Below are 71195 nucleotides of genomic sequence, written 5' to 3' on the forward strand. Positions count from 1 at the left end.
TACAACGCCTGGGCATGCTCCTGATGAGGCTCAGTATTGTGTGTGGCCTCCACGTGCCTGTATGACCTCCTACAACGCCTGGGCATGCTCCTGATGAGGCTCAGTATTGTGTGTGGCCTCCACGTGCCTGTATGACCTCCTACAACGCCTGGGCATGCTTCTGATGAGGCTGAGTATTGTGTGTGGCCTCCACGTGCCTGTATGACCTCCCTACAACGCCTGGGCATGCTCCTGATGAGGCTGAGTATTGTGTGTGGCCTCCACGTGCCTGTATGACCTCCCTACAACGCCTGGGCATGCTCCTGATGAGGCTCAGTATTGTGTGTGGCCTCCACGTGCCTGTATGACCTCCCTACAACGCCTGGGCATGCTCCTGATGAGGCTGAGTATTGTGTGTGGCCTCCACGTGCCTGTATGACCTCCCTACAATGCCTGGGCATGCTCCTGATGAGGCTCAGTATGGTATGTGGCCTCCACGTGCCTGTATGACCTCCCTACAACGCCTGGGCATGCTCCTGATGAGGCTGAGTATTGTGTGTGGCCTCCACGTGCCTGTATGACCTCCCTACAACGCCTGGACATGCTCCTGATGAGGCTCAGTATTGAGTGTGGTCTCCACGTGCCTGTATGACCTCCCTACAACGCCTGGGCATACTCCTGATGAGGCAGAGTATTGTGTGTGGCCTCCACGTGCCTGTATGACCTCCCTACAACGCCTGGGCATGCTCCTGATGAGGCTGAGTATTGTGTGTGGCCTCCACGTGCCTGTATGACCTCCCTACAACGCCTGGGCATGCTCCTGATGAGGCTGAGTATTGTGTGTGGCCTCCACGTGCCTGTATGACCTCCCTACAACACCTGGGCATGCTCCTGATGAGGCTCAGTATTGTGTGTGGCCTCCACGTGCCTGTATGACCTCCCTACAACGCCTGGGCATGCTACTGATGAGGCTGAGTATTGTGTGTGGCCTCCACGTGCCTGTATGACCTCCCTACAACGCCTGGGCATGCTCCTGATGAGGCTGAGCATTGTGTGTGGCCTCCACGTGCCTGTATGACCTCCCTACAACGCCTGGGCATGCTCCTGATGAGGCTCAGTATTGTGTGTGGCTTCCACGTTCCTGTATGACCTCCCTACAACGCCTGGGCATGCTCCTGATGAGGGTGAGTATTGTGTGTGGCCTCCACGTGCCTGTATGACCTCCCTACAACGCCTTGGCATGCTCCTGATGAGGCTGAGTATTGTGTGTGGCCTCCACGTGCCTGTATGACCTCCCTACAACGCCTGGGCATGCTCCTGATGAGGCTGAGTATTGTGTGTGGTCTCCACGTGCCTGTATGACCTCCCTACAACGCCTGGGCATGCTCCTGATGAGGCTGAGTATTGTGTGTGGCCTCCACGTGCCTGTATGACCTCCCTACAACACCTGGGCATGCTCCTGATGAGGCTCAGTATTGTGTGTGGCCTCCACGTGCCTGTATGACCTCCCTACAACGCCTGGGCATGCTCCTGATGAGGGTGAGTATTGTGTGTGGCCTCCACGTGCCTGTATGACCTCCCTACAACGCCTTGGCATGCTCCTGATGAGGCTGAGTATTGTGTGTGGCCTCCACGTGCCTGTATGACCTCCCTACAACGCCTGGGCATGCTCCTGATGAGGCTGAGTATTGTGTGTGGTCTCCACGTGCCTGTATGACCTCCCTACAACGCCTGGGCATGCTCCTGATGAGGCTGAGTATTGTGTGTGGCCTCCACGTGCCTGTATGACCTCCCTACAACACCTGGGCATGCTCCTGATGAGGCTCAGTATTGTGTGTGGCCTCCACGTGCCTGTATGACCTCCCTACAACGCCTGGGCATGCTCCTGATGAGGCTGAGTATTGTATGTGGCCTCCACGTGCCTGTATGACCTCCCTACAACGCCTGGGCATGCTCCTGATGAGGGTGAGTATTGTGTGTGGCCTCCACGTGCCTGTATGACCTCCCTACAACGCCTGGGCATGCTCCTGATGAGGCTGAGCATTGTGTGTGGCCTCCACGTGCCTGTATGACCTCCCTACAACGCCTGGGCATGCTCCTGATGAGCCTCAGTATTGTGTGTGGCTTCCACGTTCCTGTATGACCTCCCTACAACGCCTGGGCATGCTCCTGATGAGGGTGAGTATTGTGTGTGGCCTCCACGTGCCTGTATGACCTCCCTACAACGCCTTGGCATGCTCCTGATGAGGCTGAGTATTGTGTGTGGCCTCCACGTGCCTGTATGACCTCCCTACAACGCCTGGGCATGCTCATGATGAGGCTGAGTATTGTGTGTGATCTCCACGTGCCTGTATGACCTCCCTACAACGCCTGGGCATGCTCCTGATGAGGCTGAGTATTGTGTGTGGCCTCCACGTGCCTGTATGACCTCCCTACAACACCTGGGCATGCTCCTGATGAGGCTCAGTATTGTGTGTGGCCTCCACGTGCCTGTATGACCTCCCTACAACGCCTGGGCATGCTCCTGATGAGGGTGAGTATTGTGTGTGGCCTCCACGTGCCTGTATGACCTCCCTACAACGCCTTGGCATGCTCCTGATGAGGCTGAGTATTGTGTGTGGCCTCCACGTGCCTGTATGACCTCCCTACAACGCCTGGGCATGCTCCTGATGAGGCTGAGTATTGTGTGTGGTCTCCACGTGCCTGTATGACCTCCCTACAACGCCTGGGCATGCTCCTGATGAGGCTGAGTATTGTGTGTGGCCTCCACGTGCCTGTATGACCTCCCTACAACACCTGGGCATGCTCCTGATGAGGCTCAGTATTGTGTGTGGCCTCCACGTGCCTGTATGACCTCCCTACAACGCCTGGGCATGCTCCTGATGAGGCTGAGTATTGTATGTGGCCTCCACGTGCCTGTATGACCTCCCTACAACGCCTGGGCATGCTCCTGATGAGGGTGAGTATTGTGTGTGGCCTCCACGTGCCTGTATGACCTCCCTACAACGCCTGGGCATGCTCCTGATGAGGCTGAGCATTGTGTGTGGCCTCCACGTGCCTGTATGACCTCCCTACAACGCCTGGGCATGCTCCTGATGAGCCTCAGTATTGTGTGTGGCTTCCACGTTCCTGTATGACCTCCCTACAACGCCTGGGCATGCTCCTGATGAGGGTGAGTATTGTGTGTGGCCTCCACGTGCCTGTATGACCTCCCTACAACGCCTTGGCATGCTCCTGATGAGGCTGAGTATTGTGTGTGGCCTCCACGTGCCTGTATGACCTCCCTACAACGCCTGGGCATGCTCATGATGAGGCTGAGTATTGTGTGTGATCTCCACGTGCCTGTATGACCTCCCTACAACGCCTGGGCATGCTCCTGATGAGGCTGAGTATTGTGTGTGGCCTCCACGTGCCTGTATGACCTCCCTACAACACCTGGGCATGCTCCTGATGAGGCTCAGTATTGTGTGTGGCCTCCACGTGCCTGTATGACCTCCCTACAACGCCTGGGCATGCTCCTGATGAGGGTGAGTATTGTGTGTGGCCTCCACGTGCCTGTATGACCTCCCTACAACGCCTTGGCATGCTCCTGATGAGGCTGAGTATTGTGTGTGGCCTCCACGTGCCTGTATGACCTCCCTACAACGCCTGGGCATGCTCCTGATGAGGCTGAGTATTGTGTGTGGTCTCCACGTGCCTGTATGACCTCCCTACAACGCCTGGGCATGCTCCTGATGAGGCTGAGTATTGTGTGTGGCCTCCACGTGCCTGTATGACCTCCCTACAACACCTGGGCATGCTCCTGATGAGGCTCAGTATTGTGTGTGGCCTCAACGTGCCTGTATGACCTCCCTACAACGCCTGGGCATGCTCCTGATGAGGCTGAGTATTGTGTGTGGCCTCCACGTGCCTGTATGACCTCCCTACAACACCTGGGCATGCTCCTGATGAGGCTCAGTATTGTGTGTGGCCTCCACGTGCCTGTATGACCTCCCTACAACGCCTGGGCATGCTCCTGATGAGGCTGAGTATTGTGTGTGGCCTCCACGTGCCTGTATGACCTCCCTACACCGCCTGGGCATGCTCCTGATGAGGCTGAGTATTGTGTGTGGCCTCCACGTGCCTGTATGACCTCCCTACAACGCCTGGGCATGCTCCGGATGAGGCTGAGTATTGTGTGTGGCCTCCACGTGCCTGTATGACCTCCCTACAATGCCTGGGCATGCTCCTGATGAGGCCGAGTATTGTGTGTGGCCTCCACGTGCCTGTATGACCTCCCTACAACGCCTGGGCATGCTCCTGATGAGGCTGAGTATTGTGTGTGGCCTCCACGTGCCTGTATGACCTCCCTACAACGCCTGGGCATGCTCCTGATGAGGCTGAGTATTGTGTGTGGCCTCCACGTGCCTGTATGACCTCCTACAATGCCCGGGCATGCTCCTGATGAGGCTGAGTTTTGTGTGTGGCCTCCACGTGCCTGTATGACCTCCCTACAACGCCTGGGCATGCTCCTGATGAGGCTCAGTATTGTGTGTGGCCTCCACGTGCCTGTATGACCTCCTACAACGCCTGGGCATGCTCCTGATGAGGCTCAGTATTGTGTGTGGCCTCCACGTGCCTGTATGACCTCCTACAACGCCTGGGCATGCTTCTGATGAGGCTGAGTATTGTGTGTGGCCTCCACGTGCCTGTATGACCTCCCTACAACGCCTGGGCATGCTCCTGATGAGGCTGAGTATTGTGTGTGGCCTCCACGTGCCTGTATGACCTCCCTACAACGCCTGGGCATGCTCCTGATGAGGCTCAGTATTGTGTGTGGCCTCCACGTGCCTGTATGACCTCCCTACAACGCCTGGGCATGCTCCTGATGAGGCTGAGTATTGTGTGTGGCCTCCACGTGCCTGTATGACCTCCCTACAATGCCTGGGCATGCTCCTGATGAGGCTCAGTATGGTATGTGGCCTCCACGTGCCTGTATGACCTCCCTACAACGCCTGGGCATGCTCCTGATGAGGCTGAGTATTGTGTGTGGCCTCCACGTGCCTGTATGACCTCCCTACAACGCCTGGACATGCTCCTGATGAGGCTCAGTATTGAGTGTGGTCTCCACGTGCCTGTATGACCTCCCTACAACGCCTGGGCATGCTCCTGATGAGGCTGAGTATTGTGTGTGGCCTCCACGTGCCTGTATGACCTCCCTACAACGCCTGGGCATGCTCCTGATGAGGCTGAGTATTGTGTGTGGCCTCCACGTGCCTGTATGACCTCCCTACAACGCCTGGGCATGCTCCTGATGAGGCTGAGTATTGTGCGTGGCCTCCACGTGCCTGTATGACCTCCCTACAACACCTGGGCATGCTCCTGATGAGGCTCAGTATTGTGTGTGGCCTCCACGTGCCTGTATGACCTCCCTACAACGCCTGGGCATGCTCCTGATGAGGCTGAGTATTGTGTGTGGCCTCCACGTGCCTGTATGACCTCCCTACAACGCCTGGGCATGCTCCTGATGAGGCTGAGTATTGTGTGTGGCCTCCACGTGCCTGTATGACCTCCTACAATGCCCGGGCATGCTCCTGATGAGGCTGAGTATTGTGTGTGGCCTCCACGTGCCTGTATGACCTCCCTACAACGCCTGGGCATGCTCCTGATGAGGCTCAGTATTGTGTGTGGCCTCCACGTGCCTGTATGACCTCCTACAACGCCTGGGCATGCTCCTGATGAGGCTCAGTATTGTGTGTGGCCTCCACGTGCCTGTATGACCTCCTACAACGCCTGGGCATGCTTCTGATGAGGCTGAGTATTGTGTGTGGCCTCCACGTGCCTGTATGACCTCCCTACAACGCCTGGGTATGCTCCTGATGAGGCTGAGTATTGTGTGTGGCCTCCACGTGCCTGTATGACCTCCCTACAACGCCTGGGCATGCTCCTGATGAGGCTCAGTATTGTGTGTGGCCTCCACGTGCCTGTATGACCTCCCTACAACGCCTGGGCATGCTCCTGATGAGGCTGAGTATTGTGTGTGGCCTCCACGTGCCTGTATGACCTCCCTACAATGCCTGGGCATGCTCCTGATGAGGCTCAGTATGGTATGTGGCCTCCACGTGCCTGTATGACCTCCCTACAACGCCTGGGCATGCTCCTGATGAGGCTGAGTATTGTGTGTGGCCTCCACGTGCCTGTATGACCTCCCTACAACGCCTGGACATGCTCCTGATGAGGCTCAGTATTGAGTGTGGTCTCCACGTGCCTGTATGACCTCCCTACAACGCCTGGGCATACTCCTGATGAGGCAGAGTATTGTGTGTGGCCTCCACGTGCCTGTATGACCTCCCTACAACGCCTGGGCATGCTCCTGATGAGGCTGAGTATTGTGTGTGGCCTCCACGTGCCTGTATGACCTCCCTACAACGCCTGGGCATGCTCCTGATGAGGCTGAGTATTGTGTGTGGCCTCCACGTGCCTGTATGACCTCCCTACAACACCTGGGCATGCTCCTGATGAGGCTCAGTATTGTGTGTGGCCTCCACGTGCCTGTATGACCTCCCTACAACGCCTGGGCATGCTACTGATGAGGCTGAGTATTGTGTGTGGCCTCCACGTGCCTGTATGACCTCCCTACAACGCCTGGGCATGCTCCTGATGAGGGTGAGTTTTGTGTGTGGCCTCCACGTGCCTGTATGACCTCCCTACAACGCCTGGGCATGCTCCTGATGAGGCTGAGCATTGTGTGTGGCCTCCACGTGCCTGTATGACCTCCCTACAACGCCTGGGCATGCTCCTGATGAGCCTCAGTATTGTGTGTGGCTTCCACGTTCCTGTATGACCTCCCTACAACGCCTGGGCATGCTCCTGATGAGGGTGAGTATTGTGTGTGGCCTCCACGTGCCTGTATGACCTCCCTACAACGCCTTGGCATGCTACTGATGAGGCTGAGTATTGTGTGTGGCCTCCACGTGCCTGTATGACCTCCCTACAACGCCTGGGCATGCTCCTGATGAGGCTGAGTATTGTGTGTGGTCTCCACGTGCCTGTATGACCTCCCTACAACGCCTGGGCATGCTCCTGATGAGGCTGAGTATTGTGTGTGGCCTCCATGTGCCTGTATGACCTCCCTACAACACCTGGGCATGCTCCTGATGAGGCTCAGTATTGTGTGTGGCCTCCACGTGCCTGTATGACCTCCCTACAACGTCTTGGCATGCTCCTGATGAGGCTGAGTATTGTGTGTGGCCTCCACGTGCCTGTTTGACCTCCCTACAACGCCTGGGCATGCTCCTGATGAGGCTGAGTATTGTGTGTGGTCTCCACATGCCTGTATGACCTCCCTACAACGACTGGGCATGCTCCTGATGAGGCTGAGTATTGTGTGTGGCCTCCACGTGCCTGTATGACCTCCCTACAACACCTGGGCATGCTCCTGATGAGGCTCAGTATTGTGTGTGGCCTCAACGTGCCTGTATGACCTCCCTACAACGCCTGGGCATGCTCCTGATGAGGCTGAGTATTGTGTGTGGCCTCCACGTGCCTGTATGACCTCCCTACAACGCCTGGGCATGCTCCTGATGAGGCTGAGTATTGTGTGTGGCCTCCACGTGCCTGTATGACCTCCCTACAACGCCTGGGCATGCTCCTGATGAGGCTGAGTATTGTGTGTGGCCTCCACGTGCCTGTATGACCTCCCTACAACGCCTGGGCATGCTCCTGATGAGTCTGAGTATTGTGTGTGACCTCCACGTGCCTGTATGACCTCCCTACAACGCCTGGGCATGCTCCTGATGAGGCTGAGCATTGTGTGTGGCCTCCACGTGCCTGTATGACCTCCCTACAACGCCTCGGCATGCTCCTGATGAGGCTCAGTATTGTGTGTGGCTTCCACGTTCCTGTATGACCTCCCTACAACGCCTGGGCATGCTCCTGATGAGGGTGAGTATTGTGTGTGGCCTCCACGTGCCTGTATGACCTCCCTACAACGCCTGGACATGCTCCTGATGAGGCTGAGTATTGTGTGTGTCCTCCACGTGCCTGTATGACCTCCCTACAACGCCTGGGCATGCTCCTGATGAGGCTGAGTATTGTGTGTGGTCTCAACGTGCCTGTATGACCTCCCTACAACGCCTGGGCATGCTCCTGATGAGGCTGAGTATTGTGTGTGGCCTCCACGTGCCTGTATGACCTCCCTACAACACCTGGGCATGCTCCTGATGAGGCTCAGTATTGTGTGTGGCCTCCACGTGCCTGTATGACCTCCCTACAACGCCTGGGCATGCTCCTGATGAGGCTGAGTATTGTGTGTGGCCTCCACGTGCCTGTATGACCTCCCTACACCGCCTGGGCATGCTCCTGATGAGGCTGAGTATTGTGTGTGGCCTCCACGTGCCTGTATGACCTCCCTACAATGCCTGGGCATGCTCCTGATGAGGCCGAGTATTGTGTGTGGCCTCCACGTGCCTGTATGACCTCCCTACAATGCCTGGGCATGCTCCTGATGAGGCTGAGTATTGTGTGTGGCCTCCACGTGCCTGTATGACCTCCCTACAACGCCTGGGCATGCTCCTGATGAGGCTGAGTATTGTGTGTGGCCTCCACGTGCCTGTATGACCTCCTACAATGCCCGGGCATGCTCCTGATGAGGCTGAGTATTGTGTGTGGCCTCCACGTGTCTGTATGACCTCCCTACAACGCCTGGGCATGCTCCTGATGAGGCTCAGTATTGTGTGTGGCCTCCACGTGCCTGTATGACCTCCTACAACGCCTGGGCATGCTCCTGATGAGGGTGAGTATTGTGTGTGGCCTCCACGTGCCTGTATGACCTCCCTACAATGCCTGGACATGCTCCTGATGAGGCTGAGTATTGTGTGTGTCCTCCACGTGCCTGTATGACCTCCCTACAACGCCTGGGCATGCTCCTGATGAGGCTGAGTATTGTGTGTGGTCTCAACGTGCCTGTATGACCTCCCTACAACGCCTGGTTATGCTCCTGATGAGGCTGAGTATTGTGTGTGGCCTCCACGTGCCTGTATGACCTCCCTACAACACCTGGGCATGCTCCTGATGAGGCTCAGTATTGTGTGTGTCCTCCACGTGCCTGTATGACCTCCCTACAACGCCTGGGCATGCTCCTGATGAGGCTGAGTATTGTGTGTGGCCTCCACGTGCCTGTATGACCTCCCTACACCGCCTGGGCATGCTCCTGATGAGGCTGAGTATTGTGTGTGGCCTCCACGTGCCTGTATGACCTCCCTACAACGCCTGGGCATGCTCCTGATGAGGCTGAGTATTGTGTGTGGCCTCCACGTGCCTGTATGACCTCCCTACAATGCCTGGGCATGCTCCTGATGAGGCCGAGTATTGTGTGTGGCCTCCACGTGCCTGTATGACCTCCCTACAACGCCTGGGCATGCTCCTGATGAGGCTGAGTATTGTGTGTGGCCTCCACGTGCCTGTATGACCTCCCTACAATGCCTGGGCATGCTCCTGATGAGGCTGAGTATTGTGTGTGGCCTCCACGTGCCTGTATGACCTCCCTACAACGCCTGGGCATGCTCCTGATGAGGCTCAGTATTGTGTGTGGCCTCCACGTGCCTGTATGACCTCCTACAACGCCTGGGCATGCTCCTGATGAGGCTCAGTATTGTGTGTGGCCTCCACGTGCCTGTATGACCTCCTACAACGCCTGGGCATGCTTCTGATGAGGCTGAGTATTGTGTGTGGCCTCCACGTGCCTGTATGACCTCCCTACAACGCCTGGGCATGCTCCTGATGAGGCTGAGTATTGTGTGTGGCCTCCACGTGCCTGTATGACCTCCCTACAACGCCTGGGCATGCTCCTGATGAGGCTCAGTATTGTGTGTGGCCTCCACGTGCCTGTATGACCTCCCTACAACGCCTGGGCATGCTCCTGATGAGGCTCAGTATTGTGTGTGGCCTCCACGTGCCTGTATGACCTCCCTACAATGCCTGGGCATGCTCCTGATGAGGCTCAGTATGGTATGTGGCCTCCACGTGCCTGTATGACCTCCCTACAACGCCTGGGCATGCTCCTGATGAGGCTGAGTATTGTGTGTGGCCTCCACGTGCCTGTATGACCTCCCTACAACGCCTGGACATGCTCCTGATGAGGCTCAGTATTGAGTGTGGTCTCCACGTGCCTGTATGACCTCCCTACAACGCCTGGGCATGCTCCTGATGAGGCTGAGTATTGTGTGTGGCCTCCACGTGCCTGTATGACCTCCCTACAACGCCTGGGCATGCTCCTGATGAGGCTGAGTATTGTGTGTGGCCTCCACGTGCCTGTATGACCTCCCTACAACGCCTGGGCATGCTCCTGATGAGGCTCAGTATTGTGTGTGGCCTCCACGTGCCTGTATGACCTCCCTACAACGCCTGGGCATGCTCCTGATGAGGCTGAGTATTGTGTGTGGCCTCCACGTGCCTGTATGACCTCCCTACAACGCCTGGGCATGCTCCTGATGAGGCTGAGTATTGTGTGTGGCCTCCACGTGCCTGTATGACCTCCCTACAACGCCTAGGCATGCTCCTGATGAGGCTGAGTATTGTGTGTGGCCTCCATGTGCCTGTATGACCTCCCTACAACGCCTGGGCATGCTCCTGATGAGGCTGAGTCTTGTGTGTGGCCTCCACGTGCCTGTATGACCTCCCTACAACGCCTGCGCATGCTCCTGATGAGGCTGAGTATTGTGTGTGGCCTCCACGTGCCTGTATGAACTCCCTACAACGCCTGGGCATGCTCCTGATGAGGCTGAGTATTGTGTGTGGCCTCCACGTGCCTGTATGACCTCCCTACAACAACTGGGCAACCTCTGAAGAGGCTGAGTATTATGTGTGGCCTCCACGTGCCTGTATGACCTCCCTACAACACCTGGGCACGCTCCTGATGAGGCTGAGTATTGTGTGTGGCCTCCACGTGCCTGTATGACCCCCTACAATGCCTGGGCATGCTCCTGATGAGGCTGAGTATTGTGTGTGGCCTCCACGTGCCTGTATGACCTCCCTACAACGCCTGGGCATGCTCCTGATGAGGCTGAGTATTGTGTGTGTCCTCCACGTGCCTGTATGACCTCCTACAACGCCTGGGCATGCTCCTGATGAGGCTCAGTATTGTGTGTAGCCTCCACGTGCCTGTATGACCTCCTACAACGCCTGGGCATGCTTCTGATGAGGCTGAGTATTGTGTGTGGCCTCCACGTGCCTGTATGACCTCCCTACAACGCCTGGGCATGCTCCTGATGAGGCTGAGTATTGTGTGTGGCCTCCACATGCCTGTATGACCTCCCTACAACGCCTGGGCATGCTCCTGATGAGGCTCAGTATTGTGTGTGGCCTCCACATGCCTGTATGACCTCCCTACAACGCCTGGGCATGCTCCTGATGAGGCTGAGTATTGTGTGTGGCCTCCACGTGCCTGTATGACCTCCCTAGAATGCCTGGGCATGCTCCTGATGAGCCTCAGTATGGTATGTGGCCTCCACGTGCCTGTATGACCTCCCTACAACGCCTGGGCATGCTCCTGATGAGGCTGAGTATTGTGTGTGGCCTCCACGTGCCTGTATGACCTCCCTACAACGCCTGGACATGCTCCTGATGAGGCTCAGTATTGAGTGTGGTCTCCACGTGCCTGTATGACCTCCCTACAACGCCTGGGCATGCTCCTGATGAGGCTGAGTATTGTGTGTGGCCTCCACGTGCCTGTATGACCTCCCTACAACGCCTGGGCATGCTCCTGATGAGGCTGAGTATTGTGTGTGCCTCCACGTGCCTGTATGACCTCCCTACAACGCCTGGGCATGCTCCTGATGAGGCTCAGTATTGTGTGTGGCCTCCACGTGACTGTATGACCTCCCTACAACGCCTGGGCATGCTCCTGATGAGGCTGAGTATTGTGTGTGGCCTCCACGTGCCTGTATGACCTCCCTACAATGCCTGGGCATGCTCCTGATGAGGCTCAGTATTGTGTGTGGCCTCCACGTGCCTGTGTGACCTCCCTACAATGCCTGGGCATGCTCCTGATGAGGCTGAGTATTGTGTGTGGCCTCCACGTGCCTGTATGACCTCCCTACAACGCCTAGGCATGCTCCTGATGAGGCTGAGTATTGTGTGTGGCCTCCAAGTGCCTGTATGACCTCCCTACAACGCCTGGGCATGCTCCTGATGAGGCTGAGTCTTGTGTGTGGCCTCCACGTGCCTGTATGACCTCCCTACAACGCCTGGGCATGCTCCTGATGAGGCTGAGTATTGTGTGTGGCCTCCACGTGCCTGTATGACCTCCCTACAACGCCTGGGCATGCTCCTGATGAGGCTGAGTATTGTGTGTGGCCTCCACGTGCCTGTATGACCTCCCTACAACAACTGGGCAACCTCTGAAGAGGCTGAGTATTATGTGTGGCCTCCACGTGCCTGTATGACCTCCCTACAACACCTGGGCACGCTCCTGATGAGGCTGAGTATTGTGTGTGGCCTCCACGTGCCTGTATGACCCCCTACAACGCCTGGGCATGCTCCTGATGAGGCTCAGTATTGTGTGTGGCCTCCACGTGCCTGTATGACCTCCCTACAACGCCTGGGCATGCTCCTGATGAGGCTGAGTATTGTGTGTGGCCTCCACGTGCCTGTATGACCTACCTACAACGCCTGGGCATGCTCCTGATGAGGCTGAGTATTGTGTGTGGCCTCCACGTGCCTGTATGACCTCCCTACAACGCCTGGGCATGCTCCTGATGAGGCTCAGTATTGAGTGTGGTCTCCACATGCCTGTATGACCTCCCTACAACGCCTGGGCATGCTCCTGATGAGGCTGAGTATTGTGTGTGGCCTCCACGTGCCTGTATGACCTCCCTACAACGCCTGAGCATGCTCCTGATGAGGCTGAGTATTGTGTGTGGCCTCCACGTGCCTGTATGACCTCCCTACAACGCCTGGGCATGCTCCTGATGAGGCTGAGTATTGTGTGTGGCCTCCACGTGCCTGTATGACCTCCCTACAACGCCTGGGCATGCTCCTGATGAGGCTCAATATTGTGTGTGGCCTCCACGTGCCAGTATGACCTCCCTACAACGCCTGGGCATGCTCCTGATGAGGCTGAGTATTGTGTGTGGCCTCCACGTGCCTGTATGACCTCCCTACAACGCCTGGGCATGCTCCTGATGAGGCTGAGTATTGTGTGTGGCCTCCATGTGCCTGTATGACCTCCCTACAACGCCTGGGCATGCTCCTGATGAGGCTGAGTCTTGTGTGTGGCCTCCACGTGCCTGTATGACCTCCCTACAACGCCTGGGCATGCTCCTGATGAGGCTGAGTATTGTGTGTGGCCTTCACGTGCCTGTATGACCTCCCTACAATGCCTGGGCATGCTCCTGATGAGGCTGAGTATTGTGTGTGGCCTCCACGTGCCTGTATGACCTCCCTACAACGCCTGGGCATGCTCCTGATGAGGCTGAGTATTGTGTGTGGCCTCCATGTGCCTGTATGACCTCCCTACAACGCCTGGGCATCCTCCTGATGAGGCTGAGTATTATGTGTGGCCTCCACGTGCCTGTATGACCTCCCTACAACGCCTGGGCATGCTCCTGATGAGGCTGAGTATTGTGTGTGGCCTCCACGTGCCTGTATGACCTCCCTACAACACCTGGGCATTTTCCTGATGAGGCTGAGTATTGTGTGTGGCCTCCACGTGCTTCTATGACCTCCCTACAACGCCTGGGCATGCTCCTGATGAGGCTGAGTATTGTGTGTGGCCTCCACGTTCCTGTATGACCTCCCTACAACGCCTGGGCATGCTCCTGATGAGGCTGAGTATTGTGTGTGGCCTCCACGTGCCTGTATGACATCCCTACAACGCCTGGGCATGCTCCTGATGAGGCTCAATATTGTGTGTGGCCTCCACGTGCCAGTATGACCTCCCTACAACGCCTGGGCATGCTCCTGATGAGGCTGAGTATTGTGTGTGGCCTCCACGTGCCTGTATGACCTCCCTACAACGCCTGGGCATGCTCCTGATGAGGCTGAGTATTGTGTGTGGCCTCCATGTGCCTGTATGACCTCCCTACAACGCCTGGGCATGCTCCTGATGAGGCTGAGTCTTGTGTGTGGCCTCCACGTGCCTGTATGACCTCCCTACAACGCCTGGGCATGCTCCTGATGAGGCTGAGTATTGTGTGTGGCCTTCACGTGCCTGTATGACCTCCCTACAATGCCTGGGCATGCTCCTGATGAGGCTGAGTATTGTGTGTGGCCTCCACGTGCCTGTATGACCTCCCTACAACGCCCGGGCATGCTCCTGATGAGGCTCAGTATTGTGTGTGGCCTCCACGTGCCTGTATGACCTCCCTACAATGCCTGGGCATGCTCCTGATGAGGCTGAGTATTGTGTGTGGCCTCCACGTGCCTGTATGACCTCCCTACAAAGCCTGGGCATGCTCCTGCTGAGGCTGAGTATTGTGTGTGGCCTCCACGTGCCTGTATGACCTCCCTACAACGCCTGGGCATGCTCCTGATGAGGCTGAGTATTGTGTGTGGCCTCCACGTGCCTGTATGACCTCCCCACAATGCCTGGGCATGCTCCTGATGAGGCTGAGTATTGTGTGTGGCCTCCACGTGTCTGTATAACCTCCCTACAACGCCTGGGCATGCTCCTGATGAGGCTGAGTATTGTGTGTGGCCTCCACGTGCCTGTATACCTCCCTACAACGCCTGGGCATGCTCCTGATGAGGCTGAGTATTGTGTGTGGCCTCCACGTGTCTGTATGACCTCCCTACAACACCTGGGCATGCTCCTGATGAGGCTGAGTATTGTGTGTGGCCTCCACGTGCTTGTATGACCTCCCTACAACGCCCGGGCATGCTCCTGATGAGGCTCAGTATTGTGTGTGGCCTCCACGTGCCTGTATGACCTCCCTACAACGCCTGGGCATGCTCCTGATGAGGCTGAGTATTGTGTGTGGCCTCCACGTGCCTGTATGACCTCCCTACAACGCCTGGGCATGCTCCTGATGAGGCTGAGTATTGTGTGTGGCCTCCACGTGCTTGTATGACCTCCCTACAACGCCTGGGCATGCTCCTGATGAGGCTGAGTATTGTGTGTGGCCTCCACGTGCCTGTATGACATCCCTACAACGCCTGGGCATGCTCCTGATGAGGCTGAGTATTGTGTGTGGCCTCCACGTGTCTGTATAGCCTCCCTACAACGCCTGGGCATGCTCCTGATGAGGCTGAGTATTGTGTGTGTGGCCTCCACGTGCCTGTATGACCTCCCTACAACGCCTGGGCATGCTCCTGATGAGGCTGAGTATTGTGTGTGGCCTCCACGTGCTTGTATAACCTCCCTACAACGCCTGGGCATGCTCCTGATGAGGCTGAGTATTGTGTGTGGCCTCCACGTGCTTCTATGACCTCCCTACAACGCCTGGGCATGCTCCTGATGAGGCTGAGTATTGTGTGTGGCCTCCACATTCCTGTATGACCTCCCTACAACGCCTGGGCATGCTCCTGATGAGGCTGAGTATTGTGTGTGGCCTCCACGTGCCTGTATGACATCCCTACAACGCCTGGGCATGCTCCTGATGAGGCTGAGTATTGTGTGTGGCCTCCACGTGCCTGTATGACCTCCCTACAACGCCTGGGCATGCTCCTGATGAGGCTGAGTATTGTGTGTGGCCTCCACGTGCCTGTATGACCTCCCCACAATGCCTGGGCATGCTCCTGATGAGGCTGAGTATTGTGTGTGGCCTCCACGTGCCTGTATGACCTCCCTACAACGCCTGGGCATGCTCCTGATGAGGCTGAGTATTGTGTGTGGCCTCCACGTGCTTGTATGACCTCCCTACAACGCCCGGGCATGCTCCTGATGAGGCTCAGTATTGTGTGTGGCCTCCACGTGCCTGTATGACCTCCCTACAATGCCTGGGCATGCTCCTGATGAGGCTGAGTATTGTGTGTGGCCTCCACGTGCCTGTATGACCTCCCTACAACGCCTGGGCATGCTCCTGATGAGGCTGAGTATTGTGTGTGGCCTCCACGTGCCTGTATGACCTCCCTACAACGCCTGGGCATGCTCCTGATGAGGCTGAGTATTGTGTGTGGCCTCCACGTGCCTGTATGACCTCCCCACAATGCCTGGGCATGCTCCTGATGAGGCTGAGTATTGTGTGTGGCCTCCACGTGTCTGTATAACCTCCCTACAACGCCTGGGCATGCTCCTGATGAGGCTGAGTATTGTGTGTGGCCTCCACGTGCCTGTATACCTCCCTACAACGCCTGGGCATGCTCCTGATGAGGCTGAGTATTGTGTGTGGCCTCCACGTGTCTGTATGACCTCCCTACAACGCCTGGGCATGCTCCTGATGAGGCTGAGTATTGTGTGTGGCCTCCACGTGCTTGTATGACCTCCCTACAACGCCCGGGCATGCTCCTGATGAGGCTCAGTATTGTGTGTGGCCTCCACGTGCCTGTATGACCTCCCTACAACGCCTGGGCATGCTCCTGATGAGGCTGAGTATTGTGTGTGGCCTCCACGTGCCTGTATGACCTCCCTACAACGCCTGGGCATGCTCCTGATGAGGCTGAGTATTGTGTGTGGCCTCCACGTGCTTGTATGACCTCCCTACAACGCCTGGGCATGCTCCTGATGAGGCTGAGTATTGTGTGTGGCCTCCACGTGCCTGTATGACATCCCTACAACGCCTGGGCATGCTCCTGATGAGGCTGAGTATTGTGTGTGGCCTCCACGTGTCTGTATAGCCTCCCTACAACGCCTGGGCATGCTCCTGCTGAGGCTGAGTATTGTGTGTGTGGCCTCCACGTGCCTGTATGACCTCCCTACAACGCCTGGGCATGCTCCTGATGAGGCTGAGTATTGTGTGTGGCCTCCACGTGCTTGTATAACCTCCCTACAACGCCTGGGCATGCTCCTGATGAGGCTGAGTATTGTGTGTGTGGCCTCCACGTGCCTGTATGACCTCCCTACAACGCCTGGGCATGCTCTTGATGAGGCTCAGTATTGTGTGTGACCTCCACGTGCCTGTATGACTATCCTACAACGCCTGGGCATGCTCCTGAAGAGGCTGAGTATTGTGTGTGTGGCCTCCATGTGCCTGTATGACCTCCCTACAACGCCTGGGCATGCTCCTGATGAGGCTGAGTATTGTGTGTGACCTTCACGTGCCTGTATGACCTCCCTACAACGCCTGGGCATGCTCCTGCTGAGGCTGAGTATTGTGTGTGACCTTCACGTGCCTGTATGACCTCCCTACAACGCCTGGGCATGCTCCTGATGAGGCTGAGTATTGTGTGTGGCCTCCACGTGTCTGTATGACCTCCCTACAACGCCTGGGCATGCTCCTGATGAGGTAGCGGATGGTCTCCTATGGGAACTCCTCCCAGACCAGGACTAAAGCATCCGCCAACTCCTGGACAGTCTGTGGTGCAACGTGACGTTGGTGGATGGAGCGAGACATGATGTCCCAGATGTGCTCAATCGGATTCAGGTCTGGGAAACGGGCGGCCAGTCCATAGCTTCAATGCCTTCATCTTGCAGGAACTGCTGACACACTCCAGCCACATGAGGTCTGGCATTGTCCTGCATTAGGAGGAACCCAGGGCCAACCGCACCAGCATATGATCTCACAAGGGGTCTGAGGATCTCATCTCGGTACCTAATGGCAGTCAGGCTACCTCTGGCAAGCACATGGAGGGCTGTGCGGCCCTCCAAAGAAATGCCACCCCACGCAATTACTGACCCACTGCCAAACCGGTCATGCTGAAGGATGTTGCAGGCAGCAGATCGCTCTCCACGGCGTCTCCAGACTCTGTCACGTCTGTCAGATGCGCTCAGTGTGAACCTGCTTTCATCTGTGAAGAGCACAGGGCGCCAGTGGCGACTCTGCCAATCCTGGTGATCTGTGGCAAATGCCAAGCGTCCTGCACGGTGTTGGGCTGTGAGCACAACCCCCATCTGTGGACGTCGGACCCTCATACCACCCTCATGGTGCATTGAGGTGAAGGGTACATTGCTGGAAAAGGAAAAAAAAAAACAAAAAAAAAAAAACAAACAAAAAAAAACTCTTTAAATCTCTTAGTTTGCAAGTGTGAACGAGCTGCGTGTGTCCGGAGCGTAAGTGCGAACGAAAGTAAGTGTGTGACTTGTTTTTCAGTGACTTTGGATTCAGGGAGTTTGGAAGGGAGGACTTAGGACTGAATTGCTGACTTTATTTCATTCTTTCTTTACTTTAATTTTTACTTAATTAATCCACCTGACCTACTTAGCTGATTCCCCCGTCCATACTTAACTGATCCCCCGCCGATATCTAATTGATACACTTGCACATCCCTAATTGATCCCCGTCCATACACCTATATATAAATAATTGTGTTTTGTACTTGTATATATATACTGACTGTATCCCCATATTTAGAATGACGTCCATGTTGGCCAGAGCCGTGCAGTGTACATCTTGCGCAATGCATGCATTCCGTGAGCACCCGCTCGAGGATCCATATTGCTGCGAGAGATGTGAGCATATCGTGCACTTGGAAGCCCAAATTCTGAATCTAAGTGCTCAGATAGCGGTACTGAGGAGCATAGACAACATGGAACGGAGTTTGCTGCTCACCGAGCAGACACTCAATGGGTCAATACTGGGGGTGGAGCATAGAGGGGAAGTGCAGGCTGAACAGGCAGGGAGCTGGATAACAGTTAGGAGGGATAGAGGGAATTAGTATAGGAGGGCTGGTTCAGAACCGGCATTATTGGAGCACGACAGATCCTCTGACCGCCGGGGGAGTGTATGCTCCAGTAATGAGGGGGAGGGGGGAAGTGTAGGGCAGGCAAGACAGGTTCTGGTAGTGGGTGACTCTATTATTAGGGGGACAGACAGGGCAATCTGTCACAAAGACCGGGATCGCCGAACGGTGTGCTGCCTCCCTGGCGCTCGAGTCCGGCACATCGCGGATCGGGTTGACAGGTTACTGGGTGGGGCTGGCGAAAACCCAGCGGTCATGGTCCACATCGGCACCAATGACAAAGTGAGTGGTAGATGGAGGGTCCTTAAAAATTATTTCAGGGACCTAGGTAGGAAGCTTAGGGCAAGGACCTCCAAGGTAGTTTTCTCAGAAATACTACCAATCCCGCGAGCCACACAGGAGCGCCAACAGGAGGTTAGGGAGGTGAATAAGTGGCTAAAGAGTTGGTGCAAGGCAGAAGGGTTTGGGTTCATGGAGAACTGGGCCGACTTCGCGGTCGGCTACAAGCTCTACAGTAGGGACGGGCTGCACCTCAATGGGGAGGGTGCAGCGGTGCTGGGGAAGAAGATGGCTAATAGGTTGGAGGAGTTTTTAATCTAGAGACGGGGGGGGGAACCAAGGAAATAGGTGGGATGTGAGGCAAGCAAGGGGGAAGGGGAGAAGTGAATATAATGAGGGTGGAGAGGGGGGAGGGGATAGTACAGTTAGATCGTTAGAGAAGAATAGGATGCTAAATAACCCCAAAGTTTTATCTTGCATGCTGACCAACGCAAGAAGCCTGACCAATAAGGCGGATGAGCTGCGGGCGCTTATATCGGAGGAGACGTATGACATCGTAGGTATAACAGAGACTTGGCTAGACGATAGCTACGACTGGGCGGTAAATTTATTAGATTATAGTTTATTTAGAAGGGACCGGAAACAGGGGAAAGGCGGAGGAGTCTGCTTATATGTAAAGTCATGTCTAAAACCCAGACTAAGGGAAGATATAGGAGAGGGAGAAGAGGGGGTCGAGTCCATGTGGGTAGAGATAGAGGGAACTAAAAATAATAATAAAATATTACTGGGGGTCTGCTATAAGCCACCCAATATAACAGAGGAGAATGAGAATCTGCTATTAGGACAAATAGACAAAGTAGCAAAACATAATGAAGTGATTGTAATGGGGGACTTCAACTACCCGGATATTGACTGGGAAACAGAAACCTGTAGATCTCAGAAAGGAAAAAGGTTCTTGACAAATATTAAGGATAATTATCTCTCCCAACTAGTGCAGGAACCAACGAGAGGGAAGGCCGTGTTGGACTTAATATTGACTAATAGGCCTGATAGAATAACTGAGGTACAGATAGGGGGGCACCTAGGTAATAGCGACCATAATATTATCGACTTCAAAATGCCCTTCAGTAGGGTTATCAATAAGGGAACAACAAAAACATTAAACTTTAGGAGGGCGAAGTTTGATCAGCTGAAAGAAAACCTTCAACTTATTGACTGGGACAAAGTTCTTAATCAAAGGAAATACGAATAGTAAATGGGAAACCTTCAAAAGAATTCTGAATACTCAGTGCGAGAGGTATATACCGTATGGGAATAAAAGGGCCGGAAATAAGAGGAAACCAATATGGTTGAACAAGAACGTAAAAGGGGTGTTAAATAGCAAAAAAGAGGCATTCAAGAGATTAAAACAGGAAAACAGTAAGGAGGCACTAATGTGTTACAAGGAAAAAACGAGAACCTGCAAAAAACAAATAAAAATAGCAAAGGAGGAAACAGAGAGACGTATTGCTAGGGAAAGTAGATCAAATCCCAAACTGTTCTTTACGTATATAAATAGTAAAAGGATTAAATCGGATAATATTGGACCGATAAAAAGTGATGAAGGCAAAATCATAGAGAAAGATGAGGATAAAGCTAATCTATTAAATAATTTTTTTTCGACAACTTTCACAAAGGAAATCGAACTAACAGGAGAAATGAGAAGTGAGAAGCTTAATCCTCCACTAAGTATGACAAATCTAACCCAAGCTGGGGTACAGAAACGCCTCAGTAACATTAAAATAAACCAATCACCAGGACCTGATGGCATACACCCACGGGTACTAAGGGAACTAAGTCATGTGATAGACAGACCGTTATATCTTATATTTAAGGACTCTGTTGAGACTGGGTCTGTGCCACTTGATTGGCGACAGGCGAATGTAGTGTCAATATTCAAAAAGGGAGCGAAAAGTGACGCCGGAAACTATCGGCCGGTGAGTCTGACGTCCGTTGTGGGCAAAATTTTTGAAGGCTTTATTAATGAGGCAATCATGGAGCATCTTGATGCTAATAGTCTATTAACCCTGAACCAACATGGATTCATGAGGAATCGCTCCTGCCAAACAAACCTGATTGACTTCTACGAGGAGGTGAGCTCTCGAGTAGATCAGGGGGAACCAGTGGATGTCGTGTATCTCGACTTCTCAAAAGCGTTCAATAGCGTGCCACATAATAGGTTGGTATACAAAATGAGAATGATGGGGCTGGGGGAAAATGTCTGCAAGTGGGTAGCTAACTGGCTAAAGGATAGAAGGCAGAGGGTGGTTATAAATGGAATATACTCAGATTGGGTAAGCGTCACTAGTGGGGTACCACAGGGGTCTGTACTAGGCCCAGTGTTATTTAATATCTTTATTAACGACATAGTCAACGGGATAAATAGTAAAATATCAATATTTGCAGATGACACAAAGTTATGTAAAACAATTAATACAAAAGAGGACAGTGAAGACCTTCAGAGGGATTTGGATAAGCTGGGTAGGTGGAGCATTAAATGGCAAATGAGGTTTAACGAGGAGAAATGTAAGGTCATACATATGGGAAGGAGAAATGGAAGTCACCAGTACTCACTGAATGGGAAATCATTGGGGAATTCAGAGATGGAGAAGGACCTGGGCATCTTGATTGATAGCAAACTAAATTGGAGTGCCCAAAGTCAGGCGGCTGCTGTAAGGGCAAACAGGGTAATGGGATGTATCAGAAGAGGTATAGCTGCAAAGGAGGAGAACATTGTTCTTCCACTGTACAAAGCACTGGTCAGACCACACTTGGAATACTGTGCTCAGTTATGGGCCCCAATATATAGAAAGGATATAAATGAGCTTGAAAAGGTACAAAGGAGGGCAACAAAATTAATAAGGGGAATGGAGGGACTGCAATACCCAGAGAGGTTGGCAAAACTAGGACTATTCAGCCTGGAAAAGAGAAGGTTGAGGGGGGACATAATAAATGTGTACAAATATGTTAGGGGACAGTATAGAGACCTTGCCATGAATTTGTTCAAAAGGAGGGATATTACGGTAACAAGAGGGCACTCACTAAGACTGGAAGAGAAAAGGTTCCAGCACCAGCATAGGAAGGGGTTCTTTACGGTAAGAGCAGTGAGAATATGGAATTCACTGAGTGAGGAGACGGTAATGTCGGATTCACTACACCAGTTCAAGCGGGGACTGGATGCATTTCTAGATACCAGGCAGATTTCAGCATATACTTAAAAATAAAATAAAATAGTAGGTTGATACAAGGATTTATTCTGACTGCTGGTTTCAGAGTCGGGAGGGAATTTTTCCTCAGGTGAAGATTGGCCAAATCATTTGGGGTTTTTGCCTCCTCTGGATCAACTTTAGCAATTACAGAACTAACAGGTCGAACTTGATGGACGCAAGTCTTTATTCGGCTTTACAAACTATGTTACTATGTTTCTAACCGTTTGTGCAGACACATGCACATTTGTGGCCTGCTGGAGGTCATTTTGCAGGGCTCTGGCAGTGCTCCTCCTGTTCCTCCTTGCACAAAGGCGGAGGTAGCGGTCCTGCTGCTGGGTTGTTGCCCTCCTACAGCCCCCTCCACGTCTCCTGGTATCTGCTCCATGCTCTGGACACTGTACTTACAAACACAGCTACCCTTCTTTCCACAGCTTGCACTGATGTGCCATCCTGGATGAGCTGCACTACCTGAGCAACTTCTGTGGGTTGTAGAGTCCGTCTTATGCTCCTGTACCTCTAGAGGTGAGAGAAATGGCAAAATGAAAAAGTAACCAAAACAACAGCCAAAAAGGATGAGAACAGAGAATGGTCAGTGGTCCCCACCTGCAGAACCGCTCCTTTATAGCGGGAATCTTGCTAATTGCCGATCATTTCTACCAGTTGTCTGTTCCATTTGCACAACAGATTGAGAAATTCATTCACAATCAGTGTCGCTTCATAACAGGACAGGTAGATGTCACAGAAGTGTGATTGACTTGGAGTTATATTCTGTTGTTTAAGTGTTCCCTTTATTTTTTTGAGCAGTGTATATATCCCTAGATGCAGGAAATTCTCTCACTCGCTAGTCCTTAGTAGGCCTTTAGACTCAGAGCTGTAGATCTTGTGGTTTTTTGTTTTAATTTTTCTGAGCATTGTGCGGTCGTCTAACCTTTGGAGCAATTTGATGGGACATCCGCTCCTGGGAACAATGGCATCTGACTTTATTGGCAGATGTTATTGTCCTTCTCAGATTGATGGGCAGCTACAATGGCTTTTTCAAGATCAATGCTGATGTGCAGTTTCTGTAGGTGGAAGACAACGTGTCACAAGGAAGGAAATACAAGTCACAAGTGGCCCCGGTCCCGATTAACACAAACTTCATCTTCCTTTTCCATTAGTGCAGCTCCTGCCCTGGATTTCATAAAATAAGTACTGTGCCTAAAACTGCTGGTCACGTGCGCCCGGAGTCAGGTGTGTGGTAACTAGACATGCGCCACTGTATCCTGCCCCGTGGCCGCTAGGCATGTGCGGCACACCTCAGCACTGCCCCGTGGCCGCTAGGCATGTTCGGCGCACCTCAGCACTGCCCCGTGACCGCTAGGCATGTGCGGCGCACCTCAGGACTGCCCCGTGGCCGCTAGGCATGTGCGGCGCACCTCAGGACTGCCCCGTGGCCGCTAGGCATGTGCGGCGCACCTCAGGACTGCCCCGTGGCCGCTAGGCATGTGCGGCGCACCTCAGCACTGCCCCGTGGCCGCTAGGCATGTGCGGCGCACCTCAGGACTGCCCCGTGGCCGCTAGGCATGTGCGGCGCACCTCAGCACTGCCCCGTGGCCGCTAGGCATGTGCGGCGCACCTCAGCACTGCCCCGTGGCCGCTAGGCATGTGCGGCGCACCTCAGCACTGCCCCGTGGCCGCTAGGCATGTGCGGCGCACCTCAGGACTGCCCCGTGGCCGCTAAGCATGTGCGGCGCACCTCAGGACTGCCCCGTTGCCGCTAGGCATGTGCGGCGCACCTCAGCACTGCCCCGTGGCCGCTAGGCATGTGCGGTGCACCTCAGGACTGCCCCGTGGCCGCTAGGCATGTGCGGCGCACTTCAGCACTGCCCCGTGGCCGCTAGGCATGTGCGGCGCACCTCAGCACTGCCCCGTGGCCGCTAGGCATGTGCGGCGCACCTCAGCACTGCCCTGTAGTCACTAGGCATGTGCGGCGCACCTCAGCACTGCCCCGTGGCCGCTAGGCATGTGCGGCGCACCTCAGCACTGCCCCGTGGCCGCTAGGCATGTGCGGCGCACCTCAGCACTGCCCTGTAGTCACTAGGCATGTGCGGCGCACCTCAGCACTGCCCCGTGGCCGCTAGGCATGTGCGGCGCACCTCAGCACTGCCCCGTGGCCGCTAGGCATGTGCGGCGCACCTCAGCACTGCCCCGTGGCCGCTAGGCATGTGCGGCGCACCTCAGGACTGCCCCGTGGCCGCTAAGCATGTGCGGCGCACCTCAGGACTGCCCCGTTGCCGCTAGGCATGTGCGGCGCACCTCAGCACTGCCCCGTGGCCGCTAGGCATGTGCGGTGCACCTCAGGACTGCCCCGTGGCCGCTAGGCATGTGCGGCGCACTTCAGCACTGCCCCGTGGCCGCTAGGCATGTGCGGCGCACCTCAGCACTGCCCCGTGGCCGCTAGGCATGTGCGGCGCACCTCAGCACTGCCCTGTAGTCACTAGGCATGTGCGGCGCACCTCAGCACTGCCCCGTGGCCGCTAGGCATGTGCGGCGCACCTCAGCACTGCCCCGTGGCCGCTAGGCATGTGCGGCGCACCTCAGCACTGCCCTGTAGTCACTAGGCATGTGCGGCGCACCTCAGCACTGCCCCGTGGATACTATGTATGAGCTGCTTTACGGGAGTTTTGCTTTGCACTTTGAGTACTGAGCAGAGCGGTCGCACAACGTGGGGTTAATAAGGAACAGACTGATGGGTAAGAAGGGGAAAAATATGTATTTCCATGAATTAAATACTTCTTTGCACAAGTTCTAACACTCAAACAGACGTATGGAGCAGCTGCACCCAATGTTTTGTGCACATCCTGCCTGTAATCGCAGGAGAGCACAGGAGACTGTCGGGGGTTAATGTCTGCCAGCAGGAGCGGCCCCGGTCACAAGGTGTGGCCCCCACACGAGGAGTCCAGTGGTCTGCGCACAAGACGCATCGCGGAGGACACCGCTACTCTCCGCACCTGCTGGCGTGTCCTTCAATCTCATCCTCCTGGAAAGGAAAGCCGCACAGCGGGCACTGAACCCAGGACCCGGGCCGCTGCGACCGCTGCCTGGTGTCATCCCAATCATCATCATCAGAAGAGGAGAGCACGATCCAGTGCGACCCCGAGGCTTCTCCACAGGAGGCAGCGTGGAGCAGGAGCTGAGCGGTCGGGAAGTGTCCTGAGAACAGATGTATAATGTGTCAGCAGAACATATAATCCGCAGTGCACCGATGTACAGTGGATTGTGAAAGTATTCATACACCCCTCCCCCTTGGCATTTTTTGGGTTTTGCTACCTCAGAACCTGGAATTTCACTGAGTGTTTGTATCAGTTGATGTAAAGAACCTGCCAACAACTGTGAACATTTGTTTTTCTTTATATCATGAAGCAAACAAGAAATAGGACAAAATAACTGAAAATTCCTGTGTGCATAACTATTCACCCCCTAAAGTCAGTACTTTGTAGATCCTCCTTTTGTGGCAATTACAGCAGCAGTCGCTTTGGATGAGTCTCTATGAGCTTTCCACATCTGGCCACTGGGATTTTTGCCCATTCCTCAAGGCAAATCTACTCCAGCTCCTTCAGGTCCGATGTTTCCTCTGGTGAACATCAGTCTTCATGTCTGACCACAGATTCTCCATTGGATTAAGGTCTGGGCTGTGACTCGGCCGCTCCAGAACATTTCCACGTTTCCCCTTACACCACTCCAGTGTTGCTTTAGCAGTATGATTTGGGTCATTGTCTTGTTGGAAGGTGAGCCTCCATCCAGTCTCAAATCACTGACAAACAGGTTTTGCTCAAGAACATCCCTGTATTTTGCACCATCCATCTTCCCCTCAACTCAAACCATTTTCCCTGTCCCTGCTGCTGAAAAACATCCCCACAGCATGATGCTGCCACCAGTATGTTTCACTGTGGGGATGGTGTTCTTGGGATGATGAGCTGTGCTTGGTTTGGTGCCAGACATAGCGTTTACCTAGATGGCCAAAAAGTGTAATTTTGGTCTCATTTGACCCCAGCACCTTCCTCCATACATTTGAGGAGTCTCCCACATGTCTTTTGGCAAACTCAAAACGAGCCTTACAATTTTTGTGTGTAAGTAAAGGCTTTTTTCTGCTCACTCTTCCATAAAGGCCACCTCTATCGAGTGTATGGATTATTGTGGTTGTATGGACAGATACTCCAGCCTCTGCTTGGGTACTCTGCAGCTCCTTCAGGGTCACATTTGGTCTCTGTGCTTCCTCTCTGATTAATGCCCTCCTTGCCCGGGGTGAGAGTTTTGTTGGGCGCCCTCACTTGGCAGGTTTGTTGTGGCAAAGTGTTCTTTCCATTTGATGATAATGGATTTGATGGTGCTCCGGGGATCATTAGGGTTGGATTATAAAATAATCTCCCAATCTCTGACTTGTACTTCTCAACAACTTTGTCCCTGACTTGTCTGGAGAGCTCCTTGGTCTTCGTGGTGTTGTCTGGAGAGCTCCTTGGTCTTCGTGGTGTTGTCTGGAGAGCTCCTTGGTCTTCGTGGTGTTGTCTGGAGAGCTCCTTGGTCTTCGTGGTGTTGTCTGGAGAGCTCCTTGGTCTTCGTGGTGTTGTCTGGAGAGCTCCTTGGTCTTCGTGGTGTTGTCTGGAGAGCTCCTTGGTCTTCGTGGTGTTGTCTGGAGAGCTCCTTGGTCTTCGTGGTGTTGTCTGGAGAGCTCCTTGGTCTTCGTGGTGTTGTCTGGAGAGCTCCTTGGTCTTCGTGGTGTTGTCTGGAGAGCTCCTTGGTCTTCGTGGTGTTGTCTGGAGAGCTCCTTGGTCTTCGTGGTGTTGTCTGGAGAGCTCCTTGGTCTTCGTGGTGTTGTCTGGAGAGCTCCTTGGTCTTCGTGGTGTTGTCTGGAGAGCTCCTTGGTCTTCGTGGTGTTGTCTGGAGAGCTCCTTGGTCTTCGTGGTGTTGTCTGGAGAGCTCCTTGGTCTTCGTGGTGTTGTCTGGAGAGCTCCTTGGTCTTCGTGGTGATGGTTGGTTAGTGATGCCTTTTGTTAATGGTGTTGCAGCCTCTGTGGCCTTTCAGTAAAGGTAAAGTGTATATACTGACGGACATTAGATTGCAGACAGGTGGACGTCCTGTCACTAAGCATGTGACTTATGAGGGGAATTGCTTGCACCAGAAATTTTTAGGGGTTTCATAGAAAAAGGGGGTGAATACATATGCACATGCCAATTTTCAGTTATTTGATCCCATAAATATAATTTATGCCAATATTTTTCTCACCTCACCACCTTAGACTATTTAGTGCTGATGCATCACACACACAAATCGGATTAAAAAAATATTTACACCCAGGTTGTAATGTAACAAAATAGGTAAAAAGCCAAGGGGGTGAATACTTTTGGAAGCCACTGTATACAGTAATGTAGATGTGATCAGTAATAACGCTTTGGACATGTAGCCCCCGTACAGGAGGCGGCAGATGACTTGCACTTGCTGTTGCTCTCGATCTGTCTCCTCTCGTCCCGAGACTTCTCCTCACCTGCACAGATTGGACACGTGTTGGTGTCGGTCTCGGGGCAGCGCTGCGCGGTGCTGGGACGGTCGCGCTTTTTCCTCGGTGTTCGGTGGTTCTCGCTGCTATGAGTCTGCGCTCTCTTCCTGATAAAGGAGACGGGAGACATTGTAAGCCATCTAGTAATGGTGACAGGACTCCGTGAGCGGAGCGGCCCCCGCCTAATACTGCAGTGTGCCTGGGCTCAGCAGTGAGGACCCCCGGCCTATCGCAGCTTAACCCCTGGAGCTCTGACAGCACCAGAAGGTGAGTGACGGGGGCAGAGAAAGTGCCAGATCCTCCTTAAAAAGGAGTTTTTCAACAATTAAAAGGGAATGTCCCAACTGAGCCAATTGTCATCTTTCCACATTTTGATCAGTTCCTAATGGCCGGGACCCCCACAGATCCTGAAATTCCCCATCAGATCGGAGTTATGGCAGGGGGCATGAATCACTTCGCAAGATTGATCCACAAACACCTACAGGTGACACCCGGACACTAAGGGGAGGACGGAGGTGACGCGCTGCGGGTGGAGCACCCCCTTTAGGAACTTGTCACATTGAGGGTCACTGGCGTCGTCCTACCTCCTTTGGGCTTCCTCCAACTTCAGTCGGCGACATGGGGTCTCCTGTCCCTTCTTTGAGGGGTGGAGTCTTGTAATGAGGGTCTCAGGACAAGAACCTGTGGGGGCAGCCAGAAAAATGGAGGTTTATAGGGACGTAAATGACGGGACAGACCCCTGTATAAAAGCCGAGGTGGAAGCTCTGACGACGGTCACCGAACAACCACAAGTTTGTGGAAATTTCTGAATTTAAAGGGGCAGCTCCCTTCTGATGTAATGTGGCAGACAGCAGTCCTGGGGGTCCCCCCTCATCCCCCACCGTCATGTCCGCAGGCAGATACTTACTGGATGACAAAGGGCTGTCCTCCTTCTCTTGCGGCGGGCTGCCATTGTCCCCACAAGATGGCGGGACGGCCGGGCTCCGAGCTGCTGCAATTGGCGGGCGGCGTTTTCGGGACTTAGCTGCCGACAGCAGGAGCATGCGCACGGAGCGGCTCATGGAGGCCGGCGGGGGGGAGGCCGTGCTCTGCAGCTTGTCTCTCAGCTTCTGACTCCTAGAGGTAAAGACACGACATGAGGGGGCCGAGCACTGGACCCCCTGAAATAACAGCTGGTGGCTGAGCTTAATCAGGAGCCTCTTACTACTGTAATCAAGAAAGGATGCAGTGTAAAGCACAGGGGACAGAGCTCAGAAAAAGGGTGGATTCAACTATCTCCAGCAGGCAAAGCAACTAAACGGGAATGATTGTGTCCAGATGTACAATAATGTAGCAGAGCTGCAGTGTAAAGAACGGTGGAGGAACAGAGCACCAGAAGGGACACTGCTGACTGCACCCAAATAAAGTATCAGACATCTGGGGGACTGTGGAGTCTGAGAACGCGCCCAGCGGGGGGGAGATACGTACCAGGCCTCCGGGTCCTGGGCGTCCAGGGTGGGCTTTTCTCTGGAGTGTAGGGGTGACACCGGAGAGGAGCAGCCGCCCTGTAGGAGGCAGAGAGCAGTGATGGGAAACAGACGGCCTGGACCTCGCTAACAACGCCGCCGCTCCGCTACCAGAGCGGAATGGAGGGAGACGAAGTATCTACATGGGGCTGCTGCCGAGAGACAAAGTATCTACATGGGGCTGCTGCCGAGAGACAAAGTATCTACATGGGGCTGCTGCCGAGAGACAAAGTATCTACATGGGGCTGCTGCCGAGAGACAAAGTATCTACATGGGGCTGCTGCCGAGAGACAAAGTATCTACATGGGGCTGCTGCCGAGAGACAAAGTATCTACATGGGGCTGCTGCCGAGAGACAAAGTATCTACATGGGGCTGCTGCCGAGAGACAAAGTATCTACATGGGGCTGCTGCCGAGAGACAAAGTATCTACATGGGGCTGCTGCCGAGAGACAAAGTATCTACATGGGGCTGCTGCCGAGAGACAAAGTATCTACATGGGGCTGCTGCCGAGAGACAAAGTATCTACATGGGGCTGCTGCCGAGAGACAAAGTATCTACATGGGGCTGCTGCCGAGAGACAAAGTATCTACATGGGGCTGCTGCCGAGAGACAAAGTATCTACATGGGGCTGCTGCCGAGAACAAGATGGTGCAGCTAGTCTCTCCCCGCAAAGCCTCTTCACCCTCCTGCACAGTGCCTTCTCGCACAGTCTTCACCCTCCCCCATTGTGCAGTCACTGTAGTGGATCCAGTCTCCTCCTATAGAGGGCGATCCATGATCTGGGGTCTGAGGTGTCACTTCCTATGGAAACACAGGAATGCTGGGACATGTAGTTCCACTATGTGATCAATGAGGGGAGCGCACCGTACCTGACAGCCCGCGCGCCGCTCCTCATCCTCGGTGGAGCGGACACGTATGAAGGACAGGCCGAACTGCTGCTTGTTGAAGGGCTGCGTGCAGGTGACGCGGACACGGTCCCACTTCTCCAGGGAGGCGGCAACAAGAAAGTCTCCTGCGGAGGAAGGAAATCACCAGAGATCGTACAGCGGAGGGGGAGACCGGGAGAGAGAAAGGCCTGCACACCCCCAGAGCAGCATCCCCCAAAATCAGCATCATACTCCAGCCACCTCCAGAGCTGCATCCACCAAAATCACCATACACTCCAGCCACCTCCAGAGCTGCATCCACCAAAATCAGCACCATACACTCCAGCCACCCCCAGAGCAGCATCCACCAAAATCACCATACACTCCAGCCACCTCCAGAGCTGCATCCACCGAAATCACCATACGCTCCAGCCACCTGCAGAGCAGCATCCACCAAAATCAGCACCATACTCCAGCCACCTCCAGAGCTGCATCCACCGAAATCACCACACTCCAGCCACCTCCAAAGCTCCATCCACCGAAATCACCATAGGCTCCAGCCACCTCCAGAGCTGCATCCACCGAAATCACCACACTCCAGCCACCTCCAAAGCTGCATCCACCGAAATCACCATACGCTCCAGCCACCTCCAGAGCTGCATCCACCGAAATCACCATACGCTCCAGCCACCTCCAGAGCTGCATCTACCGAAATCACCATACGCTCCAGCCACCTCCAAAGCTGCATCCACCGAAATCACCATACGCTGCAGCCACCTCCAAAGCTGCATCCACCGAAATCACCATACGCTGCAGCCACCTCCAGAGCTGCATCCACCGAAATCACCATACGCTCCAGCCACCTCCAAAGCTGCATCCACCGAAATCACCATACGCTCCAGCCACCTCCAAAGCTGCATCCACCGAAATCACCATACGCTCCAGCCACCTCCAGAGCTGCATCCACCGAAATCACCATACGCTCCAGCCACCTCCAAAGCTGCATCCACCGAAATCACCATACGCTCCAGCCACCTCCAAAGCTGCATCCACCGAAATCACCATACGCTCCAGCCACCTCCAGAGCTGCATCCACCGAAATCACCATACGCTCCAGCCACCTCCAAAGCTGCATCCACCGAAATCACCATACACTCCCGCCACCTCCAAAGCTGCATTCTGTAAATTCCCATATTATGCTCCACTCCACTTTTTTTTTCCTCTATGTCTTTACCCTCCTTGAACATCCGGACCCCTCTATCGTTCTTCATGGACCTGGCGTCTGCCGGGGTCATCAGCGTGGTTGTGGGGAGGAGAGCTGTGAACCCCTTATCCAGAGCCCAGATGGAACGTCCCACGTCGATCTGTAGGAAGGCCGAACCACTGTTTCCTGTACACGGGGGGTGAACACAACACATGAGAGTGGAGACAATAACACCCATAAGCCGGCACAACAAGATCTGCTCCAACTGCGGTACCTATATCAATGTATCCGATGTGACAGGCGCGATCCAACTGCACCTCCACCCTGAGCTGCCGGCTGCGGTCCCGGGGACAGCTGAGCCACGGCTGGGTGAGGTTGTCGATCAGGAGATTCTCCACCGGATGTTTCGGGTCCTGGAATAGGCGGCAAAGAAAAGTGAGTAACCTGCGCGTCTAGGCTCCTGCGATACAATAGATCAGCACATTGGGGCCACATGATCATATTCATAAAGGAAATGCTCACAACAGGCAGTAAAGCGAGCGGGTCCTGCTAATCAGCCTGCAGGGTATAAGTGCTGCCACCTAGTGGCCGCCAGCAATGTGCACACAAATGTAAATGTTTTGGTGTTTTTTTTTCAAAATTAAAACTCAAATTAAAACAAACAAAAAAAAAAGCAATGAGTGATTGTTGTGAGCTCGGGATACTGAGGTTTAGCCCCAAAATAAGAAGTGTAGTTTAGACAAAGCATGGATACGTCAAGCGCGGTCTCAGGAGCTGCACCTGCACGGCAGAGGTCACCTGTGCTACACTGCCAGCATCCGCCAGTACCAGGAGCAGCACTCGGCCGCCGGTGCTCACTGACATTAAGGCAACCGTCACCTACAATCCCAGTCAGTGTCCACAGCGGCAGGTGAGGAGCGTGGAGGCAGCGCCATGTGGTGCTCACTGCTACAGTCACCGTCCACAGTTGGGGGCGCACTCTGGGGGCGGGGCAGCGGCACACTCTGGGGGCGGGGCAGCGGCACACTCTGGGGGCGGGGCAGCGGCACACTCTGGGGGCGGGGCAGCGGCACACTCTGGGGGCGGGGCAGCGGCACACTCTGGGGGCGGGGCAGCGGCACACTCTGGGGGCGGGGCAGCGGCACACTCTGGGGGCGGGGCAGCGGCACACTCTGGGGGCGGGGCGGTGCATTCTGGGGAAGCAGTGCACTCTGGGGGGGGGCGGCGGTGCACTCTGGGGAGGGGGGGGCGGTGCATTCAGGGGCAGTGGTGCACTCTGGGGAGGGGGGGGCGGTGCATTCGGAGGCAGCGGTGCACTCTGGGGAGGGGGGGGCGGTGCATTCGGAGGCAGCGGTGCACTCTGGGGAGGGGGGTGGTGCGTTCGGAGGCAGCGGTGCACTCTGGGGGGGGGGTGGTGCGTTCTGGGGAAGCAGTGCACTCTGGGGGGGGGGCGGTGCATTCGGAGGCAGCGGTGCACTCTGGGGGGGGGCGGTGCATTCTGGGGAAGCAGTGCACTCTGGGGGGGGCGGCGGTGCACTCTGGGGGGGCCTGGCAGTGCATTCAGGGGCAGCGGTGCACTCTGGGGAGGGGGGGGGGGGGGGGCGGTGCATTCGGAGGCAGCGGTGCACTCTGGGGGGGGGGGTGGTGCGTTCTGGGGAAGCAGTGCACTCTGGGGGGGGGGGGGCGGCGGTGCACACTGGGGGGCTGCCTGCTCACCTGTGAGCTGAAGGACACGATGTGACAGATTGTGACCGGCGCCATCAGGGGGACGCGGCTTCTGGACTGAAATAAAAGGGAAAAAAAGATGAAGCCAAAAATCACAGTAACCAGGGGCAGATAGAAAGGAATCCGGGGGTAACAGATGCGGTGTGAACAAGGCGCTGACAGCAGTGAGGAGAAACATCTGCAGCAGAGGAAGGAAAGAAAGGAAGAAAGAGAAGCCTCTGACCCCGACCCCGACTACACACCTGAACGCGGGGTCTGAGCCTCTACAGGCGTCTGCAACTCTGAAAGCCCCGCGCTCAGCACACAGCCACGCCCCCGACGTCACTAATCACTCACCACGCCCCCGACGTCACTAATCACTCACCACGCCCCCGATGTCACGTACAACTCGTCACGCCCCCGACATCAATTACAAGCGACATGCCCCTTACGTCACTACTAAAGCGCCACACCTACTGACGTGTTCTAACTTGCCACGCCCCTGACGTTACTCACAACGCGCCACACCTCGACCACCAGAGGCCGCACTCAGTTTGTCTCCTAACTCGGCGCCATAATGGAGAAGACAATCCGGCTGACTGTACAGCGAATTAGTCAGATCTCGGTATCAGGGTGGACCGCCCTAGATAAGGTGTACAAACATGGCTGCCGTGTAACGTCATCAGTCGTGGTCAGAGGTCACGTGCCTGGGACCTGCTGCGTCCTGTGATTGGATGAGCGGCGGCGCCGGAAGACGTTCTCTGATTGGTTCATGTCTCCCGGAACTCGCAGTCGTGGCGAAAGATGGCTGCGGCGGTGCTGGAGGTGGAAGTCGGGGAAGCCGGGCTGAGGGAGGCGGCAGAGGAGGTGAGGAGAGGCCGGGAGGACGCATACCCCTGTACAACCCCATGTCTGTCACACGGAGCCCCCTTACCCATCCGCTTCACTCCGCGACCACACAATCCCATATGCTGATGCCCCCTACTGACCCCCCTTCCCCGGTGCTGGCGCCCCCTACTGACCCCCCTCATCCCCCTTCCCCGGTGCTGGCACCCCCTACTGACCCCCCTCATCCCCCTTCCCCGGTGCTGGCACCCCCCACTGACCCCCCTCATCCCCCTTCCCCGGTGCTGGCACCCCCTACTGACCCCCCTCATCCCCCTTCCCCGGTGCTGGCACCCCCCACTGACCCCCCTCATCCCCCTTCCCCGGTGCTGGCACCCCCCACTGACCCCCCTCATCCCCCTTCCCCGGTGCTGGCACCCCCCACTGACCCCCCTCATCCCCCTTCCCCGGTGCTGGCACCCCCCACTGACCCCCCTCATCCCCCTTCCCCGGTGCTGGCACCCCCTACTGACCCCCTCATCCCCCTTCCCCGCTGCTGTCGCTCCCTACTGACCCCCCTTATCCCCCTTCCCCGGTGCTGGCGCCCCCCACTGACCCCCCTTCCCCGGTGCTGGCACCCCCTACTGACCCCCCTCATCCCCCTTCCCCGGTGCTGGCGCCCCCTACTGACCCCCCTCATCCCCCTTCCCCGCTGCTGTCACTCCCTGCTGACCCCCTCATCCCCCTTCCCCGCTGCTGTCACTCCCTGCTGACCCCCTCATCCCCCTTCCCCGCTGCTGTCACTCCCTGCTGACCCCCTCATCCCCCTTCCCCGCTGCTGTCACTCCCTGCTGACCCCCTCATCCCCCTTCCCCGATGCTGGCGCCCCCTACTGACCCCCTCATCCCCCTTCCCCGCTGCTGTCACTCCCTGTTGACCCCCTCATTCCCCTTCCCCGCTGCTGTCACTCCCTGTTGACCCCCTCATTCCCCTTCCCCGGTGCTGTCGCTCCCTACTGACCCCCCTCATCCCCCTTCCGCGGTGCTGTCGCTCCCTACTGACCCCCCTCATCCCCCTTCCCCGGTGCTGCCGCCCCCTACTGACCCCCCTCATCCCCCTTCCCCGGTGCTGCCGCCCCCTACTGACCCCCCTCATCCCCCTTCCCCGCTGCTGTCGCTCCCTACTGACCCCCCTTATCCCCCTTCCCCGGTGCTGGCGCCCCCCACTGACCCCCCTTCCCCGGTGCTGGCACCCCCTACTGACCCCCCTCATCCCCCTTCCCCGGTGCTGGCGCCCCCTACTGACCCCCCTCATCCCCCTTCCCCGCTGCTGTCGCTTCCTACTGACCCCCCTTATCCCCCTTCCCCGGTGCTGGCGCCCCCCACTGACCCCCCTTCCCCGGTGCTGGCACCCCCTACTGACCCCCCTCATCCCCCTTCCCCGGTGCTGGCGCCCCCTACTGACCCCCCTCATCCCCCTTCCCCGCTGCTGTCACTCCCTGCTGACCCCCTCATCCCCCTTCCCCGCTGCTGTCACTCCCTGCTGACCCCCTCATCCCCCTTCCCCGCTGCTGTCACTCCCTGCTGACCCCCTCATCCCCCTTCCCCGCTGCTGTCACTCCCTGCTGACCCCCTCATCCCCCTTCCCCGATGCTGGCGCCCCCTACTGACCCCCTCATCCCCCTTCCCCGCTGCTGTCACTCCCTGTTGACCCCCTCATTCCCCTTCCCCGCTGCTGTCACTCCCTGTTGACCCCCTCATTCCCCTTCCCCGGTGCTGTCGCTCCCTACTGACCCCCCTCATCCCCCTTCCGCGGTGCTGTCGCTCCCTACTGACCCCCCTCATCCCCCTTCCCCGGTGCTGCCGCCCCCTACTGACCCCCCTCATCCCCCTTCCCCGGTGCTGCCGCCCCCTACTGACCCCCCTCATCCCCCTTCCCCGCTGCTGTCGCTCCCTACTGACCCCCCTCATCCCCCTTCCCCGCTGCTGTCGCTCCCTGCTGACCCCCTCATCCCCCTTCCCTGACGCTGCCGCCCCCTACTGACCCCCTCATCCCCCTTCCCCGCTGCTGTCACTCCCTGCTGACCCCCTCATCCCCCTTCCCCGGTGCTGCCGCCCCCTACTGACCCCCTCATCCCCCTTCCCCGCTGCTATTACTCCCTGTTGACCCCCTCATCCCCCTTCCCCGGTGCTGTCACTCCCTGTTGACCCCCTCATCCCCCTTCCCCGGTGCTGTCACTCCCTGTTGACCCCCTCATCCCCCTTCCCCGGTGCTGTCGCTCCCTACTGATCCCCCTCATCCCCCTTCCCCGGTGCTGTCGCTCCCTACTGACCCCCCTCATCCCCCTTCCCCGGTGCTGTCGCTCCCTACTGACCCCCCTCATCCCCCTTCCCCGGTGCTGCCGTCCCCTACTGACCCCCTCATCCCCCTTCCCCGGTGCTGCCGCCCCCTACTGACCCCCTCATCCCCCTTCCCCGCTGCTGCCGCCCCCTACTGACCCCCTCATCCCCCTTCCCCGCTGCTGTCACTCCCTGTTGACCCCCTCATCCCCTTCCCCGCTGCTGTCACTCCCTGTTGACCCCCTCATCCCCCTTCCCCGTTGCTGTCACTCCCTGTTGACCCCCTCACCCCCCGCACCCGGTGCTGTCACTCCCTGTTGACCCACTCACCCCCCTCACCCAGTGCTGTCACTCCCTGCTGACCCACTCACCCCCCTCCCCCGGTGCTGTCTCCCCCTACTGACCCCTCATTCCCTGGAGGATGGGCTATAGAGGGCATCCCAGAAGTGAATACCACAAGACTGTGAGATCTGCCAGGAGTAGTTATTGGGGGCCACAACCCTCATTACTTGGCTTCTCTCATTAATGAGGAGATATGTGACGGACGTCTCGTCCTTGTACGATGGTTCCACAACATGGTAATCGTTGTAGCCTGACGCTGATGATCTCGGCTTGCACTCGGTGAATACTGACAGCTGGGGGTTTGTTACAGTTGGGTGCAGTTCAGACAAATCCTCTGAGCTCCGCAGACAAGAAGTAAAAGTGTCCAGAGCTTGGAGGTTGTGAGTCCAGTCACTGCGGGCGCGGCGCCTCCTACCTGGGAGGGCGACCCTGCACCTGTCTGTCACTGTGGGGGAGGGATTCACAGTCTCCTCCTAGCTTAGCTGCTGTTACATCAGAGGATTGTCTGGCCTGGAGACAACTGTAACAAACCCTCAGCTGTGAGCGGGTTTAGGATGGGTTTTCAGCCTCTGGATGTCTGCTGGAACGTTTTCGTTAGCTGACATCAGGCAGAGATCTGATCAGAGAAGGTTAAATCTGCAGCAGAAAGTTACAGAGGTTCATCTCCAGCCGCACTGTGAGCGGATGAGGGTTGTAGTGAGGAGGCTGCTGGTTGTGCTCCGAACGGATCGCTCCGCTGTGTCTGGGGAAGTCTTGTCGCCAGGATGTTTGTTCTGCCAGAATTTACTGCTGATAAGAGCGAGGTGTGAACTGCGCTGTAACCTTCACTCGCTGCAGCCGCGACCTGGATCCGGAGCTTATAATGTCTTGCGTCTTATTACAGTACAGCAGGGATACAAGAGGACGCTCCGTCTCCTCTGACTCTGGTAGACTGTTTCCTGCAGTCTCTGTTTCGGGGCTTCATGTCTCTTTCTCTCCAGCAGGTGGACCTGTCTGATCTCGCCCCGGAGGAACGATGGAGGTGAGAATCCTCTTTCTATTGCTCGGCAGTGACTGCACAGAGCAGGCCGTGGTGGATGTCTCTTTGGGGCTGACAACCTCTTGCACAGGATGTTCGGGGGGTTGTCAGCAGCAGTAGATGCTGATCTTGTGCTGTGTTATGTGTTAAGTCTCTGTCTGGTTGCAGGGTGGAGCACGCCAGGATGCATGCCAAGCACCGGGGCCACGAGGCGATGCACGCGGAGATGGTCCTCATCCTCATCGCCACTCTGGTGGTGGCGCAGCTGCTGCTGGTGCAATGGAAGCAGCGACACCCGCGCTCCTACAATGTAAGGGCTGACGTACGGTAAGAGGGTAGTGTCTGCAGCGCGGTGCGGCTCACGTACCCCCAGGAGGTGACTCGTGTCCTGTACCATTCTGGGCCAGATGTCGGAGCAGCGCTCTGCAGCCTGAACGCCACCGCCAGCTGTTATACTACAGTCACCGGAGCTGCAGCCTCCCTTCTGCTGAGGGATTGGTATAACTGCAGCTCCGGATGTGACTGGAGCAGACGCCCCCTTATGTGACCGGTCTCTGCGTGTTCTCGCTTCTCTCAGATGGTGACGCTGTTCCAGATGTGGATCGTTCCTGTGTATTTCACAGTGAAGCTGCACTGGTGGAGATTCCTGGGAATCTGGATCCTCTTCTCTCTGATCACCGCTTTTATTACCTACAAAGCCACACGGAAACCACTGGATCAAACCACCCCCAGGTGAGCGCTGCAAGCGGAGACCCCTATAGTTACATGGTGGTGCAGAAACAAGGGGGGAGGTGGTGTGCCGATCACAAATGAGATGGGTCGATCAGCAACACTTCTCAGTAACATTAGACAGCACACGAAGGGTTAATAATACATTACTTACACTAATCCTGTATTACATTCTCCAGAGCTGCACTCACTATTCTGCTGGTGCAGTCACTGTGTACATACATTACATTACTGATCCTGAGTTACATCCTGTATTATACTCCAGAGCTGCACTCACTATTCTGCTGGTACAGTCACTGTGTACATAGATTACATTACTGATCCTGAGTTACATCCTGTATTATACTCCAGAGCTGCACTCACTATTCTGCTGATGCAGTCACTGTGTACATACATTACATTACTGATCCTGAGTTACATCCTGTATTATACTCCAGAGCTGCACTCACTATTCTGCTGGTACAGTCACTGTGTACATACATTACATTACTGATCCTGAGTTACATCCTGTATTATACTCCAGAGCTGCACTCACTATTCTGCTGGTGCAGTCACTGTGTACATACATTACATTACTGATCCTGAGTTACATCCTGTATTATACTCCAGAGCTGCACTCACTATTCTGCTGGTGCAGTCACTGTGTACATACATTAGATTACTGATCCTGAGTTACATCCTGTATTATACCCCAGAGCTGCACTCACTATTCTGCTGGTGCAGTCACTGTGTAAATACATTACATTACTGATCCTGAGTTACCTCCTGTATTATACTCCAGAGCTGCACTCGCTATTCTGCTGGTGCAGTCACTGTGTACATACATTACTGATCCTGAGTTACATCCTGTATTATACTCCAGAGCTGCACTCACTATTCTGCTGGTGCAGTCACTGTGTACATACATTACATTACTGATCCTGAGTTACCTCCTGTATTATACTCCAGAGCTGCACTCACTATTCTGCTGGTGCAGTCACTGTGTACATACATTACATTACTGATCCTGTACTGATCCTGAGTTACATCCTGTATTATACTCCAGAGCTGCGCTCACTATTCTGCTGGTGCAGTCAGTGTACATAAATTACATTACTGATCCTGAGTTACCTCCTGTATTATACTCCAGAGCTGCACTCACTATTCTGCTGGTGCAGTCACTGTGTACATACATTACATTACTGATCCTGAGTTACATCCTGTATTATACTCCAGAGCTGCACTCACTATTCTGCTGGTGCAGTCACTGTGTACATACATTACATTACTGATCCTGAGTTACCTCCTGTATTATACTCCAGAGCTGCACTCACTATTCTGCTGGTGCAGTCACTGTGTACATACATTACATTACTGATCCTGAGTTACATCCTGTATTATACTCCAGAGCTGCGCTCACTATTCTGCTGGTGCAGTCACTGTGTACATACATTACATTACTGATCCTGTACTGATCCTGAGTTACATCCTGTATTATACTCCAGAGCTGCACTCACTATTCTGCTGGTGCAGTCACTGTGTACATACATTACATTACTGATCCTGAGTTACATCCTGTATTATACTCCAGAGCTGCACTCACTATTCTGCTGGTGCAGTCACTGTGCACATACATTACTGATCCTGAGTTACCTCCTGTATTATACTCTAGAGCTGCACTCACTATTCTACTGGTGCAGTCACTGTGTACATAGATTACATTACTGATCCTGAGTTACATCCTGTATTATACTCCAGAGCTGCACTCACTATTCTACTGGTGCAGTCACTGTGTACATACATTACATTACTGATCCTGAGTTACATCCTGTATTATACCCAGAGCTGCACTCACTATTCTGCTGGTGCAGTCACTGTGTACATACATTACATTACATTACTGATCCTGAGTTACATCCTGTATTATACTCCAGAGCTGCACTCACTATTCTGCTGGTGCAGTCATTGTGTACATACATTACTGATCCTGAGTTACATCCTGTATTATGCTCCAGAGCTGCACTCACTATTCTGCTGATGCATTCACTGTGTACATACATTACATTACTGATCCTGAGTTACATCCAGTATTATACTCCAGAGCTGCACTCACTATTCTGCTGGTGCAGTCACTGTGTACATTCATTACATTACTGATCCTGTACTGATCCTGAGTTACCTCCTGTATTATACTCCAGAGCTGCACTCACTATTCTGCTGGTGCAGTCATTGTGTACATACATTACTGATCCTGAGTTACATCCTGTATTATGCTCCAGAGCTGCACTCACTATTCTGCTGGTGCAGTCACTGTGTACATTCATTACATTACTGATCCTGAGTTACATCCTGTATTATGCTCCAGAGCTGCACTCACTATTCTGTTGGTGCAGTCACTGTGTACATACATTACATTACTGATCCTGAGTTACATCCTGTATTATACTCCAGAGCTGCACTCACTATTCTGCTGGTACAGTCACTGTGTACATACATTACTGATCCTGAGTTACATCCTGTATTATACTCCAGAGCTGCACTCACTATTCTGCTGGTGCAGTCACTGTGTACATACATTACATTACTGATCCTGAGTTACATCCTGTATTTTGCTCCAGAGCTGCACTCACTATTCTGTTGGTGCAGTCACTGTGTACATACATTACATTACTGATCCTGAGTTACATCCTGTATTATACTCCAGAGCTGCACTCACTATTCTGCTGGTACAGTCACTGTGTACATACATTACTGATCCTGAGTTACATCCTGTATTATACTCCAGAGCTGCACTCACTATTCTGCTGGTGCAGTCACTGTGTACATACATTACATTACCAATCCTGAGTTACATCCTGTATTATACTCCAGAGCTGCACTCACTATTCTGCTGGTGCAGTCACTGTGTACATACATTACATTACTGATCCTGAGTTACCTCCTGTATTATACTCCAGAGCTGCACTCACTATTCTGCTGGTGCAGTCACTGTGTACATACATTACATTACTGATCCCGAGTTACATCCTGTATTATACTCCAGAGCTGCACTCACTATTCTGCTGGTGCAGTCACTGTGTACATACATTACATTACTGATCCTGAGTTACATCCTGTATTATACTCCAGAGCTGCACTCACTGTTCTGCTGGTGCAGTCACTGTGTACATACATTACATTACTGATCCTGAGTTACATTCTGTATTATACTCCAGAGCTGCACTCACTATTCTGCTGGTGCAGTCACTGTGTACATACATTACATTACTGATCCCGAGTTACATCCTGTATTATACTCCAGAGCTGCACTCACTATTCTGCTGGTGCAGTCACTGTGTACATACATTACTGATCCTGAGTTCCCTCCTGTATTATACTCCAGAGCTGCACTCACTGTTCTGCTGGTGCAGTCACTGTGTACATACATTACATTACTGATCCTGAGTTACATCCTGTATTATACTTCAGAGCTGCACTCACTATTCTGCTGGTGCAGTCACTGTGTACATACATTACATTACTGATCCTGAGTTACATCCTGTTTTATACTCCAGAGCTGCACTCACTATTCTGCTGGTGCAATCACTGTGTACATACATTACATTACTGATCCTGAGTTACATCCTGTATTATACTCCAGAGCTGCGCTCACTATTCTGCTGGTGCAGTCACTGTGTACATACATTACATTACTGATCCTGAGTTACCTCCTGTATTATACTCCAGAGCTGCACTCACTATTCTGCTGGTGCAGTCACTGTGTACATACATTACATTACTGATCCTGAGCTACCTCCTGTATTATACTCCAGAGCTGCGCTCACTATTCTGCTGGTGCAGTCACTGTGTACATACATTACATTACTGATCCTGAGTTACATCCTGTATTATACTCCAGAGCTGCACTCACTATTCTGCTGGTGCAGTCACTGTGTACATACATTACATTACTGATCCTGAGTTGCATCCTGTATTATACTCCAGAGCTGCACTCACTATTCTGCTTGTGGAGTCACTGTGTACATACATTACATTACTGATCCTGAGTTACATCCTGTATTATACTCCAGAGCTGCACTCACTATTCCACTGGTGCAGTCACTGTGTACATACATTACTGATCCAGAGTTACATCCTGTATTATACTCCAGAGCTGCGCTCACTATTCTGCTGGTGCAGTTACTGTGTACATACATTACATTACTGATCCTGAGTTACCTCCTGTATTATACTCCAGAGCTGCACTCACTATTCTGCTGGTGCAGTCACTGTGTACATACATTACATTACTGATCCCGAGTTACATCCTGTATTATACTCCAGAGCTGCACTCACTATTCTGCTGGTGCAGTCACTGTGTACATACATTACTGATCCTGAGTTCCCTCCTGTATTATACTCCAGAGCTGCACTCACTATTCTGCTGGTGGAGTCACTGTGTACATACATTACTGATCCAGAGTTACATCCTGTATTATACTCCAGAGCTGTGCTCACTATTCTGCTGGTGCAGTTACTGTGTACATACATTACATTACTGATCCTGAGTTACCTCCTGTATTATACCCCAGAGCTGCACTCACTATTCTGCTGGTGCAGTCATTGTGTACATACATTACATTACTGATCCTGAGTTACATCCTGTATTATACTCCAGAGCTGCACTCACTATTCTGCTGGTGCAGTCACTGTGTACATACATTACATTACTGATCCTGAGTTACATCCTGTATTATACTCCAGAGCTGCACTCACTATTCTGCTGGTGCAGTCACTGTGTACATACATTACATTACTGATCCTGAGTTACATCCTGTATTATACTCCAGAGCTGCACTCGCTATTCTGCTGGTGCAGTTACTGTGTACATACATTACATTACTGATCCTGAGTTACCTCCTGTATTATACTCCAGAGCTGCACTCACTATTCTGCTGGTGCAGTCACTGTGTACATACATTACATTACTGATCCTGAGTTACATCCTGTATTATACTCCAGAGCTGCACTCACTATTCTGCTGGTGCAGTCACTGTGTACATACGTTACATTGCTGATCCTGAGTTACCTCCTGTTTTATACTCCAGAGCTGCACTCACTATTCTGCTGGTGCAGTCACTGTGTACATACATTACATTGCTGATCCTGAGTTACCTCCTGTATTATACTCCAGAGCTGCACTCACTATTCTGCTGGTGCAGTCACTGTGTACATACATTACATTGCTGATCCTGAGTTACCTCTAGTATTATACTCCAGAGCTGCACTCACTATTCTGCTGGTGCAGTCACTGTGTACATACATTACATTGCTGATCCTGAGTTACCTCTAGTATTATACTCCAGAGCTGCACTCACTATTCTGCTGGTGCAGTCACTGTGTACATACATTACATTGCTGATCCTGAGTTACCTCCTGTATTATACCCCAGAGCTGCACTCACTATTCTGCTGGTGCAGTCACTGTGTACATACATTACATTACTGATCCTGAGTTACCTCCTGTATTATACTCCAGAGCTGCACTCACTGTTCTGCTCTCTGTACTTCCCCCAGGCTGGTGTATAAATGGTTCCTGCTGCTGTATAAGATGAGCTATGCCACGGGCATTGTGGGATACATGGCTGTGATGTTCACGCTCTTCGGTCTTAACCTCTTGTTCCGGTGAGTCCGTGTCTGTCGCTTCTGCCGACATTTCTCTGTTTCTGGAGCAGAATCTTCGATCGATGGATTCTTGAGCTTCGGGTGCGATACCTCTTCTCTCCACTAGAGGCAGGCCTGTGATATCTGCTGCTGTCGTCCACCGGGGGCAGTGTGGAGCCTGAAGCATCAGGAGGTAGAGATGCTGACGCTCTGGAGAATGTGGCGTCTGCGTGCGCCGTCTCCCCGAGCGCAGCGGCTTCCCGGCTCCTCCGCCCCGATGTATCGCTGTGTTCTCTCATGTTCTTCTGGGTTCTGTCTCGCAGCATTAAACCGGAGGACGCCATGGACTTCGGCATCTCCCTGCTCTTCTACGGACTGTATTACGGGGTCCTGGGCCGGGACTTCGCAGAGATGTGCGCAGATTACATGGCGTCGACCATAGGTGTAAGTGTCATTACGGGCCGCACTGCATTCTGGGACTTGTAGTGCGGGGCTGAGGGACATTGTGGTGACTTTGTGTCGTCCGCTCAGTTTTACAGCGCGTCGGGGATGCCGACCAAGCACCTGTCAGACAGCGTGTGCGCCGTGTGCGGACAGAGGATCTTCGTGGACGTGAATGAAGAAGGAATCATCGAGAACACGTACAGACTGTCCTGCAACCACGTGTATCCTTACACCTGCGCTGCCTCCTGCTGGAGGGGGACAGCCAAAGACAAGAGATGTCCCCGCAGGGCGGGCCGTACATACTGGGGGGGGGGTCAGCCGAAGTATGACCTGGGGGTGTAAAAAAAAAAATGCTGCAAGAGAGGTTATCGGAGCATTTGTCGTGGGGTCGGGGCTCGGAGGGTTGGGATGGCGCAGCGTGTCGGGGAGACGCCAGGGTCTGGAAGGTTGAGGTCAGGAAGGCACTGGGGGTCTGGAAAGTGCTGGTGCCCGGGAAAGCATCGGGGTCTGGAGGCTGGGGTCATGAAGGCGCCGGAGCCGGGAAGATTGGGGTCAGGAACGTTCTGGGGTTTGGGGAGGCACTGGGCTCTGGAGGCTGGGGTCAGCAAGGCACCAGAGGCTGGGGTCAGCAAGGCACCAGAGGCTGGCACTGGGGGTCGGGGGAATCGCCAGAGCGCAGAAGGTTGGGAAGGCACTGGGGTCCGAGGAGGCGCCGGGGCCTGGAAGCCGGGATCTGGAAGGTACCAGGGTCAGATAAGCATCGGGGCCTGGAGGTAGGGGAGGCGCCGGGGCCTAGAGGCTGGGATCGGGAAGGCACCAGGGTCGGATAAGCATCGGGGCCTGGAGGTAGGGGAGGCGCCGGGGCCTAGAGGCCGGGATCGGGAAGGTACCAGGGTCGGATAAGCATCGGGGCCTGGAGGTAGGGGAGGCGCCGGGGCCTAGAGGCCGGGATCGGGAAGGCACCAGGGTCGGATAAGCATCGGGGCCTGGAGGTAGGGGAGGTGCCGGGACCCGGGGAGGCGCCGTGGCCTAGAGGCCGGGATCGGGAAGGCACCAGGGTCGGATAAGCATCGGGGCCTGGAGGTAGGGGAGGGGCCGGGACCCGGGGAGGCGCCGGGGCCTAGGGGCCGGGATCGGGAAGGCACCAGGGTCGGATAAGCATCGGGGCCTGGAGGTAGGGGAGGCGCCGGGGTCTAGAGGCCGGGATCGGGAAGGTACCAGGGTCGGATAAGCATCGGGGCCTGGAGGTAGGGGAGGCGCCGGGGCCTAGAGGCCGGGATCGGGAAGGCACCAGGGTCGGATAAGCATCGGGGCCTGGAGGTAGGGGAGGTGCCGGGACCCGGGGAGGCACCGTGGCCTAGAGGCCGGGATCGGGAAGGCACCAGGGTCGGATAAGCATCGGGGCCTGGAGGTAGGGGAGGGGCCGGGCCCCGGGGAGGCGCCGGGGCCTAGAGGCCGGGATCGGGGAGGCACCAGGGTCGGATAAGCATCGGGGCCTGGAGGTAGGGGAGGTGCCGGGACCCGGGGAGGCACCGTGGCCTAGAGGCCGGGATCGGGAAGGCACCAGGGTCGGATAAGCATCGGGGCCTGGAGGTAGGGGAGGGGCCGGGCCCCGGGGAGGCACCAGGGTCGGGTAAGCATCGGGGCCTGGAGGTAGGGGAGTTGCCGGGACCCGGGGAGGTACTGGGGCCTAGAGGGTCCGGGTTGGGCAGGCACTGGGGTCAAGAGAGTTGGGATTGTGACTGCGCAGGGACCGGAGGGTGGTGGTCGGAGAGGCTCTGGGGATCAAGGGTTATGTTTTGGGAGTGAAGAGGTCTGGAGGAATGACTTTAAGGAGAGGCATAGAGATGGGGACATAAAATCACACAAAAGCCTCGGGGGGGCCACACGTGGCAGACGTGGGCTCCTTATCTCCCCATGGAGGACATGCTGATCTGCTGCCGCGTGTGGAGGGGGCTCTGGAGATCTATCTTTCCCGTCTCTTTCAATCAGTGACTGAGGTGATGGAGACTTGTCGGGCTGCATTTCTCTGTTTTTTTGCCGCCCTTTACTGGTCAGAGTGGGGTGTGTAGCCCTGGGGGGCTTCTGCTGTATCTGTGTACTCCTCACTTTCCCGTGTTTGCCTTAACATCGCCGTCTTCCAGCTTCCACGAGTTCTGTATCCGGGGATGGTGCATCGTGGGGAAGAAGCAGACGTGTCCATACTGCAAGGAGAAGGTGGACCTGAAGCGGATGTTCAGTAACCCGTATCCTACTCTCGGGGGTCTGTAGTGGAGGCCATGTTCAGGCGGGGTGGAAAGTAACCGGCGTATTGTGCCATCACAGATGTCTGCTGCCGGTGTTAGGAACTGACCTAGGTTGGAGTAGTGATATTGCAACCACTAGGGGCAGCACTGGCAGGTAGCGTAGTCAGGAAAAGCCAGGAATCGGTACACAGGAACAGCAGTATAGTTGCGTAGTCAGGAAAAGTCAGGAGTTGGTACACAGGAAAAGCAGTGTAATCTTGTATGATGCAGCAGGTGAAGGGAGAGCTTGACTAGAGGCTGGGAGCTCAATAATCTCGCAAGAAAGGAAGGGCCGGGCCAGGTTTAAATATGGTGTTTAAGCAGAAGCTCACTGGATTAAGCCAATCTGGAACAACACAGGTACTAGAATCTAGGTTAGCCAGGAACTGTCCAGTGAGCTGAATAGCTCAGAGGGAAGAGCTGCCGCCTGGTGCACAAGAGCTGCTGGGATCGAGTCCTGACAGTAGCCCCCTCCTTCCAGGATGGCCTCTGGACATCTCAGGCGCTGGCTTCTCTGGATGTCTCTGATGAAAGTCTCTTGTAAGTCTGGATGCATGAACATTGCACGCTGGGTCCCAGGAATTATCTTCTGGTCCGTAACCCTTCCATTGCACCAAATACTACAGTCTTCCTCTAAATTTTCTAGAGTCCAGAATTTTATCCACGATGTGCTCTTCCTCACCATGGACTATTTCTGGTGGGGGAGGTGGCCGAGTTCTTTCTGGAAACGGGTCCTCACTGAATGGTTTGAGCAGGGATACATGGAACACAGGGTGAATTTTTAGGCTGTTAGGAAGCTTTAAGCGGAAAGCAACTTGGTTAATTTGTGCAGAAATTTGAAAAGTTCCTATGATTTTTTGACCCAATTTAAACTGAACACCTCTATCAGGAATTCCGTGCAGCCTGAATATCTCTCTGACCATTAATTCTGCAGTTTGTTCAGCGGTAGGAATCCCTTTTAGTTGGGCCATCGTTGTGAGCCGATCCGTCACAAGGATAACAGTCATTTCTTTAGATGGAGGTAGGTCCACGATAAAATCCATTGAGATTGATCCCCAAAGCCTGGAAGGAACTGGAAGAGGTCAAAAGAGTCCTAAAAGGAGAAGATCATTGGCGCCTTATTCTGTGCACATGTTAAACAGGAGGAAATATATTTTCTCACATCCCTCCTACAATTTAAGCCACCAAAAAGAACAGAGCAGTAGTTCTTGAGTTTTCATGACTCCAGGGTGTCCTACAAGTTTGGAATCATGGATAAGTTTGAGGACTTCAGATTCGGGGACCTATACTTGATGCTTCAGCATCCGAAACCCCTTCTTTAAAAGAAAGATCAACATCTTTAGAAGGATGGTTAAGAAAAAAAAAATCAGTTTGATATCCATCTTTAATTTTTGTAAAAAATTCTTTAGTGTCCAGTATTCCTAAGAAAAATTTTTGGACGGAGAATGGTATAGTCAGTGTTAGACCTCTCCTGAGGTTCAGTAGATATCCTGGACAGAGCGTCAACCTTGCCGATAAGAAATTACAAAACTAAATCTGGAGAAAAATAAGGCCTAGCGTGAGCGTGCTTGTCTTGCAGACAACCTCCTTAGCTGTACGGATGAATTAGAAATTCTTGTGGTCTGGACGGACAGTCCCCGGATGATTGGCCCCTTCCAAAAGATGTCTCCATTCGGAGAAGGCGAATTTAATAGCTAAAATGTCTTTATTTCCAGTGTCGTAGTTCTTTTCTGCCGATGACATGGTATGAGAAAGAAATGCACATGGATGAAGCTGCATCTTGTCTCCCACCATCCGATGGTTCGGAGTGATCTACTTCAACAACAAACAGCGGTTCAGGATTTGGATGGACAAGTAATGGTGCAGAAGTGTAGAGTCTGTAGTTTGTCAAACGCCCCTTGTTCCTCTGGAGGAATGATTTTTGACAATTTTTTTTTTTTATGAATCTTGTGTAGAAATCTGCAAATCCTATAAAAGCGCTGGATGTCTCTTAAATTTCTTGGGGTAGGCCAGTCAACTACCGCTCTGATCTTACTGAGATCCATGGTCAGACCTTCTGGGGAGATGATGAATCCCGGAAATTGAGTCTTGGTTTGTTCAAATTCACATTTTTTCGAGTTTAATATAGAGATGATTCTCCTGTAGACGTTCCAGGACTGACTAGACATGCCTAAGATGCTCCTCCAAGGTATCAGAAAATATAAGAATGTCATTGAGATAAACAACAACAAATCAATCCAAGAAATCTCGAGAAAAAAAAAAAAAAAATCATTAATGAAGTGCTGAACGGTTGGCAGGAGCCTTACGAAGGCCGAAAGGCATAACCAGGTATTCAATATGTCCATATCTAGTTCTAAAGGTGGTTCTCTCCACTACAGGGCGAATTCGTATGAGATTATAAACTGCTCTCAGATCGAGTTTGGTAAAAAATCTTGGCAGAACGTAGTCTCTCCAGCAACTCAGGAATTAAGGAGAGTGGGGGGGCAATTTTTGATGGTTATCTTATTTAGTTCTCTGTAATCAATACATGGCCGCAGGGTTGAGTCCTTTCTTTTTTTCTACAAAAAACAAGGGTGCACCAGCTGGCTAAGAAGAAGGTTGAATGAAGCCTTTCTCTTAAGTTTTCAACTATGTACTTCTTTAGTTTCTTCAACTCTAGTTCAGAAAGATTGTAAATTCGCCCAAACGGAGTGAATGCTCCAGGAAGCAGATCAATGGGACAGTGGTAAGGAGGAGGAGGAGGAGGAAGAAGAGGAGGCAGCTGATCGGCTTTCTTCTTACTGCAGACCTCGCTGATCTGCTGGTACTGAGGTGGTGGGTTATCACAGTTCTGATGAGAAATCTCAGATACTTGAATTTGCTTAGTAACAGGTAAATTATCACGGCAATTGTTCTTATAGTTCTCAGAGGGAAAGGTAATGGTCCTTTATCCCCAGTTGATGGAAGGGTTATGGGTTGAGAACCAGGGAATTCCTAGAATAACTGGAAATTTTCTAGAGGAAATGAGATGAAAACTCAACGGCTTCATGATGATGATTTGGTTCGATACAGATTTCAAGATCAATTGCCTCGTAACAGGTCCAGAAGATGAAGGCGATCCATCCACAGCTTCCATATCGATTGGCCTGGATTTAGTCCTACTTGCAATGTTATTATCAAGTGTGAATTTTAAGTCCATGAAATTCCCTCCTGCTCCAGAATCTACGGCAGAACATTGTATTTTTTTGGTTCCCGATGATGGGAACGACAAAATGAGACGATGATGATTGCTCTTTGAGATGAGATGGTCTGCATAACCGGATCTAGCCATTCAGAAAGGTCTAAATCGCTTGCAGTTCTGGCATCATTGGTGAAGGCTATAGTCCTTTTATTAGGACAGTTAATGGCAAAATGTCCAGAGCCCCCACACTAGAGGCATACATTATCAGTACGTCGCCTCTCCTTCTATACTGCCGAGAGAGGATTTCGGTTGACATCAATTTGCATAGGTTCAGGCACACTTTCCATTTTCTGTGGGTTTTTTAATGCTGATTGAGTAAAGGAATAGTTAGAGTTGTTTCCAAATACTCACAGTTTTTTCCTTTCTTCGTTCAGTGAGTCTCTGATCAGTTCGGATGCACAATTGAATAAAGTCCTCTAAATTATTAGGGGTCTCGACCCTTGGAAGTTCATCCTAATTTAGCTCGAAATTGACTCCTGTGGGCGGCTAAATTCCATGTGGTGTCTGCCGCCCAGCGGAGGAATCCTGAGCTGTATTCAGCTACAGAGCGCCGCCCTTGAGGTAGATTATAGTTTCTGCTGTAGCACAACGATTTGGGTCATCAAACACTTGATCCATTGCTGTGATGAAGGAAACAGTCATTTAGGAGGTCACAATTCTTTACCACATAAGGTGAAGCCCATGCAAGAGCGTCATCAGTCAGGAGGCTAATGGTGAACAGAACCCTTTTCCTGTCGCTGGTAAATGGAGAAGGTTGCAAGTACATACGACATTGATTAAGGAATCCACGGTAATGGTGACGATCCCCACTGAACTTTGCGAGCAGTGGCATGCGTGCATTTGATTCTGGGCCTGAGTTGCGCAAATCCAGACGTTACCTCTGCAACGCAATTTCTTTTTGCTGACCCAATACCTGTGTTTGCAACTTAGAAAATTTTTCTTGGTATGTGGCACCACAATTCTGTTGTCTCAGGGTGGCTGCAACAGACTCCATATTGTGTGCGAGATTGTGTTAAGAACTGACCTGGGTTGGAGTAGTGGTATTGCAGCCACTAGGGGCAGCACCGGCAGGTAGCATAGTCAGGAAAAGCCAGGAGTCAGTATACAGCAAAGGTAGTATAGTCTTGAAGGATTTAGCAGGTAGCGTAGTCAGGAAAAGCCAGGAACCAGTACACCGCAAAATCTGTATAGTCTTGTATGATGCAGCAGGTGAAGGGAGAGCTTGACTAGAGGCCGGGAGCTCATTAATCTCGCAAGAAAGGAGGTGCCGGGCCAGGTTTAAATAGGGTGTTCAATCAGGAGCTCACAGGAGTAAGGAAATCAGGAACAACACAGGGTGGAGCCGCTCAGGAACAACACAGGTACTAGAATCTAGGTTAGCCAGGAACTGTCCAGCGAGCTGAATAGCTCAGAGAGAAGAGCTGCCGCCTGGTGCACTAGAGCTGCTGGGATCGAGTCCTGATGGCCGATGATCTGTCCATCACATCTGAATGCTTTCACAGGGGAGAATTATCAGGGGCCCTGTGCACTGAGAACAGTGGGGGAGGGGAGCGAGATCCTGCATAACACTTTGGTGGTTAAAGGGGTGGTGCAGCATCAGATAAACATGGCTGCTTTCTTCCAGTTAGAGGAGATTTCCATCCTTGACTCGAGCGTGCAGCTGGGAGCGGCCTCACGTCATGTACGGGCAGCTGCTGGACTGGTTACGATACCTGGTGGCATGGCAGCCTGTGATTATTGGACTGGTACAGGGCATTAACTATTGCCTGGGCCTGGAATGAGCCGTCCCCACCACTTCCCAAGCTCCTGGCACCATCCGGAGAGGAGGCAGTGATGCCGGCGGCGCCTGCTCTGGATTATTCTTGGGGTTTTTTTCCACCATTTTTTTTGTTTTGGCCCCTGGAGATGCTTGGACGCTCTTCTCCGCAGTGTTAGTCGCCGCCGTTGCTGCGCTGGAGAATTGACGGTTGTTGTATTATTTATTATTAGCGCCCTGTCTGTATTTTTTATTTGGCACCACATGGATTCTGTGTTTTAGTTCTTCCCTCGACCACTGAAATGCGTCAGCACCTTGTGCCGCCTCAGGTGCTCCTCCATTACCCCGCACCGAGGAGCGGCAGGGTCCACCCCGACCATCCACCTTGTGCCGCCTCAAGTTCTCCTCCATTACCCGACACCGAAGAGCGGCAGGGTCCACCCTGACCATCCACCTTGTGCCGCCTCTGGTGCTTCTCCATTACCCCACACCGGGGAACGGCAGGGCTGGGTCCATCCTGACCATCCACCTTGTGCCGCCTCAAGTTCTCCTCCATTACCCGACACCGAAGAGCAGTGGGGGACACCCTGACCATCCACCTTGTGCCACCTCGGCTGCTCTTCCATTACCCCACACTGGGGGGCGGCAGAGTCCATCCTGACCATCCACCTTGTGCCATCTCCGGTGCCCATCCATTACCCCACACCGGTGAGCCGCAGGGTACACCCTGACCATTCACCTTGTCGCATCGGGTGCCCATCCATTACCCCACACCGAAGAGCGGCAGGGTACACCCCGACCATCCACCTTGTGCCGCCTCGGCTGCTCTTCCATTACCCCACACTGGGGGGGTGGCAGGGTCCATCCTGACCATCCACCTTGTGCCGCGTCAGGTGCTCCTCCATTACCCCACACCGGGGAGTGGCAGGGTTAACCCCTGACCATTCACCTTGTTGCATCGGGTGCTCATCCATTACCCCACACCGGTGAGCGGCAGGGGAAACACTGACCATCCACCTTGTGCCGCCTCGGCTGCTCCTCCATTACCCCACACCGGGGATCGGCGGGAGACACACTGACCATCCACCTCCACTGCAGTTCCCATCCCACCTGCCTGGGGTTTTCGTTTATAAACTTTTTTTTTCATTTCTTCCCGCTTCCATCTTGCCCCCAGTAACGGTTGGAGAGTTTGGGTAAAATTTTAATAAACTTTCCAAGGACTCGCCGCACCGCAAATTCATTGTGTACACGGGAGATGCATTTATAAGTCACACAGAGATTGGACGCGTCCCGTTGGAGGCGGACGGCTTCAGAATTTATTTTTAATCAGTCCCATACAAATTTTAACTTTTTTTTTTATTATTATTATTGTGGAGAGGTCGGGCGACGGCGATTCTATATCCCTGTGTATAGCGGACGGTTATGTCCATGAACTGTGGAAGGAATAAAGAGAACGCTCAATAAACACTCCTGGACGTCCGGCCTCATGCAAAAGTGTCCGCACTCATTCCAGGAAGCCTGGAGACGTCTTCACCACGTTGTCAGGTTGTCACAATCTGGTATATGTGATATTGGGAAAGCTGGGTGTCAGGAATGCGGAGCTTTCACTGGATTAGAAAACAGCTGCTTTTCCTCCACGAACAGCGCCACCCCTGTCTGTAGGTTGCGTCTGGTATTTCAACTCTGTTCTGTTAATATAAATGTTTATGAACTGTAATACCAAATACAACCTGAAGAACAGGGTGGCGCTCTTTTTGGTAGAAAGCAGCCATGTGTTTCTAATCCTGGGGTTCTTGGCACCACTTCAACATTGGGTGTTCAATGGCGCTGAAAACGTCATCTGCACAAACCCGCGGAGACCCATGCACATCGGCAGGTTTCCATTAGAACATGTGAATAATATCTGACGATGGTTCTGTGGCGCTGCTCACCTCCCAAAAAGGTGGCCGGGGAACCTCGTTAACTGCATCCCATCATATCACCGTCTAGTCCTGACCTAATGAAAAGTGATCATTCGTGATCCAGCGGCTCTGCAGTCTTAACAGCTTTCAGTTCTGCCTGCTACCGGAGATGTAGTAGAGAGGATTGAGCGCTAGGGGAGTTTGCAGCAGCTCGATTAACCCCTTACATGCTGCTTTGGCATGTAAGGAGTGTGACGGAGGGAGATCTGTCACTCTCCACGGGTCCCTGTGATCACGGAGCAACAATGGAGCTTTAGCGACCGGAGGCCTAATAATGACCTGTAGGTCAAAGACTAAGAGATCGTCCAAGCCGCATAGTCCTATAACACCGACGAGCTGGATGATGCTCTGCACTACACAAGTAGTAGTAGTACAGGATCTCCTCTGTGCTATCCAGGGATCACATGTCCAGGTTCCCTTGTAGGATTAATAAATACCGTATTAAAAAAATATGCAACTTTTCAGAATGAGAATTTGTTACATCTGATAAAAACGCATAAAATGAATGACTCTCTCATGATATTGTTGTCTTTTATCCGAAGACTAGGGTCTGCTTCCCTATCCCTAAAGCTATGGGGCGCCTTAGCTATCCTTGTTCTCCAGATTACTTCTAATGGTGAAGACGCCGGGGCCATGTGACTTGCTGAGCTCCTGAATCAGCCCTTATCTGTCCCCTCCCCCACCCAGAGTAGTGGGGAGTTGTGTATAAGAATACACAACCCAGACTTACAAGGGAAGACGTACAGGGATAAATTAAAATATCAATCATACAAATATGCACTGACAAACAACAGCGAGGAAAACCGGGAAGTAAAGGAAGGAAAAAACCAAATAGGAGAGGGTGAGGATATGCATATAGACAAATCACTCCAAACACCTCCTCAAACAGAACACCTCCAAGCTCCAGTATAAGACTAAGGCCACGGCCCCACTATCAGTATTCGGTCAGTATTTTTTTCTCAGGAGTGAGAGCCAAACCAGGTGAGGAACAATCAGAGAAAAGGTAGAATAGAAACAAATCACCAATTCTGCATTTATCACCCACTCCTGATTTTGGCTCTCACTGACCAAATACTGATAGTGGGGACGTGACCTAACACTGCCAATCCTGATTGCCAGAAGCCAGTATATATAGAAGAAGGGAGTGGCGAATACTGAACAGCTGAGACTGTCAAAGCAGGAAAGCTTCAGAAGCCCTCAACTGAACAGATAAACCCCTGCACTGCTAGAAGAAACCTGCACCGTTTAATATGAAGGTGAGAGGCTTCTAATCGGTGCAAGAGTAGGAGAAATCAGACGCTGTGGTCTTCTGACCCCTCCCTGTTGCGGTAAACACCTGACAGTACCCCCCATTCTAAGAGTAACCTCTGCTAACGGTGTGCCACGTGAAAATACCGTATCAACCTGACCGCATGGATATCAGATGCTGGTACCCACAATTTCTCTTCAGGACCGTAACCCTTCCAGTTTACCGGATACTGAAGAGACCAACGAATCAAGCGAGAATCCACGATCTTGGCTATCTGAATTTCCATATTCCCATCAGCCGTGATTGGAGGTGGTGGTGGTGATGGTTCAGAGGACACAATGTATTTTTTGAGTAGAGACTAGGGTTGAGCGAGTATGTTCTGTCCGAGTATGCTCGGGCCGAGCTCCGAGTATAGCTGCTCGGTGATATGGCTGAATCGCTCCCGTGTGCACGATTTGCAACTGTTTGACAGTTTTATTACATGTGAGGAATGTGTAAGAAATAGACATCACATGTAATAAAACTGTCAAACAGTCACAAATCATGCACACGGGAGCGATTCAACCATATCACCGAGCAGCTGTAACTACTCGGAGCTCGGCCAGAGCATACTCGGACAGAACATACTCGCTCAACCCTAGTAGAGACCAGTGAAACACATTATGAATCCTAAAAGTAAGTGGCAAAGGAAGACGCCATGCTACAGGATTGCCGACAGCTACAAACTTAAGGACCGATGAACCTGGGACCCAGTTTCCAAGAAGGAAACTTCAGCTTAATGTTCCTCAAGTACCACCACACCAAATCACCAACACGCCGGTCCGGACCCATCGAAACGCATCCGATCAGCCACATTCTTATATTTGGACCCCATCTTTTTCAAATTACTAAGAACCCCTTGCCACACAGGCGTAATAGATGATGAAAACCGTTCCTATTCAGGTATTCCTGAGGAGCGATTCCTATTAAAGGAGCTGAACTGAAGATGAAACCCGTATGCCCTGAAGACCGAGGACTTACCAGTAGATTCATGACACCAATTATTCACCGCAAATTCAGCTAGAGGTAAGTAAGTACCCCGATCCTCCTGATTCTCAGACATGAAACTCCTAAGATAACTCTCAAGATTCTGGTTAACACGTTCAGTTTGCCCATTAAACTGTGGATGAAAAGCTGAGGAAAATGACAGATGGGAACGAGCACAGAATGCTTTCCAAAATTTGGAGATAAATTGCACCCCCCCGGGTCGGAAAGAATATCAGTAGGAATTCCATGTCCTTTGACGATTTCTTTTATGAAAATTTAAGCCAACGTCTTGGCGTTTGGTAAGGCTATCACAATGAAATGGGACATCTTTCTGAACCTTTACACTACCGCCATAATAACTGTATTACCTGCAGATAGAAGTAGATCTTTGATGAAATCTACTGATAAATGAGTCCAATGGTGGGAGAAACCCAGACGGACGAGTATGAGAGGTCTTAGAACATGCACGGGCAGCTAAATACTCGCGAACATCCTGGTGTACCCCAGACCACTAATAACGCTGAGTATGGGGCAGCAAAGTGGTTAGCACCAATGCTTTGCAGCGCTGGGGTCCTGGGTTCAAATCCCACCAAGGACAACATCTGCAAAGGGTTTGTATGTTCTCCCCGTGTTTGAGTGGCTTTCCTCCGGTTTCCTCCCACATTCCAAAGATGTACTGATAGGGGAATGTAGATTGTGAGCTCCGATGGGGACAGTGCCGATAATGTCTGAATGCACTGTGAAATTAATGGCGCTATATAAGTGATTAAAATAAATAAGGAGATCTGTGGTTTCTTTACTACCAGGATGTCCAGCCAAGACCGAATCGTGATGTTCACTTATAACTTTGAGAGGGAGAGTCACAGGTTTCTTTAATGGACAGGCAGCAGTGGCGTCTCCCTGAGCCTCTACAACCTCCGTCTCCAGATCAGAACCTATAGAAGCAATAACTACTAGGAACCTGTTCACATTTATCTCCTCCCCCAGGAAAACAACGAGATAAGGCATCAGCCTTAATGTTCTTACGCCCTGGTGAATGAATCTGGTGAAGAACAACGATGACCTTGCCTGTCAGACGCTTAGCAGATTCCAAATATAAAAGATTCTTATAATCCGTGATTACCATGACCGGATGAACTGCCCCCTCCAGAAAATGTCACCACTCTTCAAAAGCCTAATTGCCAGCAGCTCCCTATTACCAATGTTATAATTTGACAACTCAGCGGGCAACACTTTTATAAGATTCTGCCTGCAGCCACCACTAGGGGGAGCTTCCTGTATGCAGAGATACATGATAAGATTCTGTCTGCAGCCACCACTAGAGGGAGCTCCCTGTATACAGAGATACATGATAAGATTCTGTCTGCAGCCACCACTAGGGGGAGCTTCCTGTATGCAGAGATACATGATAAGATTCTGTCTGCAGCCACCACTAGGGGGAGCTCCCTGTATACAGAGATACATTATAAGATTCTGCCTGCAGCCACCACTAGGGGGAGCTTCCTGTATGCAGAGATACATGATAAGATTCTGTCTGCAGCCACCACTAGGGGGAGCTCCCTGTATACAGAGATACATGATAAGATTCTGTCTGCAGCCACCACTAGGGGGAGCTTCCTGTATGCAGAGATACATGATAAGATTCTGTCTGCAGCCACCACTAGGGGGAGCTCCCTGTATACAGAGATACATGATAAGATTCTGTCTGCAGCCACCACTAGGGGGAGCTCCCTGTATACAGAGATACATGATAAGATTCTGTTTGCAGCCACCACTAGGGGGAGCTCCCTGTATACAGAGATACATGATAAGATTCTGTCTGCAGCCACCACTAGGAGGAGCTCCCTGTATACAGAGATACATGATAAGATTCTGTCTGTAGTCACCACTAGGGGGAGCTCCCTGCATACAGAGATACATGATAAGATTCTGTCTGCAGCCACCACTAGGGGGAGCTCCCTGCATACAGAGATACATGATAAGATTCTGTCTGCAGCCACCACTAGGAGGAGCTCCCTGTATACAGAGATACATGATAAGATTCTGTCTGTAGTCACCACTAGGGGGAGCTCCCTGTATACAGAGATACATGATAAGATTCTGTCTGCAGTCACCACTAGAGGGAGCTCCCTGTATACAGAGATACATGATAAGACTCTGTCTGCAGCCTCCACTAGGGGGAGCTCCCTGTATACAGAGATACATGATAAGATTCTGTCTGCAGCCTCCTCTCCTGCCTCGATATGCTGTTGTCCCCCTTAAAACCCCTCGAGACTCCATTGTTCCTCTTCTCCTCCAGATTCCTCTTGTTCTCTTCAGTCTCCTCTAGACTCTGTTTCCTCAGTCTCTTAACCTTCTCCAGACACCACTGTCCCCTCCAGAGTTTACTATCACTTCTAGACCACTCCCTGGAGAGCAGCTACTATCTAACCCCCTTAGATTCACACTGTAGATTGGGTGGATGTGATGGGCAACAAGATGGACAGAGACCATCGCAGGAATAATGGAGCCATCATTAAAGTGGTTTTCAGTTTCCGAAAACCACTGTCTGATGGCTGTTGTTGTTTTTTGTTTGTTTGTTTTTTAAACAAACTGGGCTTTACTCCTCCTCCCTGGTTAAAAGGAACGGCTACGTTTCTCAGACACCTTGGGCACACCCACATCTATTTTCGAGGCTTTATTCCAGATTTCCTTCAACCCTCCTTACACCACCAGGCACAGACTTCTTCCAAACAGGTTTTCCTTCCGTTCTCTTCTGATAAAGCACAATCTTATGCACGCTACATTCTTGTAAGCCGCTAAACGTGGCATCCTGGACAGATCCGTCCGTTTAGGTGACACAACATTCATAGTAATTATATCATCTTTGAGTGATCTGTATCTTCCGCAGGAAATCAGGGTTCACCAAACCCTTCATCCGAGGAGGCAGAAGGATAATCTTTGAAGAGTTCACCACATCCCTCTTCCTTGGAGCTAGAATCCACTCGCACGTCATGCTCGTTAGAAGAAGTCGCTCTCCTGCGGGAGAAGTTCCTTCTCTTTAAGGAAAACGTTAGATTTCAGATCCTTTTCTCATATGCACTAGGTAATCTGCATCTACACAGAGCACACTCCAGTCTCAGTTTTGGAAAAAGCATTCCTAGGTTCATCCATAGGGGTACCGGATCTTCTGCGGTGGGGTTACCCTGAAGAGCCTTCGCAACGTTGATTTATTAGCAGCTGATACGAAGCACATTACCACCACCAGGCATGTGTGTAAACCCGCCTGTTAAGAGCACAAATATAAATGAAAGCTCCTGCACTACATAGTGCCACTTCCGGTCCTGAACTCCAAAGCAGCCAGATATGGAGACATGTGGCGTCCATCTTCCATTTCTGGCAACTGCCAGGAGAAAAAGTGCCGAAGCAGGAAGGCTCCAGAGCAATATTACCTGTCATAGAAAAATTTTACATTTTTCTTCTCCCTTGTCATAGATATTAAGGAGTCTCTCTCCCAGACCCCTCTTCATTCCCCCCCTCCCCTATAGTATTTGTCAAAAGAGAAGAGCTGACACTTTGGCCAGTAGGCGTCTATGCAAATTAACACACAGGAGAAGTGCCTTGTAAGCAAATGCTGGCACAAAGGGTGCTGCTAATCCAATTAAAATGCGAGGGTAGTTTCCACTGACGCAGGCCTGCGATAATTTACACCTGGGTGAGGAGGAAAGCTCGTTTAGGCTTCAAACACACTCACGATTCCCAGCAGAAATCTGCAGACGGGCCGGAACCAATACAAAATATGGAATATCTCAAGTTCTATACTTCTGATAACCGTGGACCCATATTTTTAGTGGTGGGGTCAGCTAAGGAACAATATGCATAATTTTCCGTAGCTGTAAGCCCCTCCGGGGAGCTGTGGCGCAGGAGTACCGGAATAACAGATCGCAGCTATGCCATGTCTGGTCTCTAAAGAAAGGTAATTACATAACGGAAGATATGGCGTCGCTTACAAGCTTCTGCGATCAACCAGCGATAAGTTAAGTTATAGCAAAAGCCAAGTCTTCTAATAAAAATATGAAAGCTGGAGCCCGGCCCACGTGATGTCATTACAGGGGGGGGGGTGTGGGCATAAAAGAATCCACTGAGGATGGATCAGTATTCATTCCCAGGAGTATATATTTATTTATTATAGCAAAGGATCACGTTCGATAACGGTCAAATCTGGAGTGCCCCACCTCCACCTATACTGAATCGTCTCAGCAATCTTTATAGTACGCTTCTTCTTTAATCTTGTTTTATTTGTGTAACTGTATATTCTGTACTGTAAATGTCCCCCTTGTAAAATCCTTGTATATTTTTCATAACACTGCCTCCCTTTTGGATTAAATATAAAATTTAATAGTTCTGTTTCTTTTGTCTTGTAATCGCTCCCTCCCCCGAAGCCATATACGCTACGAGAAAACAGGCGTCCGACCAGGCCTGTACTATAGTTCAATCAATGGATATGAATAGCGGTACCAGAGCGCCAATAACAGGGCAAAAATATTAAAAGGACTGATTTATTAATATACACACAACGCGTTTCGGTGGACACAGCCACCTTCATCAGGTGTGACAAGCAGCAAACAATTGATCCTTATATACATTTGACTAGGTATACAATTACTTAAAAGGGGCGGGGCCAGATACAGAGTAATACTTCTATATTAACCCCTTGAGTTCATATATGCTCAATAGAGTAAAAAGGATTGTTATAAAATAATGCCTAATGAAGCATATAGGGTTCTTATAAAAAGGATTCACTGTATAAAAACTTGTGAATCCTATAATCATAAATAATAATTTTTACATACAACATAAAACAATATATAAATATAAAGTTATAAAATTACAATCAGTTTCTATCATTATAAGTAGGGAAAAGTAGACAAAGAAAGGAAAGGGAAAAAAAATAATCAAAAAAAAAAAAATCAAAAAAAATAATTTTTGAAAATGATTTAATAAATAAAAAAGCAAAAAAATTTGAAAGAGATATAAAAGACTCTAAAAAAGAAAAAATCCAATCACCACTTCAAATTTCACCTGTTCCCATCATCTCTGTGCAGAGAACAACTAGGGATAATCCATCATCCCCTATTCTAAGCAATGATACTGATAACCATACAAAACAAGTGAATAGTTTTCAAAAACAGTTTTTTATGAATAAAAAACAACAAGCAATATATGAGACTCATAAAAAGAAGTTATCCATTAACAATAATTACAAGAAAAATACTGCATTTAATTCTAACTTGGAAAAAAATAATGACCTTATAATAGAGGGAATGTGTATGGAAATTACTCCTCCCTCCATACTGATTACTGATCCACCTATTTTATCCACACAAGCAGCAGATGTAGAATTTATTGCTAATCCGTCTACTATTTCCACACAAGTAGCAGATATTGATGAACTGAACTTCACATTACATATTAACACACAGGAGATATCCCATAGTGGATCTAATATCTCAGAGCTTTCTAGTGCAATACAGACTCCTATTGCTGGGGAGTTATCTGGACAGATCCCGTTAGCGGATACACTGAATATTTTTAATCAAGGGAGACCCTCTGATAAAATAAGTGGTATAAACCACATAAAACCCCCTATAAACAGAATGACATCCTTGGAATTATCTCCGATTTTGAAAGAAAATAGTATCTTGATAAATTCTCAAACGCAGAATGCAGTTGCATCTCAAACTAATAAAACAAAAATTACACATTTTTTCCACGTGGTCCCCGGACGTTGTCCAAAACGAAAAAGAAATTTAGGGGATGTAGAGGGAGTGGAAAAACCCGAGGCCTCAATAACAAAAATAGTCCAAATGCCGAAATTGAGACACAATCCAAATATAAAGAAAATGAAATCTTGCCAATGAACCAGAATACAAATTCCCTGCAGATAGAAACCCCAATCGGTTGTGGGGGTATTTTTAATATTTCTAGCTATGTGCTATCTGAAGCTGAACGATCCTTGTTAGGTCGAGGATTATCTTTCTGTCCAGCTGTCTCATTTAATAATTTCACTTTGTTCTGTGGTTTTTTTTGGGAAAAAAATTTTTTATTTATTTTTTTTATTTATTTTTTTTTTTTCAAAAATAATTTTTTTTGATTTTTTTTTTTTTTTTTTTTGATTATTTTTTTTCCCTTTCCTTTCTTTGTCTACTTTTTCCTACTTATAATGATAGAAACTGATTGTAATTTTATAACTTTATATTTATATATTGTTTTATGTTGTATGTAAAAATTATTATTTATGATTATAGGATTCACAAGTTTTTATACAGTGAATCCTTTTTATAAGAACCCTTTATGCTTCATTAGGCATTAATTTATAGCAATCCTTTTTACTCTATTGAGCATATATGAACTCAAGGGGTTAATATAGAAGTATTACTCTGTATCTGGCCCCGCCCCTTTTAAGTAATTGTATACCTAGTCAAATGTATATAAGGATCAATTGTTTGCTGCTTGTCACACCTGATGAAGGTGGCTGTGTCCACGAAACGCGTTGTGTGTGTGTGTATTAATAAATTAGTCCTTTTAATATTTTTGCCCTGTTATTGGCGCTCTGGTACCGCTATTCATATCCATTGATTGTCCTTTTCCCCCTGTTGGGGTGCGGTAGAGCTGCCTTTAACCTATTGTTTTTTCACCTGTGGGAGCAATTTAATTAGAATTACTACCCTGGTTTTCCAAGCTGCGCTGCCCTAACCCCTCCGGAATGCTGCCGGGGGTGTTGGTGAAGCTGGGCGTCTATCTCAGCATTACATGCCACTAACCTGACCACGTGATATACCATCAAGAGATCAGGATCTGTGAACGCCGCTGGAAATAGATGACAGCCACCAACAGAGCGGAGCTTGTGGAGCTTTACACTGGGGTTGTGCAGAGGTGCACAACTTCATAAGGTTAGTAGCCATTCCCACACCCCTCTACAATTGCAATACTGAGTCACCCATTGCTCCTTGTTCTCTCCTTTCTTTACATGTACTATAGTTCAAACTCGGTCGGTGGTGGCAGCGAATAATAATAATTGGGCTATCATGAAGCTGGCAGTAACCGTACAGGGCGTATACACATATTCCATGCGTTGGAATCCGGAGGTGTGACGCCATACGCTTTCTGCTCGCTTGCCGATAGCTGCATAGTGAATAGTCGGGATCGTGTGCGTACAGATCCCTGACGAAATCCCAAACCCACCAAAAGGAAGCCTTGAGCCTCCAGAAGTAATCTCCAAGGAAAAATAAAGATATACAGAGGGTGAAATAAGTATTGAATTCGTCACCAATGTTCTAAGTAAATCTGATTCTAAAGCTGCTATTGCCACGAAATTCTCACCAGATGTCTGCAACATCCCATCCAATCCACACAGGCAAAGAAATCACCATAGATGTCCATAAATTATGTGTAATAATGAGAAATGACAGAAGGAAAAGCATTAAACACATTAAGAAAGAGAAGAGCAAAAAGTCCTGGAAAGTCCTGACACTGGCTGAGATCCATCAGTAGTTAGAAAGCAATCCGGCCACTTAGTGACAAATAATATCCTTGAAGGAAGGATGAATGGATAAAGGTACGGAGACATTCTTGATAAAAATCAGCTGCCATCTACCAGGATGATGAAGATGAAACGAGGGTGGACATTTCAGCAAGACAATAATCCCAAACACACGGCCAAGGAAACTCTCAATTGGTTTCAGAGAGCTGCTAGAACGGCCGAGCCGATCACCGGACCTGAATCCAAAACAAAATGTATGGAAGGACGTAAACCTTAGAGTTTATAGAAGGAGCTATGGGAGCTTCAGGATGTGAAGAGTGTTTGTGTCGAAGAATGGGCCAAAATCACACCTGAGCAATGCCTGCAACTAGTTTCTCCATACAGGAGACGTCTTGAAGCTTCATCATCAACAGAGGCTTTTGTACAACGTATTAATTACATTTCACTAAGCGTGTTCAATACTTTTCCCTTTGTCATTTCTCATTATTACACGTAATTTATGGACTTTTATACTGATTTCTTTGCCTTTGTGGTTTGGATGGACTGTTACTAACATCTGGGGAGAATTTCATGTCGATAGCACCTTTAGGAATAGATTACTTAGAAATATGATGACGTGTTCAATACTTATTTGCCTCTTACTCTGAGCCATAACCTATTCATGTTTGCACACACCCTGGTTTTTTGTTTAACGAGATGTAGTTATTTTGGTGACATTTCGGGATACATATAACTTTCTGATAATTTTTAATTTAATTTTCTGTGAGGCAGAATTAGCAAAAGAGTAAATTCTCGAGGTGGTTATTTTGCAGTGTTCACTGTGCCAAATAATGATATATTTTTATTGTACAGGTCGTTATGGATGAAGTGGAGTCTGTCACAGGGATTACATGGCAGAGAGGGGCCAGAAGACCGCAGCGTCTAATTTCACGCACTGTACTCCTGCTTTGATTAGAAACACTTCACCATCATATTAAATAGTGCAAGTTTCTGTTAGCAGTGCAAGGGTTAAACTATTCAATTGGGAGCTTTCCAGCTTTGATGATCTCAACTGTTCAGTGTTGGCCACTCCCCTCTCCTATATATACTCATCTCTGGCATTCTGGGATTGCCAGTGTTCGTTCCATACTACCTGGTTCAGGAGGTGTTTGTTGAGCAGGCATTTGGAGTGTTGTTCTAAAGACTGTTGCTTGGTGATTTGTCTGTGTGCATATTCTCACCCTCTCCTATTTGTTTTTTTCTTTCCTTTACTTCCCGGTGTTCCTCTCTGTTGTTTGTGAGGGCATATTTGAGGACAGTTTAGGGCTGATCTAGGAGCTCAGCAAGGTATGTGGCCCTGGCGTCTTCACCATTAGAAGTAATCCAGGGAGCAGGGATAGCCAGGGCGCCCCTAGCTTTAAGGATAGGGGAGGAGCCCCTAGGCCCAGGATATCAGACAACAGAGCCGTGACATTAACACTGGCGGTACCATTTTTTGATCCATCATGGATCCAGTGACTGATCGGGCTGGGCAACTGCAGCAGCTCAGCCTGGAGGTGGCAGATCTTCGCACTGTTGTTTCACAACACTCAAACACGTCTGGTTTAGGGGCCGCGACTACCAGGCAACCCCAGATGGAGCCCAAGATCGCTTTGCTTGACAGGTTCTCTGGGGGCGAGACAAGTTTGTCATCTTCAGGGAGGCCTGTAAACTGTACTTTAAATTACGTACTCACTGCTCAGGAACCGAGGAGCAACAGGTGGGGATCGTAATTTCTCTCCTCCAAGGTGACCCTGAAGCCTGGGCATTCTCTCTACCGGCAGACTCTCAGTTGCTTCGGACAGTTGGGGAATTTTTTCAAGCACTAGTCACATATATGACGACCCCGACCTCGTCTCCCTGGCTGAGTATACATTATGTCAGCTTCAGCAGGGAGACCGGCCGGCAGTGTATTGCTGAGTTTTGGAGATGGTCCACAGATGGTAAGTGAAATAACCCCGCACTCCGTAGTCAGTTCAGTCAAGGGCTATCCGTAAGGTTAAAGGGTGCTTTTGTCCTGTATGAGACTTCGGCTTCCATTGAATCAGCCATGTCTCTGGCTATCCGGGTTGACCGCCATCTTCGACACTCCTATTTGCGGGGGGTCCGGGGTCAAGGGAACCAAGGTCTGAGTTAACTGAAGAACCCATGCAGTTGGGTGCGGCGACTCGCTCTGTTGGTCCAGTTGTAGCCTAGCGTAATGGGAGATGTTTTTTCTGTGGTGGAAAGCATAATTTTGTGGGTGCTTGTATATCCATATCACACCGTAAACAGTCACTGGAAAACAATGGAGCCCGGGTTGCGGGGAGGTTAACAACCTGGGTGTAATTATTTCTTCTGTGGGTAGGTCGCAATTTTTTTTACCAGCAGAGATCCATCTTGGCGAAAATAAGGTGGTTGCTTCAGCATTTCTGGACAGTGAGAAGGGGTTAATTTGATTGACACTAGCTTCGTCCAGGCCCGTGGCCTTAAACCTCATAAATTGTCTAGACCAATACCGATAATCGCCATTGACGCTACACCCTTGAGCCGAGGTATGTTACTCGGGTCGTTCGTGTGTTACATCTCCAGGTAGGGGCCATGCACTCTGAACTTGTAGACTGAAAGTGCTAGAGCAGTTTTTCTCAACTCCAGTCCACAGGACCCCCCCCCCCAACTCCAGTCCACAGGACCCCCCAACAGATCAGGTTTTCAGGATCTCCTTAGTATTGAACAGGTGAGAGAACCTGTGGAATTTTTTGATGCCTTGATAATTCCATCACCTGCTAGAGTGCTCGCCCTCTCCTGTGGTTCTTGGACTACCTTGGATTACGCTGCACAACCCTGTGGTAGACTGGCAGACGCGGGAGATGGTAAAATGGAGCAAGTATTGCCAAGCATGCTGCTTGGGCGCTTGGCTAGGCGGGGTGGGGCACCAGTCTCTGCCTGAATACTTGTCTGACTTTGGGGATGTGTTTTCAGAACAGGGGTGTCGAGAACTTCCTTCCCATGATCTTTATGATTGCTCCGTTAATCTTACTCCTGGGGCCAAGCTGCCTAAAAGCAGGTTATATATTATCTCTGGTCCAGAATGGCAAGCCATGAAGGACTATATCGCTGAAAGTCTGGAAAAGGGCCATATGAGACAGTCTTCATCTCCTGTTGCAGCGGGATTTTTCTTTGTCAAGAAAAAAAGATGGAGGATTGCGCCCGTGTCTAGATTTTCGCGAGCTTAATCGGATCACAGTCCGTAATCCATATCCTTTCCATCTCATCCCGGACTTCTTTAATCAGATTGTGGGAGCTAAACGGTTTTCTGGACTGAATCTCAGGGGGGCATATATCTCATTCGCATCAAGGAGGGGAATGAGTGGAAGACAGCCTTCAATACACCTGAGGGACACTATGAGAACCTCGTGATGCCATTTGGTTTGACTAACGCTTCCGCCGTCTTTCAGCACTTTGTAAATGACATTTTTAGTCACCTGGCAGGTAGGTTTGTGGTAATCTATCTTGACGACATATTGATTTATTCACCTGACCTTGAGTCACATCAGTTACATGTCAGGAGGTCTCACAGCTACTCAGACACAATAAATTATTTGTCAACCCTGAGAAATGTATGTTCTTGGTTCAGGAGATTCCGTTTTTGGGTTATTTCTTATCGACCACCGGTTTTCACATGGATCCGGGTAGTACTGGATTGGGATCATCCTGAGGACCTAAAGGCGTTACAAAGGTTTTTGTGTTTTGCCAACTACTACCGTAAGTTTATCAAAAACCTTTTGGTAGTGGCCAAACCTCTGACAGATATGACCATAAAAGTGGTGACTGCAGACAGAATCTTATCATGTATCTCTGTATACAGGGAGCTCCCCCTAGTAATGGCTACAGACAGGATCTTATCATGTATCTCTGTATACAGGGAACTCCCCTTAGTGGTAGCTGCAGACAGAATCTTATCATGTATATCTGTATACAGGGAGCTCCCCCTAGTGGTAGCTGCAGACAGAATCTTATCATGTATCTCTGTATACAGGGAGCTCCCCCTAGTGGTAGCTGCAGACAGAATCTTATCATGTATATCTGTATACAGGGAGCTCCCCCTAGTGGTGGCTGCAGACAGATCTTATCATGTATCTCTGTATATGACGCGCCCCCTGGGCCAGTGCTGTTAGGGATACCCGGAGCCGGATCAGATGGGGGTTGTAGTCTCCGAGTGGCTGTGACCCGGTCCGTGCCCAGGGTGTCAAGCTCAGTGTGTGGCAGTCCTTATGATGTTACTAGATGTTCTTTTGTGTCGACTACGCCACCCGTTGATTTGCGGTCAAAAGGCCGCCGCTGCAGCAGGGTCCGCTGAGGCTGGTGATGTATGTGCAGCTCAGGTAGTATAACCCCCAACGGGAGGGGTATAGCCTCAGGGGGTCAGTTGCAGAGGATGGGGGTTGTGGTGGTGCAGCGAGGATGGAAATGAGACTCAGAGTCGGGCTGTGCAGTTCAGGGTTTGTTTACTTACTGCAGTTGTTCTGGTCACTCCGGCCTTAAGTGACCACCCGAGCCGTGCTGCGTCCACCAGGTCCTGGACTCGGCCAACCCCCAGGTGATTCTGGAGCGTGGTCCTGAGCTCCCTTTCTGTCCTGTCCTCTTCTCTGGCCTTCCCCACCAGGGATCCACCTATGTCCGGCTCCTTCGGGCCTCTTGGTGGTAAACCCTTGTCTCTGGGTTCCCTGACCCTATTCCTGGTCTGCCTTCCGGGTGGATTTAGTGGGTGATCGTGGCAGATCCTGCCCACGACCTCCGGTTCCTGGCTAAGGTGTGCTGTAGCCTCTGCCAGCTTGGGATCCGGTACCCTGTTGCCAACTCTTCACCCTCTGGTCTAATTTGGGCTCTTGGAGTTCCTTCTTTCTCCCCCTCTGGGTCTTTCTTTCTCCTCTCTCTCTCTCTTGGCCTTGGAGCTGCTCTTCTCCTCTGCTCTGACAGACTGACCTCACTCTGCAAAAGACTGACGTCTCACAGACTGACATCTCACAGACTGACCCTGATCTAAGATGGTTCCCACCTTATATACTCCCTCTATGTGTGAGCTCAGGTGACCAGCACCCAATGAGCTCCTAGCATTACCCAGACTGCTCCCCCTATCTGCCCCTACACTACTGGGATGTTCCACCCCCCTCCCACTCCAGCCAGGAACAGACACTGTCGTACCTGCACATTTCTCTAGTGGGAGTACCATCGGTCTGTTCCCCGGAAATGGGATGTGTGTAGTGCATGCAGCTAACTGAGCTCAGTTCCACACTCCATCCTTACCCGGGAGTGGAATACCACACCTCTGGCTTGAGGTGTAATACCCCTGTAGCAGCCGAATCCTCAGGGTGCTACATTCCCCCCTGGTAAATCACAGCACGTCCTCGGGCTGTAAGATATAAACATCCACAAACATACAAATTTTTTTTTTTTTTTTTTCATAAAACATAAACATATAAAACATCATATATTATCAGCATAAACTTTTCATATAAAACTTATCATAAATAACACTCTTGTTCCTCCGGCCACGGTGCAACTTGTGACCGGGTAAAGTGCGACAGTCTCTTGAAGAAACACGGTTTCCTATAAAACCGGTAGGGGGCGCTTTAGGAAGCGCAACTATATACAAGGGAATTATGGCCGCTCTCAGTCCTCGGCCAGGTATTAGGAACTAGGGACACACGGGGTTAACAGTTCACTCTTGGCTGGTCCCAACGGGGAACATATTTTAAATAAGTAACAGTTCTTGGTACCCCGACGGGCAACTTTATACAGTCTCTCTCTACCGTACTTCAACGACGGCGTCCTCCTGCTCCTTCTTTAGATTCTTCAGACCCGTCCGGGTCCTCTTGCTCCTCCTCACACCGCAGCTCCTCCTCCGTCAGGCGATGCACATGGAGGGCGTAGGGTCCTTTGGCACACTTGTGCCGGGTGAAGGTGACCTCGTCCCCTACATACAGGTCACGACCTCTGTGTCCCTCCGGCAGATGGCTTTCTACGTCTCTGCGGGTCACAAAGACGTCGCCGGGGGTCTGATGGTCTCTAATAAAGCCCCATCCGTGCTGCATGTTGAATTTTATCACAGTCCCGGTGGAAGGGGGACCATGTGCTGCACGGGGATTCCTCCTGGTCCGGCTCTTCTGCTCCGCGCTCCTTATCTGCGCTTGCTGTTCCCGGACCCGCCTCTCTCTCCGCTCCCTCTCGAAGACCTCGAGCTGCTGCCGGCAGCACTCTGCACGTTCCGCTGCGGCCGCCCGAGTCTCCTGAGTGAACCCCATGAGGTCTTCTCCGGTGGGGTCCCACTCGAACTGTGCCTCCTCCAGCGGGGGCGAGGTCCTCTTTACGGGCTTCGGAGCCGGAATCAGGGGCTCGCACATGGGCCTTGCTCTCTGCAGTTCCAGCTGAATGTACTCCTGGGGCCATACAAAGGGCTGCCCATCCGGGCACGTATGCTGGGCGAATAGATCTTCACCCAGGTGCGGCACTCTAGATGTTGAGGGCGTGTTGATGGTAGCTGCGCCCGGGTCGACCAGGCCTTGCGACCAGGCTTGGGGCACCCTAAAGGCAAAGGGCACCGTAAGAACGGCAGCGCCCTGGGTTACTCGGCCCTGCGACCAGGCCGGTGGCTCCGCGGAGGTAGGGGGCGCTGTTGGTATTGCGGCGCCCGGAGGTACTAGGCCTTGCGACCAGGCCGATGGTATTTCCTGTTTGGTCGCGCTCAGGGTTGAGGCGTGTGACGTCACAGGGGTCGCGGCCGCGGTTTCCGGTTGAGGCCTAGTCGGCGGCGGTGACGATGCAGCGACGGGCACGGCAGGGGGAATTTCGGGCTCTGCGACGGGGAGCTGGGGCAGGCACGCGGTTTCCCGGCTCGGGGTAGAGACGTCCCCTTTACCTGCCTCCGTCCGTTCAGCTCCCTTCTCGGCGCCGTCTCCTGCCTTCATTCCTCCTGCGCCATCCTCAGAGGCGGTCTGTCTCCTCGTCTCGGGCGGCGTGCTCCGCTGACGGGTGCCGGTCTGCTGGGCCATCTCTCGGCTCCACTCCGCCAACGTCTCCCGCTGCACCCGGGCCATCCTCCGTGCGAGGCCCTCCAGCGCGGTCTGTGCACACTCCCGGTCTCGGGGGAGCTGTGCTAGGATCTCCAGCAGGCCTTCTGGAGTGGCGACCTGCAACAGGCTCCTGACCACTGGGTCGGTGCTGCCTGACTCTCCCTCCATCTCCAGGTAGGCTTTCTCTGGACTCCTCTCCAGACTTCTTGTCTCCGGGTGCGCTCTCTCCAGACTGCTCCAGGCGACACCCATCTTTGTTCTCTTCTTCTGTCTCCGCCCACATCGAGGGTGGTCCCGGGGCAACTTCAGTTCCAGGGGCAGTTCCCTCACGCTGATGGACACTTCCAGCATCACAGTCTCTGTTGGTGGGCGCGGTTTCCGCTTTTGGCGCCATTCTTCGACCTGGCCCACGATGGGAGGTGACCTCTTGCCACCCTCTGGCACGCCCATAATGGCGTCCGCTCTTCCAAGGCGGGAAATCTTTGGAAATGGCGGGAATCGTCTCCCAGTGGCGGGAAACTCCATGGATGGCGGGAAAAAGCTGCAAATGGCGGACAACCGGCGGGAAACGACCTGTGATGGGGCCCGATGGCGGGGACCCTCCGGAACCGGCAGGAGACTTCTTTTTAAGGTAACGGTGAACTTTTCTTCAGGCACGCAGTACCCGGTTGTTGCGGGCACGTAATCCTGCCGACTACGCCAAAGTTGACGCGCC

At 52.0% G+C, this 71195-nt stretch overlaps 2 protein-coding genes across 5 annotated transcripts; one reads left to right on the forward strand and one right to left on the reverse strand.

Annotated features, from left to right (window-relative positions):
- Window positions 1-22608: 22608 nt before the first annotated feature.
- XNDC1N (XRCC1 N-terminal domain containing 1, N-terminal like) lies at window positions 22609-33753 on the reverse strand. 3 transcript variants are annotated; one of them, XM_073661161.1, is made up of 11 exons: window positions 33590-33753; window positions 33086-33151; window positions 31644-31782; window positions 31400-31555; window positions 30169-30311; window positions 29261-29337; window positions 28701-28909; window positions 28378-28474; window positions 27782-27900; window positions 25250-25451; window positions 22609-22775 (listed from the first exon to the last, which is right to left on the reverse strand). In XM_073661161.1, exons 2-11 carry the CDS (start codon window positions 33128-33130, stop codon window positions 22760-22762), a joined length of 1203 nt encoding a protein of 400 aa, XP_073517262.1. In that variant the 5' UTR covers window positions 33131-33151; window positions 33590-33753; the 3' UTR covers window positions 22609-22759. The 3 variants fall into 3 exon arrangements, with proteins under 3 accessions (XP_073517262.1, XP_073517261.1, XP_073517263.1); XM_073661160.1 differs by lacking the exon at window positions 33590-33753 and adding an exon at window positions 33337-33474 and having other exon boundaries at window positions 22611-22775; XM_073661162.1 differs by lacking the exons at window positions 22609-22775; window positions 33590-33753 and adding an exon at window positions 33337-33474 and having other exon boundaries at window positions 25022-25451.
- Window positions 33754-33810: 57 nt separating this feature from the next.
- On the forward strand, window positions 33811-53119 carry RNF121 (ring finger protein 121). Of its 2 annotated transcripts, none has more exons than XM_073661163.1 (9): window positions 33811-33940; window positions 37560-37600; window positions 37766-37907; window positions 38175-38329; window positions 43861-43968; window positions 44271-44391; window positions 44479-44612; window positions 46536-46637; window positions 51557-53119. In XM_073661163.1, exons 1-9 carry the CDS (start codon window positions 33878-33880, stop codon window positions 51675-51677), a joined length of 987 nt encoding a protein of 328 aa, XP_073517264.1. In that variant the 5' UTR covers window positions 33811-33877; the 3' UTR covers window positions 51678-53119. The 2 variants fall into 2 exon arrangements, with proteins under 2 accessions (XP_073517264.1, XP_073517265.1); XM_073661164.1 differs by having other exon boundaries at window positions 33828-33940; window positions 37563-37600.
- Window positions 53120-71195: the final 18076 nt, after the last annotated feature.

This window comes from Phyllobates terribilis, unplaced genomic scaffold (genome assembly GCF_046119375.1).
Source record: "Phyllobates terribilis strain yellow unplaced genomic scaffold, ASM4611937v1 Scaffold_2__4_contigs__length_985480577, whole genome shotgun sequence".
In the NCBI taxonomy this organism is placed as follows: Eukaryota; Metazoa; Chordata; class Amphibia; order Anura; family Dendrobatidae; genus Phyllobates; species Phyllobates terribilis.

Bases quoted from the DNA above. Each gene is read 5' to 3' on its own strand.
- XNDC1N (XM_073661161.1), bottom strand. From the start codon at position 33,130: ATGGCGCCGGTCACAATCTGTCACATCGTGTCCTTCAGCTCACAG. The intron at 30,312-31,399 runs GTAAAGACATAG...CTTCCTCCGCAG, and splicing joins GGTCCGGATGTTCAAGGAGG to GAGACTTTCTTGTTGCCGCC. The intron at 27,901-28,377 runs GTAGGACGACGC...CTCCTTTATCAG, and splicing joins TTGGAGGAAGCCCAAAGGAG to GAAGAGAGCGCAGACTCATA.
- RNF121 (XM_073661163.1), top strand. From the start codon at position 33,878: ATGGCTGCGGCGGTGCTGGAGGTGGAAGTCGGGGAAGCCGGGCTGAGG. The intron at 43,969-44,270 runs GTGAGTCCGTGT...TCTGTCTCGCAG, and splicing joins GGTCTTAACCTCTTGTTCCG to CATTAAACCGGAGGACGCCA. The intron at 44,392-44,478 runs GTAAGTGTCATT...TCGTCCGCTCAG, and splicing joins ACATGGCGTCGACCATAGGT to TTTTACAGCGCGTCGGGGAT.